This window comes from Borostomias antarcticus (assembly GCF_949987555.1).
Source record: "Borostomias antarcticus genome assembly, chromosome: 1".
NCBI lineage: Eukaryota > Metazoa > Chordata > Actinopteri > Stomiiformes > Stomiidae > Borostomias > Borostomias antarcticus.
This window is the reverse complement of record NC_140234.1, coordinates 48,163,179-48,234,863: the sequence shown is the minus strand read 5'-3', so window position 1 is coordinate 48,234,863 and position 71,685 is coordinate 48,163,179. Positions and strand designations below refer to the sequence as shown.

General features: G+C 46.7%; 4 protein-coding genes across 5 annotated transcripts in view; 1 reads left to right on the top strand and 3 right to left on the bottom strand.

The window, feature by feature from the left end:
• Window positions 1-20,021: 20,021 nt before the first annotated feature.
• On the bottom strand, window positions 20,022-42,732 carry LOC311317630 (paired box protein Pax-3-A-like; the record flags this gene model as incomplete). Of its 2 annotated transcripts, none has more annotated exons than XM_084448709.1 (9): window positions 20,022-20,056; window positions 21,329-21,608; window positions 24,951-25,180; window positions 25,560-25,725; window positions 26,747-26,946; window positions 40,761-40,904; window positions 41,384-41,513; window positions 41,734-41,969; window positions 42,648-42,732. In XM_084448709.1, the coding sequence occupies 9 exons, from the start codon at window positions 42,730-42,732 to the stop codon at window positions 20,022-20,024; spliced, it is 1,506 nt and encodes a 501-aa protein (XP_084304835.1). The 2 variants fall into 2 exon arrangements, with proteins under 2 accessions (XP_084304835.1, XP_084304836.1); XM_084448710.1 differs by having other exon boundaries at window positions 24,963-25,180.
• A 6,736-nt stretch (window positions 42,733-49,468) lies between these two features.
• rnf228 (ring finger protein 228) lies at window positions 49,469-50,233 on the bottom strand (the record flags this gene model as incomplete). Its single annotated transcript, XM_084441056.1, has 1 exon — window positions 49,469-50,233. One exon carries the CDS (start codon window positions 50,231-50,233, stop codon window positions 49,469-49,471), a length of 765 nt encoding a protein of 254 aa, XP_084297182.1.
• A 1,092-nt stretch (window positions 50,234-51,325) lies between these two features.
• On the top strand, window positions 51,326-60,228 carry sgpp2 (sphingosine-1-phosphate phosphatase 2; the record flags this gene model as incomplete). The annotated part of the gene is made up of 5 exons (XM_084439666.1): window positions 51,326-51,553; window positions 51,974-52,135; window positions 56,818-56,997; window positions 58,593-58,682; window positions 59,680-60,228. The coding sequence occupies 5 exons, from the start codon at window positions 51,326-51,328 to the stop codon at window positions 60,226-60,228; spliced, it is 1,209 nt and encodes a 402-aa protein (XP_084295792.1).
• Window positions 60,229-61,167: 939 nt separating this feature from the next.
• The window catches only part of farsb (phenylalanyl-tRNA synthetase subunit beta), an 11,415-nt gene continuing 897 nt past the window's right edge, over window positions 61,168-71,685 (bottom strand). Inside the window, exons 3-17 of the mRNA XM_084440203.1 lie at window positions 71,379-71,533; window positions 71,107-71,179; window positions 70,779-70,894; window positions 69,933-70,083; window positions 69,717-69,825; window positions 69,555-69,625; window positions 69,396-69,457; window positions 69,088-69,139; window positions 68,905-68,966; window positions 68,608-68,815; window positions 68,434-68,514; window positions 68,252-68,344; window positions 67,897-68,014; window positions 65,530-65,682; window positions 61,168-61,637 (exon numbers count right to left, since the gene is read on the bottom strand). Coding sequence (XP_084296329.1) covers window positions 61,486-61,637; window positions 65,530-65,682; window positions 67,897-68,014; window positions 68,252-68,344; window positions 68,434-68,514; window positions 68,608-68,815; window positions 68,905-68,966; window positions 69,088-69,139; window positions 69,396-69,457; window positions 69,555-69,625; window positions 69,717-69,825; window positions 69,933-70,083; window positions 70,779-70,894; window positions 71,107-71,179; window positions 71,379-71,533 — 1,656 coding nt within the window. The 3' untranslated portion in view covers window positions 61,168-61,485. The remainder of the gene's footprint in view (window positions 61,638-65,529; window positions 65,683-67,896; window positions 68,015-68,251; window positions 68,345-68,433; window positions 68,515-68,607; window positions 68,816-68,904; window positions 68,967-69,087; window positions 69,140-69,395; window positions 69,458-69,554; window positions 69,626-69,716; window positions 69,826-69,932; window positions 70,084-70,778; window positions 70,895-71,106; window positions 71,180-71,378; window positions 71,534-71,685) is intronic.

Sequence of the window (71,685 nt, the reverse complement as noted above, 5' to 3'; positions counted from 1 at the left end):
GCGTGTGTGTGTGTGTAGTTTGGTGAGTGTTGGTGTTATGCGTTTCATAACATTCCGTTGTAAAGTTCAGTTTTTACGAGCGAGACAGACTCTGGAATGCTTGCAATGAGAACACTTTCCAAATATTGGAAAATGCTGTAGCTCACATCCATCACACCACGGTTAACCACACTCACCTACTACACTTCACCCACAGTTAACCACACTCACCTACTACACTTCACCCACAGTTAACCACACTCACCTACTACACTTCACCCACAGTTAACCACACTCACCTACTACACTTCACCCACAGTTAACCACACTCACCTACTAAGCTTCACCCACAGTTAACCACACTCACATACTACACTTCACCCACAGTTAACCACACTCACATACTACACTTCACCCACAGTTAACCACACTCACCTACTACACTTCACCCACAGTTAACCACACTCACCTACTACACTTCACCCACAGTTAACCACACTCACCTACTAAGCTTCACCCACAGTTAACCACACTCACATACTACACTTCACCCACAGTTAACCACACTCACCTACTACACTTCACCCACAGTTAACCACACTCACCTACTACACTTCACCCACAGTTAACCACACTCACCTACTAAGCTTCACCCACAGTTAACCACACTCACCTACTACACTTCACCCACAGTTAACCACACTCACCTACTAAGCTTCACCCACAGTTAACCACACTCACATACTAAACTTCACCCACAGTTAACCACACTCACATACTACACTTCACCCACAGACCCAGCTAGGCCGTTCCTGTTCAATCACATTTTTAACATCGTTTTCTTTCTTTCTTTCTTTCTTTCTTTCTTTCTTTCTTTCTTTCTTTCTTTCTTTCTTTCTTTCTTTCTTTCTTTCTTACTTTCTTTCTTTCTTTCTTTCTTTCTGTCTTTGGAAAAGACAGAAGGAAATTGTAATATACTAACCAAACCACTACTACCATCGCCACAATTGAAAGGTCAGAACCCTTTTTAATCCACTGCTATTAGGCTCAAAACCCTGAGCTACCCTCTTCACCTCTCATGTCCAATGGGACTTGAGCACAGTCCCTTAACCTAACCAACTGCATGGAAGTGTCTAGAACCCTGCTCTTGAATTCTGCCCCCTTTGAGTGAATGGGTGTGTGTGGGGGGGGGGGGGGGGCACCAAACGTCAATAACGAATAACGTGGGATATTCCCATGTGATCGAGCCATTGATCAGGCACCACTCATTATCTGAGCCCCGGCCCAGCTTGTCCCGACTGCCTTAGCCCCGTAGCTTCCCTTACCAATGATGAATGGCCGATCAATAGAACACCGGTCGAAAAATCCCTGATCGAGACGGCGAAGGACGAGGATTTTATCTCGCCGACGCTCCCAAATATCGTCGTAAATCTGATTACTTAACGGAGCCTGCAGGCGTCTGGGAGTTAAATCATTTTTATGTGTATCTTGCATTGGATATTTCCACAGAACCTGGCAACAGTGTGCAGTAAAATAACTGTAAAACAGTGCTTAAGCCACAAATGTTTATAAATAAATAATTAGCGCCGGGCAGCAAGGAAGAGAGGTAAATGACTGTAATATTTATGGAGCTGGTAAAAAAAAAGAAAAAAGTGTGAAATATTGCTGTGACGACATAAGAGCAAGGTCTATTAATTTGGTTAAGTGGGGGGAAGAGTTGGGAATGAAATAGTGGGGAGTTCAACCACCAGTGACAAGCCCAAACACCTTACCCACAATTCCCCCTGAGTTGATTAAGACCGCACATCCCCTTTCATTACATTAGCTTGTGAACCAAACAGCCAATTAGAAAGATTAAAATCATAAAGCCGGCCCCTGGCCATCGCTCTTCCTAGAGGTTTAAGACAAATTATGTTGACCAAGGCGCAAATGTCCCCATTATATAATGATAACATTAAGATCCTCTTCACCCTCTCCATCCTCATGCCTCAGGTGTCGCGTTTTTACTTGTCATGCCTTTGTCTCCTCAAGGGGAACGTGGCCCTTGGTTTGTAGATATAATTAGCCAAATGCTTTTGGCGACCTCTAATGTTGGCATCTTGTCTAGAACGTCCTGTTTGTCCAATCTGGAGTCACTAATTACATATTTAGATTCTCTTTGCCCTTGAAAGCTGGCCAAGTATCAGCGTTTCAAAAGGAAACACATCAAATAGCAAAACCACCACCACCCCGGCAGTACACTAGCAGCAGGCTCACCAAAATCCCATCTCCTCAGGGTAAGCTCCAAAGAGAATAATTTCAATCTTTTATTCATGCTACTTAATGTATCCCTTTAATCTGGGAATATGCCCAGGAGAGCCATAATCTGGTAACAGTTAGCGCTGGCCCTGGGGCCATCCTGTATGTGTGTGAGTACACAAGTCCCTATTGTGGGACCAATCAATCACACACTCATTACACCAATGGCAGGAGTGCCAGGCGGTGCCCGGCCAGCTCTATGCCCAGGGGGACCACCATCATCACCTCCCCTCCCTGGTCTATGCCAGGTCTACTCTAGGCCTGCCAGCGCGGCCATCGCTGCCAACCAGCCCTGCTACAATGCTGTGTGAACATGGCTGGAGTGTGCCAGTAGTGTATTATGATGACGACGATGATGATGATGATGATGATGATGATGATGCTCATGAAGCATGGGTATTGTCTGCTGGTGTGTGTGTGTGTGTGTGTGTGTGTGTGTGTGTGTGTGTGTGTGTGTGTGTGTGTGTGTGTGTGTGTGTGCATGCGTGCATGCGTGTGTGTGTGTGTGTGTGTGTGTGGTATGAACCCACATTCCATCAGTGTTGGGGAACACCCCAGGCATTATCTTTCATAACGTATCCAATCATCACTCATCCTCTAGCAGGCTTTGGAGTGAAACAGGTTTCAGTTTGACTGAGTGATTGTTGCGAGTGGTTTTCATTATGAATGAAAGATATGAGCACAATGTCAATGCAGTTTTTTTTATGTTTTATTGTCACTGACAACTGATACTGATGATACACATCGGTTATTAGGAAGGAAACCTTTCTTATTCTCAGTGTTTAAATTGACGTCTATTCCACTAACGCTGGTGGTGTCCCACTAACATCCACTCTTTAACACAAATCGTTGCAGCAGCTGCGCTTTTGAAAGACACAGTTTGCCTCTCGCATGAACTCGCCAACGTAAAACATGAAAACAAGCCGTCGAGTTTAAAGAGGCGTTTTGTTTTTAGTGGGTGCTGTCGTCTGGTCTTCAGGGCCTGGCACACGACTCGGCGCTTTCTCTTCCTTCTCAGCTGTTTCTTAACAACCTGAGTAATTCCTACGAGCAAAGAGGTTCCACTGGTCGTAAAAGAGGGGGCAGGAGGCACTTCAGGGGGGAGGGGGAGAGAACCAGGAGGAGCTCAGGAGGGTGAGAGAAAGTGGAGGAGGAGGAGGAGGAGGAGGAGGAGGAGGAAGGTTTGGGACATTTGGAGCTACCTTCACCTCCTACGGTCCCTAGTTCGCACAAGGAGCTACCCTGCCTGGATTTAACCTCTGACCCTGCTCGCTATTGGATGGACAATAACCTACTTAAATTCCACTCCTAGTCTTTTTAACACCGGAGCTCCAGCTGTGGTTAAGGGGGTTGATGTGCTGCTGGAGGGAGGGAGAGAGAGAGAGAGAGAGAGAGAGAGAGAGAGAGAGAGAGGGAGAGAGAGAGAGAGAGAGAGAGAGAGAACTCAGTCAATATGAAGTTCCCCTCACAGCACAATAGTTACATTGCATCTTTGACTGTCAGCGTATCCATCGTCTTTTACAGTTTGTGAGGCCTAGAGTGTTTGACATCCTACCAGTCCAGACCTCCTTGTCCTACAGCGGACCAAGATGGAGGCAGCAGAGGCTGAGGCTCTGCCCAGGGTCAGGAGGACCGGCCCAGAAGAGGCTCTGCCCAGGGACAGGAGGACCGGCCCAGAAGAGGCTCTGCCCAGGGACAGGAGGACGGGCCCAGAAGAGGCTCTGCCCAGGGACAGGAGGACCGGCCCAGAAGAGGCTCTGCCCAGGGACAGGAGGACCGGCCCAGAAGAGGCTCTGCCCAGGGACAGGAGGACCGGCCCAGAAGAGGCTCTGCCCAGGGACAGGAGGACCGGCCCAGAAGAGGAACTGCCCAGGGACAGGAGGACCGGCCCAGAAGAGGCTCTGCCCAGGGACAGGAGGACCGGCCCAGAAGAGGCTCTGCCCAGGGACAGGAGGACCGGCCCAGAAGAGGCTCTGCCCAGGGACAGGAGGACCGGCCCAGAAGAGGCTCTGCCCAGGGACAGGAGGACCGGCCCAGAAGAGGCACTGCCCAGGGACAGGAGGACCGGACCGGACCAGACCGGTAGTGGCATGTCCGTCTAGCATCTGGGGACACGCCATCATTGCCTTTACGTTTGTAACAAGGGGGCATGCACGTCACTGCGGAGATTAGCCAAGGATATGCACTGAATTAAGTCATTGATTCACTAGGACCCAAAAACACAAAGAGAGCAAGACATGCATTAAGGACGATGACTGTCAACATACTGTCAAAAATGTAGTCTTTCAGATAAAAAAAGGTTTCACACCACATCTACCATGTCATGAAAATGTTGTAATTTATTTCATGAACATTGGAGATTTATTGAGTGACTATTTGCAGTAGCTGCATACAGTACTGTTTACAGTAAAACATATTGATGCGCTGTGGGCTAAATTTTTGACATTTCAAAAATCTGTGAAGATTGTGTAGAGGACAGTCTGAACATGTAGTGTAGCAATTGGGGTGTCAATTGACCAAAAATGTGAGGGGAGTACGGTTTGATAGGTTTTACAGTTTTTGAGATAAACAGAGTGAAGGACTTCATAACTCCTGCCAGCTTAAAACATATGGAAGCTTCTGCTCACTTGTTCCCATATTTTGGTGGTGGTTACAAAGTGATAGCACGTACAGCTGATTTGTTATGAATTCTTAAAGTTTTAAACTTTAGACGGTTGCTGTAGCACCACCACCAGGACTAACCCCAACCCATAATGCCAGTTGAGGACTTCTGGTATAGGACTGGAACTATGTGCAAAGTTTGGTGATTTTTCATGCATGTTTTTTAAACTTTTTTTCAGGCTTATATGTCAACCAACCGTTTACAGATACAATCCCCTCAATTGGCTCGCAGACCCGGCCACTTGTTTGATATTTTGACTATTACTTCACTACTTTACAAGAGAGGCAGTGGTTCGTTGAGTTGTTCCCTCGGGTCCAATAATATCCTGTAGCGTGTGACGAGTCATTCTTTTCAAATATTGCAGTGTGGCCATGTTTGAGATTCCAGAGATCTGTTAAGATTCTCCTTATGTGCGTGATGCAACCCGATTTCGAAATCGCTTCTGATTTTAATTCTGTAGTGTGAGCCCGGCGTTAGCAATAGATAAGATGAGATACTTTAATCATACCTGTGGGGGAAAGCGTGTCAGGTTACTCATCCCTGTACACCCCAGAATTGCAGTGCTCAGTCAGTTTGTAAAGGGCATGGATGTATTAAAGGTGTATGTATTAAAGGTGTATGTATTAAAGGTGTATGTATTAAAGGTGGATGTATTAAAGGTGTATGTATTAAAGGTGGATGTATTAAAGGTGGATGTATTAAAGGTGGATGTTTTAAAGGTGGATGTATTAAAGGTGGATGTATTAAAGGTGGATGTATTAAAGGACATGGATGTATTAAAGGTGGATGTATTAAATGTGTATGTATTAAAGGTGGATGTATTAAAGGGCATGGATGTATTAAAGGTGCGGTTTGTGATTTCCTGTGAGACTTAGGGGGAAAAAATATGATTTTGAAAAATACAACCAACCAAATCTCCACCCCTCCCTTCAGGCCTCCCTCCAAAGCCACTCCTCCAAACTGGGGGAAAACAAATGACACTCACTGGACAGGTAGGTAGGTTGACAGGCAGGTAGGCCATCCAATCAGTTCAAGTTGGCAACTCAAAATGATTGGACGCATTTATTGCAGTCCTGTGACTTCCACAGATTACACATGTATTTAATTTTTGTGTTAGAGCACTTTATTTATTGATTGCTGTCAGGATGTAATAAGAATTGCAACAAATATAACAAAAAGTGCTTGTGAGCCAAACCGCCTACAGCCTCTTTAAAGGGTATAGGGCCCTAATAAAAACATCCACCCACTCTCCTTGCTGTTGAACCTGTTGATAGAAGCAGGCGCACTCATGAATTACATTATGTTTATGTAAAATAGGCCTACTGATCACAGTCAGTAGTCATCATTCTTCTCACTTTGGTTTTTGAAGATGAAGGATTTAAAAATGTTTTCTGCTTTGCTGCCAATGGAACAGATGAGTGAAATAACCTGCACATCCCCAGTGTCTTTGTCCATTCTGGTGTTGGTTCTGGACCGGGTCAACCTCTGTTCCCAATCTACACACTCTGCTGGTTCAGGACCGGGTCAACCTCTGTTCCCAATATACACACTCTGCTGGTTCTGGACCGGGTCAACCTCTGTTCCCAATCTACACACTCTGCTGGTTCTGGACCAGGTCAACCTCTGTTCCCAATCTACACACTCTGCTGGTTTATCAAAGCAAAAGGTCTCTGGAGGGTTAAAGGAGTAGTAAAGGGGAAATGCATGTTTAGCCCTGTTTTAAGGTTACTTATGATCATATACAATGGTTCAGATCAAAACGTTGACAAAGCTAGCATTTTCGAGAAAGTTGATAATTGCTCTACCACCGTTTTGGTCATACAATGGATGTGGAAGGGCATCTTGAAAAATCATTAAAAAACATGTTGAACTCTAATCACTAATCACCACAAAGTATGCTTCCGATCGCGTTTTATTTAGTCGAGAAGCCTAAGATTGGCTTTGCAGCTGGTATTAATGTTAGGTAGAAGTGTTTGTTGATCAAAACAAATATGGGACGCGGATGAATCTAAACATCTCTGGCTTTGTTGTCAATACAAATCAATGGATATAATATGATCAATAAAACCCGATCAGAAGCATGCTTTGTGGCGATTTTTTTGCCAGAACATCAACAGACACCAGTGACCACTCTGTGAGTCTCCTGTCTTTGAAAACGAGAGTTTATGTGTTTTTAAGGGATTTTGTCTATGCACCTATGAATCTATTGAGTGTGTTAGTGACAATGGGCTATATCTCGAGAATGCACCGTTTGACGAAACTTTGATATCGGCCGTTTTATATGATCGTAAATAACCTTATAACATGGCTTATAATGCTAAATTCCAAACATGTCCTCTAACGTTGGGCATAATTCTCCTTTTAATAATATCTGTAAATTGCACTTATCTGATGACACCCTGTCAGAATTGTGTCAAGTGCCACATAGTGATATTTAGTCAGATTTACAGTATTTGCAGGACACATTATGTAACAACACATCCTGTCTCAAAGACTCATGTTCTTAAAGGGGTATCATCACGACTCAGGGGAAAAAGCGCATGGGCCTTCCTCTACGACGTCATACCACAGCACCAGAGCAACACACAGGTCTGTATGACGCACGCACGCAGCCATGCACCTGTGAGAGATCCATGCAGCTGACTGTCTGCCGGTCATCCATCAAACGTTCCTCATCCCCTGCAGGTTTCTCCCCCCCCCAGCAGCGGGAGAGGGGCAGCAGATACGTACCGCGTGTGTGGTTGCTGGTGTTTGTGTTTCCACCGCGCCGAATTGCTTCATGTTTTAGAAATGGGAGGTGATGCATTGAGAGTGATGAAACATTTATTGCGGGGCGATTTTTCATCATGGCAAGGAATGAGCCTGCATCAATATTTCAATGTGCCCATGCCGGGGCACGTGCTTGTTTCTGCTTCACACCTATCCACCCTCGCATTTCAGTGTGTGTGTGTGTGTGTGTGTGTGTGTGCGTCTGCGTGTGCATGTGAGTGTTTGTATGAGTTCATATACAGTATATATAAATGTCTGTTCTCTGAGAGAGTGGTAACAGAGAACTACTATCCTCCATTACGTCTCTCCTCATCTGCTATCTCCCTCTCTCTCTCTCTCTCTCTCTCTCTCTCTCTCTCTCTCTCTCCGAGCAGGTGTTTTGATCTGGGATAAAGCTCTGTGTAGTCTGTAGGTTGGTCTACTGTACCGCACGGTCCCCTGCTCTCCCTGTTGCTGGTCTCTACGGTAACGCACCTTCCTGAGAGCAGTTGGGGGGCGGCAGGTTCGCTCAGCGCGTTCCTGTCCTCCACCTCGCTCCCTCGTTCCCCCTCCCTCCCTCCCTCCCTCCCTCCCTCCCCTCACACCACCTCTCCTCTTGCCGGGTTGCGCGCTCTCTCAGACGCCATGTCTGCCCTCTCTCCACTCCTCTGCCAGGGCTCTCGTCGTGCTGTCGTTGTTTCTTCTCAGAAGAGGAAGAAGAAAGAAGAAGAGAGGAGAGAGAGTGATGGGGGGAGTGGACTGATGAAGGGATGAGAGACGGAGGTGAGGAGCTCAGTTCACATCCCGGATGACCTCCTCGTCCCTCTGCAGGGACGATCAAGACACTCTCATCCCGTCTAAGGGGCCAGTGGTCTCTCTGGGTCCAGCTGCATACATATTGAAGTAAAGGTTGAGTTAAAAATGTTGCATTGCCTCTTTAATCATCCCTGCCTGAATGAATTGAAATACTACACCTACAAGGATCATCGGGGGAGACAGATACACAGCGCCTAGTGATGTGATCAAAATCACACACGCGTGCACACACACACATACACACACAGCAGGGAAGGCCAATGCCTACAGTGGTTGAGTTGTCAAAGGAGGGAGAGACACAGAGTGTGAGTGAAGGAGAGGGAGAATGATGAAGGAGAGGAAGGAGACTTAACAACGTTAAGGGCTGAGAGAGAGAGAGAGCGAGAGAGAGAGAGAGAGAGAGAGAGAGGGAAAGGCCGGGAGAGTGAGTGAGAGAGAGAGGGAGGGAGAGATTAATATTTCATCCTGCAGTGGGAGGTGCCCTCCCAGAAGTCCTTGTGATCAGCGGGGCTGTAAAAATATTTACCTTCAACACGGCACTGCGGGACATGAGAGCAGCAGCTCTGGAGCAGAGAGAACGAGAGAGAGGAAAGAGAGGAAAGAGAGAGAGAGAGAGAGAGAGAGAGAGAGGAGAGTCCCCACGCGGCACAGCCCGGCACGTGCGCCGGCCCGACTTGCACGGCTACACCGCGCCGTCTGGCCCCTCGCGTCCTCACACCAGCTTAAGTGGGTCAACAACACAGCTCCAGAACTCAGCGACGAGGGAGGCGGGGGGGGCAGGAGGGGGGGGGGGGGGGGCGGGGCGGTTTTAAGCAGCGGGGAGATGAGAAAAAGAACGAGATGAGAAAAAGAACGAGTCGGGAGAAAAGGGAGAGAACACGGAGAGAAGGCAAACAAACAGAGAGACGGAGCGAGAGGGAGGGAAGAGGGAGAGAGAGGACAGATAACAAAGAAGGAGAGATGGAGTCGAGGAGGGCGTTGCGGGAGAGGGAGATAGGGGAGGGAGGGGGCGTGAGAAAGAGGCAGATCATTTATTCCTCTTTATGTTTCTGTGGGGCACTTGTACAGCCAGGCCTGCGGCTGTTAGGCCCTGGGAGGCTAAAGATGATAGAGCGTCGGCCATTATGGCGTTTAAACAGCTCCCCCCACTGCGCAAACCCCCCCCCCCCCCCTCTCTACACTGTCACTGTACGGTCTGACTCCAGCCCGCACATACATCCACAAGATAGGATCATATATTTGCTTACACTGGCGAGGGTGTATGTGTGTGTAGGGTTGGTGGCCTGGTGGGAAACGGGCATGTGTGTGTGTGTGTGTCTCGTATAGGTGTGCACGGCACGTACCACAGCCTGTGTGTGTCAGTGTTTGACAGGTAAAATACCTCTCCACCAACCTCTCACCCCTAGCAGAAAAACCCCATGCCTGGCCAGGCCAGCCAGACTGTCTTCAACCCAGATGAACACATCAGGCTTTTTCAACCCAAAAACTACAAAGAAGCCTTTTTAGTTTGCCGGTCTGCGGGCAACTATCAACCTGTGCTCCGTCTGAAGGCTCATCAACATCAAACGCTTGGCAGAGACGGCGCCACCTGTTGGTGCAGATGGCCGGAGTCAAGTGGGACATTCTAATGAGGTACAAGCGAGGTATTAGCAGTCCGGGCAGGGACACAACACACAGGTGCATGCTGGGATTCTGGGGTAGCAGGTGATGGAAGGAGGAGGCCCCGGGGGGGCAGATGGTGGAGGGGAGGAGGGGGGGGGGGAGTTATGGTGGAGGGGTGATGGTGAAGAGATAGGGGAGTGATGGTGAAGAGATGGGGGGTGGAGGGGTGTGTTGGGGTGATGGTGGAGGGGTGTGTTGGGGGTGATGGGGGAGGGGTGTGTTGGGGGTGATGGTGGAGGGGTGTGTTGGGGGTGATGGTGGAGGGGTGTATTGGGGGTGATGGTGGAGGGGTGTATTGGGGGTGATGGTGGAGGGGTGTGTTAGGGGTGATGGGGGAGGGGTGTGTTGGGGTGATGGTGGAGGGGTGTGTTGGGGGTGATGGGGGAGGGGTGTGTTGGGGTGATGGTGGAGGGGTATATTGGGGTGATGGTAGAGGGATAGGGGCGTGATGATGAAGAGATGGGGGGTGATGGTGGAGGGGTGTGTTGGGGGTGATGGTGGAGGGGTGTGTTGGGGGTGATGGTGGCGGGGGTGTTGGGGTGATGGAGGAGGGGTAAGGGGTGATGGTGATGGGGTATATTGGGGTGATGGTGGAGGGATAGGGGCGTGATGATGAAGAGATGGGGGGTGATGGTGGAGGGGTGTGTTGGGGTGATGGTGGGGGGGTGATGGTGGAGGGGTGGGAGGTGATGGTGGAGGGATAGGGGGGTGATGGTGGAGGGGTGTGTTGGGGTGATGGTGGAGGGGTGGAGGAGTGGGGGGTGATGGTGGAGGAGTGATGGGGGAGGGGTGGGGGCTCGAGGAAGCTGGGGAAGACTGGGGCTTTACTTTGCTTTCACAAATCCATCGCAGACACCACATTATTCAGAATGTATCCTATACACTGCATAGCCTACTGCACATGTGTAAACTCAACTCAGATCTGCTATCTTGCTGAATGTGGGTGGAATCTTTTTTTTCTGATATTGGGGTGAAGGATGTGGGAAAGTAGCCTGGGTCCCGAACAAGGTTATCATACTTTTGCTTTTTTCATTAGTTTTATATTTTATATCTTTTTAACTTTTTGTTTTGAATTTCAGTTTAGTTTTAAATACCTTTTAAAGCAGGTTTGCTAGTTTAGTTTAGTTTAGTTTAGTTTGAAAATGCGTAGTTTTAGTTTAGTTTTTATTAGTTACAGTTTTTGTTTTTTTCCCTTCTTGGGTGAGACTGTGCTGATCTCGTGAGCTCACAAATCATTAGGGCGCACATCAGGTTACTTCTGCACAGGGGCACAGCTAAAAAAAAAAAATGGAGGCTAGTTCATATCCATCCAAATACTAAGCTTAAGTATGAAATGAAAAAGACTAAAACTAAGGACATTTTCTCTATAATTTTAGTTTATTTTAGTTAGTTTTGTAAACACACAACACAGTTTTAGTTAGTTATCATTTTTGTAAAGCCTAGTTTTTGTTTTTATTTCACTTAACTAAAATGTTTTTTTCACACCCAGTTTTCGATTTTTAGTTAGTTTTCTTTAACTATAATAACCTTAGTCCAGACATTCAAATCTGCCCATTCCAAAGCTGACTGATTCTTGAAGTTCTCAACGGAGTGTAACCATGGAGGTATACGAGTTGACAATTCTGTCTGATATCAGGCTAGTGGGAAAGAGGAGTGGACCTCCTAAATGAATTGTAATCTAATACTGCCACCTGGTGGTTGTTGCACAGAATACAATTCAAGGGACGTGAAGAGGTGTGTCCCGTGCTCCGAGTGCCCCTGTCGCTGCCGAGTGGACACAGGTCACAATAGGTAGGCTATAGTTGCTTAACGTGAAAATAATGTGTCCTGTTTTAGACTTCGGCCCCGGGGGTAATTCTTTTCCATGTCTAAAACATGGAAAAGAAAGCCCCTGAAATGAGAGGTTCAATTCCTGGTAGGCTGGTTTTTATATTGTTCTCCAATCTGTGATCCTCTTCTTTCCTATAGTGTCAAAATAGTGACAACATACGACGGGGGGGTTTGTTAAGAATCACTGTATCATTATTTCAAAGTAAAATATAATTTCAAACAATAACATTTCCCACACCAACACACAGTTGTCATCTCCTTAGAACTTAGAATAGATCAAGGATTTAGATGAAAGTAGAATGCAGTCGGAGAAACTGACTAAAGTGGCCCAGAAGTTACAAGAGAAGGCCAGTAGATGTCAGTATTGAGCAGTGAAATTGTCTTCCTTCGCCATTTGGACCGTTCCTGTCTATGCGTCATGACGTGCACCTATATTGAACTAGCGGGTAAAATAATGCCTCGTCAAACCTTCGAGTGGAATGATATGAAAATTACAATAGGCTATTCAATTTGAATCTAATATGGAATAAGGGTTAAGGTGCACAATGGGTTTGTTCTGTTTCAAGGACAAGCAGTAGGAAAGTAATCAAACTGTAGTCTATAGGCTGGTCGGCTGTCATTACATTACCAACAATAACCATTATCCCAAATAGACTAACTGAACATATCATCGAGGACTTTCATTCAGTGATTCGGATGATGGATGTTTCAGTTTATTGCCAATGTGATCAAAAACATAATGCATTTATTTATGGGAATTTCGATTTGTTTGTTTTTTTACTTTGTAGTCTATCATTAATTAAATATTAACCATTCTGAACATAAACGAAGACAACAGATGTGGTATGAGTAATCTATTCCATTTGGAAATGCACCACATCCGTATCAGATCAAATCTTTTTCCCATCTGTGCCCTCGAAGGTTGCATATCAAAACACCAGAATCAAATACTGACACAAAACATGATAGCTCTGAGCGTTGCTATGGCCAAGGTAGGCTACTGGTAAATCCTGCTACACCATAGACCGAGTTTTGAGTTTTCACATGTTAATAAAATCAACAGTTTGAGTGTGTGTGTGTGTGTGTGTGTGTGTGTGTGTGTGTGTGTGTGTGTTTGTGTTCGTGCGTAATTTTGTAGCCAATGCCCTATAGCCAACGTCTGTAAAACCATCATGAAACATGCCTTAAAACCATATCAAGATGACAGTATATTTCTGTTCAATTTGACAAGTGGACAAACATTCCTCACTCACTTGCCAACTTTTTTCCTGACATCTTGAAACCAAAAGAATATCAAATGTCGGAATGCTTTTCGTCAACGACTTTCAGCAAGACCTTCATGTTGAATTCGATAATTTATAATTTCGTCCATAAAGGCAGAGTCGTTCTTTCCGCTTCATCTCTTTTGTGGGTCGTAAACTAGGTTCATATGGGTTCAATCTGGGTTGAAATCAGTCACAGAGTCTGGTGACGTAATTCAAGTAGACAGGGACGATATGCTCGAGGAAACCATTCATTGGGCTAAACACTCACACTTTTAGGGGCAATTAAACAGTAACATGGCTTAAGTGATCGGAGGATAAAATGCTGGTTGCATTTCACTCAAAATGTCTGCAAATAATACTTCTAGAAATTGGGCTTGTTCTGCACAATTTATATTGCTTAAACGATTTACATATTTTAAGTAATTTCTAATAGTTTTTATGAAAAGCACATTAGGCTTAACTGAGTATTTATTTAATCTTGTAATCTGTGATTATTGATATCTATTGTGATTGCGATTAAATGAACATGCGTTTTAAAATATTTTTTTGATAGCATTGACCTAACATAGCTAGTTGGTCTGAACTCTGAATTTTAAACAGAATTGGACAGTCTACAGTAAATATGTGTTGACTAGGCTACTTATTTCTGCACAGGGTGTGTGTGTGTGTGTGTGTGTGTGTGTGTGTGTGTGTGTGTGTGTGTGTGTGTGTGTGCGTTTGTGTGTGTGTTTTTGTGTGTGTGTGAGAGAGAGAGAGAGAGAGAGAGAGAGAGAGAGAGAGAAAGAAAGAGAATGCATGTGTGTGTGTGTGTGTGTGTGTGCTTGTGTGTGTGTGTGTGTGTGTGTGTGTGTGTGTGTGTGTGTGTGTGTGTGTGTGTGTGTGCGTGTGTGTGTGTGTGTGTGTGTGTGTGTGCGTGTGTGTGTGTGTGTGTGTGAGCGTGTGCGTGTGCGTGTGCGTGTGTGTGTGTGTGTGTGTGTGTGTGTGTGTGTGTGTGTGTGTTTGTGTGTGTGTAGTTCATCCCTGTGCTCTCTCACAGCAGGGGCACATCTGGTTGTGTGATGGTGGCTGTGTCACGGTGCTTCAGGCTGATTCATGGCTCTGCCTGCTCTCAGCTGGTATTCCACTTCACCCATTTTAAATCACTTGTCCTGAAATCGGGCTTTTTGTCCAGAAACAAATCATTCCTTTATTTACTCTTATTTTCACATTTGTGTATCCATCTTTTCTGAAATGTCAGGGGAGAAGAGTAAAGGCTCAATATTTCTGGACTGGGTACAACATGTGACAAAGACAATTTCTTGTCTATTTGATGATAGTGACTTAGGCCAATAATGCTAATGTTCCAACAACATCACACACATACGAACATGTGTGTTACAGTTTATCTGGGTCCCATTCAGCGTTTTCCCTGCAGCCGCTGATTTATGTCCCCATTAACACGCACCATGATTTGTCTTCCTCAACCACACCCCGTTTCAAAGGATATTTTCCATAACATCTCTACTTTCTTTACATCTGCTTTTTATTTTTGTCTGCCTCGACTGTCTTTATCATTCATTCAATCAATCTCTTTCTCATGTCTCTATTTTACTCTGCATTCCCTAGAAAAAAAACGCATCATTTCACACCACAACCCCATGGCTGCACTGATACTTTTTGCTGAGCCCTCACCTCTCAAGCTCCGATTGGCCGCGATCCGTAAACTATGCTATTGCTCAATATGCAACTGTAGATCACCTAAGCAACCTGACCTGTCAATCATCTTAGAACTCAGAGAAAAGACATAATGAGTAGATGAATGATATGCATTCTGAAAGACTATTGACAATGGGATATTGCATCAGGACTGCACTGATATCCTCCACCGGAGCAGTAATGGGATATGTACAGTATGGCAATTAAAAAGTTTGATGAGGTTGTCCTTGTGCACTAACTGCATCCTTAAAAGCACTCATTAAGATCCATTATGTTTTACATGACCTAAGCTAAGTGAGCCTTTAACCAATTAACAATGAACTTAAAAATGGCGATGGGATAAAGAGCACACTTATGAAGATGTCTGTTTGAGCTTTTTGGTACCGTGGGATTGTTTTACTTGTGTTTGTCAGGTCAGTGCCAATTTAGAGCCCCCCCCCCCACCCCCCCCATGAGTCATAGTCACATTTATTTAATTTCACCAAAACAAAGACACAAGCTCTTTGGGCTATTGTCCCCACACTACGAAAACATATTTATGCCCACCCGGAGAATATAAGCATTTGGGACATGTGACAGCCCTGCAGCGAATTCCCACTCGTGCAGAGCCAGCATGCCTTCAAGGGGGGCGATGTCTTGTTTTTATGCAGTCATGTAGTCTTGTTTTAGCATCAGCCGCTTCATTGACATACTCTACTGTGTATCACCGTCCATTCCACTGTGGTTTCCTGACACACATACACACACGCATGTTAGCAATCACACATACATACACACACGCATGCGCACACACACACACTAGACAAATACACATGCACATATAGTACGAATATAAAGTGTAACAAAGTACATAAATGTGAACTGCACATGCACACACATCTGTGAACTCACTCTTATTTGACACAATAGCTAAAGTGCACACACACACACACACACACACACACATACACACACACACGCACGCACGTGAACCATGAGAGGGAGGGAATAAGCCGGGCTAACCCCTGCTCCAGCATATTGATATTTAGTCCGGCTCCACCACTGTCAAAACATCTCAGGCTGCCTGAGGACAGCGGGCCAACCTAGGTGCTCTTCAAAGGCTAGCGTCCAGCCAGCCGTCAGGACCGGCTGTGACTGACCGGCTCTCGTCTGACCCCCACACACTGCATGACACATCCGTGTACCGGGGGACGGAACCACTTTCCAACTGTCGGTTATGTCATTCCATCGCGGAACATGGAACAGGGGAGCGGGTCTCTTATTTTTTTCTCTTTTCTTTGTTTTTGATCTCAAGAAGCTATCACTCCTAACTATTGTGTGTTCTTTTTCTCCTGCCTCCCCCCCCCTCTCTCTCTCTCTCTCTCTCTCTCTCTATCTCTCTCTAACCACCCATGTCTATCTTTCCCTCAATCCTCTTCCCCTGTCAGCTCCACCCTGTGGGTTTTTACCCCAGGCAGTCCTCACCCCCCACCCACCCACCCCCATCCCCTACCCCCCGGTCTCTTTGGATTTTCCCGTCTCTCTAACACTCCTCTGGTTCAGGGGGTTAAGTTCTCCTCAGCGTGTGTGAGTGGCCAGGGCAGGCCTGCTGGAAGCTTGTGATGAGAGACTGTCTGACTGCCGGAGGTGTCGAAGGTTAAGCGTCTGGACAGGGGTGGCGTGGGGGGGGGGCGGTGGCCAAGGTATTCAAAATACAACTGAAAAACACATCTGTAGATTTAACTCCAAACCCAAAACAGGCCAGAAAACACATGTGTGTGTTCAGGAAGAGCAAGTGTGTACGGAATACGACTCATCACATTGTTACGCGCACATATACACCCGGAAACACAGTCGGACACACAAAGTGAGATTGACAGAGGCAGCTGCTGGCGTGATCTTAGGGTCATGTTAGCTTACAACCCTGAGCAGAACACTAATTCCTTGACGCTGGGTGGTTAGGGTTCATTTGAGCGTCTGTGAGATGAGTTACAGGTTCACGGGTTGAGGAGGGTGTGGGCGGGAGGTGGCGGGCTCAGAACACGACCGCCCGGCCCGTTTGGGTTCAGAGCCCCCCGGTTATGGCCAAATGACTGAAACTTCACTTGCATGATTGCATTGACTTGCTGAATAAGACGCTTTTAGACCTTGGTTTGGCATATGAGTGTGTGAACACATACACCCCTACAGTACCTGAACACACACAGGTGTACGTACTCACTCACACACACACACACACACACACACACACACACACACACACACACACACACACACACACACACACACAGGAATGTACAGAATGGTCATGAAGATCATATTTGCTTTCCTAATCAGGCAATGTCATTACAGATGAAGACAAATCACTCAGTACCTGTAGAACTCCCAGTCTAAGCCACCACCACAGACATTAGTGTTATTAATGAATCTTCCTCATGAATAGAAAAGGTTTGTTTCGTTTCAGTTCCCCAGAGTGTAGTTAAATGAAACTATTTTAATGACATGCAAAGTGTGTGTGAGGGCTGAGGGTGTGTACGGTATACAAGCATAGGAGTATGGAAGTGTGTGTGTGTGTGTGTGTGTGTGTGTGTGTATGTGGCATAGGTTTGATGGATCCAAAGCCTTGTTGTTGACATAAGTCTTTATTTATAAAGTGCATGGTCTCACCCGACCACAGAGCCCCTTCAAGGGGCAAATAGAGACTCAATTAATCAGACAAATGTTTTAATTAGGGTTAATATCCTCAGGGTTGGCACAAACACACAGACACACACACACACACACACACATACACAGTATTCGTCCAAAACACACACACACACAGAGGCCCCTGTGTGTGTACCAAAGCTTGAGATGAGAGTGGAGGGATGATGAGGTGGGGGTCTGGAGGGTGGTTACTGTTTGTCCAAACGCTCTGAGGTCTATTCTCCTCATTTGAGAATTTGAGAAACAAATGTGAGTTTGTTACTGTAGCCCAGGCCGTGTGGGTATTAATAGGTCATGCAGATGTTTGAATGTCACCAGCTATTTATAAGAGGCTGTTGTGTTCAAATCCAAATTTGTCTGGAGCCCTTCCTTGTCTGGTACGGCTATTTTTGAAAGGCCCTCGGGTTCAGATCTGAGAAAAGTACATATTTGTCTGTCAGTTGGTTTGAATTTTGTCACTGAGATGAGTCTCTGTCACTTGTCTTTTTGGGGACTTATGGCCAGAATATCACACACATCACACACACAAAGACAACATTCATACTCAGCTACCATAGTAACTTAAAACACCCAGAAAGAAAAAGAAAACAATTTGGGGGTTGTATTTTCATGTTTTATTATAAATAGTAATAATACTGAGCTTGTACACGAGACATTTCATCATATCATTCTGTCAAATAATACCAAAAATACATAATACAAAACGAAGAAAAAACGCTGGAAAGAAAAAGTCTCTTTCCCTTTAGATACTATGTACAATTAACCATCGAGTGCTCATATCAATGCTGGAACAAGGGTTTTGACTTGAGATCTTTATCTACCATTATGTGTACGCAGAATTCTTAAAACGTTGACGTCTCTACAGCCTTGCAGAAAGGTTCGGAATAATTTTGTTTACATACAATTGAAAGAATAAATACGCTCATGACAAATATAAACCCCACTGATCTTTTCTGTTTTTTTCAACAGAACAAGACAAACAAGAAACATTAAGTAAAAAACAAACAAAGGAACAATTTGGCTTTGTATTTCTACAGAATTGTTTTGTTTACCTCTGTTTTCGCTTGAATGGATTTCCTCCACATGGGTTTGGAATGATTGCATTGATTAACTGTGTTTTCCACCTTTCCATATCTGTGTATGCTATTGTAGCTAGTTTTTCACCTGCTTTGGACCAATATGCCTTCAAATGTATGTTTTATTTTTAAGGACTCAAACGTGATTTGAACGTAAATGCAACATTGTTAGGACATACGATAGGTCTGCTTCATGGCATGTAATGGCATGTTTGACAGCAAGGTACGTGATGATATTGCACTTCTGGTCAGCTGATGTCCTCGGAGTTGCGTTGCTCTGTGGTTGTCGGTATGTCTCAAATGTCACTTGGTCGTGACCCAATAACTCTGTGGTTTAAGGGATCTTTACTGGGTTCTCACCCCTTTAACATTTTTCACCACCACCAAAAGCCACTGTGCCCCCATCCCTCCTCATCTGTCACTTTCTCCAAAGTCACCTTTGAACTCTAGGGGAGTCCCTGTAAAGCTACAAAAGGTTGGAATCCTCCCTCCCTGGCTGGGACTTCAATGGGACGCAACAAGAAAGCCAGTCAGAGTTCACTGGAATGCCGGGCAGAACATTCTGGAAGTTAGCTTGGTGTTCAGTTTCTGCTCCAGTGCTTTTTTTTTTTATGGACTTTTCCTTTGCTGTTGTTTGTTTGCTTTTATTCATTTCTTGGCTGCCCGAGGCTGGAGCTGTGTCCTCTTCTGTCCTTGGGTGGGATGGGATGATCCAGAGCGGAGGGGGTAAATCTAATAAATTAAACCTCTCTTGTTTTCCCTCATGTTGCTTTATTGAAATGTAATTTACAGTATTTGGCCCTTGAACATGTGATTTAAGCAACAACAACAACAAAAAGTGTGATTTATATGGTGTGGTTGTGCTCTTCCATAGACCCACCATGTTGAGAATTACCCCAGTGAGGGTGCTTGGTCCCTGGGTACGCTTTGGGCCAATGTGTGGGAGTCCTTACTGGTCCTGGTTATAGTTGTTGCTCAACTTTGGAATAAACCGCGACACAACCTAGGTTATGAAATGGCAGTGGTACCTCCAGCGCTTTTCAATGAGAGATGCTCAAAGATCTTTTGTTTTCATCTTGCACTCCTCCAATTGTGGTTTATTTTCGTGTCTCTCCGTTTCCTTTCCAAGCGAGAAAGAGCGTCGTTGTTGAGGTGAATTGGAACAGCCAGAGAGGGGAAGCCGTCGTTTTGGTCCTGATTACCTGAAGAGTCCCTCAGCACACACACACCTTCCCCTCCCAGCACACACACACATCTTCCCCTCCCAGCACCGGGGGAAGGCTGTGGAAGGTCCCAGTCCTCCTCTCAGGTGATTTCAGGTCTCAGATAATGAAGGGCACCTACAAGAAAGAACAGAGGGGTTGTTAGACGCAGTATTCTCGATGAAAGGGGTGGGTGGGGGGGGGTGGGTGGGTAGAGAGAAGACAGCTGAAGGAGATATGGAATGGGGAAAGGGGTAGCCACACTGCATTTGATATGGAACCCACTTAGGGCTTGACACGGTGCCTAGACTATCGGGATCTGGGAAAGCGATCAATACTGGCTCTCCAGCTGACCTCGTCTCGGCGCACCTGTTTCCAATAGCCTCCCTGCCAGAGGCTATTAGGATCCTTCCCCCCCAAAACAAGACCTCTCTCCATCCTCTCAGACCCAACCGCACACGGGTATCCAGTCTCAGTGATTAATGACATCAAGATGTAGTCCCTCCCTCTCGCGAGTGTGTGCGTGCGTGTTTGTGTGTGTGTATTTGAAAGCTTGTGTCTGTGTGTGTGTGTGTGTGTTTGTGTGTGTGTATGTTTGCAAACTTCTGTGTGTGTGTGTGTGTGTGTGTGTGTGTGTGTGTGTGTGTGTGTGTGTGTGCGTGCGCCCACTTCCAAAGGTGGTTCCTGTCTTTCTGTCCACTTAGATATTTCACTCAGATATTTCATTAGACATTTCTTCTCCCGGTTATTAGGTTAGATATTCACTCGATACCTGCCGACCTTACAAAGCCACGCCACTCAGCGGCGTGGAGCGCTGCCATGTCTTTGAAGGGCGACGAGGTTGACGGGAGGTCGGCGGATGGGCCTGATTGGCCGGCTCGTGTGGGCCGCCCCCCGCGGACAGAAATTGAAAACTGCGGGCCCGCTCTAATCACGGTCGATCGTCCGTGGATGACGTCGCCCTCAGAGCTGCCTGTGAGCGTGGGTTTGAAGTTCCGGCCGTAACGCTAATGTGAACTGAAGGCGCCCCCGCGCAGCTCAACGCACCGCCTCAGAGCCCAGCCGGTCCTGCGCTGGCGGAACGCGCCGAGCGGGAATTCACTCCACGGCCAAGGGTTGAACGAGGATATAACAAAGATATGGACGCGGTTTCCGTATGTTATCTACAGCAGGCTGGGAGACTTGGACGTTTGTGAGCGTATGGTTTATAGTCATGGTAAACATAATGTTACTGTAATAGTCAGGAGCCCGGCCCCGACCTTTGACAGAGGGGTCGGTTTGGTTTGAGCTCTATATCCACACTGTTATTACTTCAGCAATTGCATTGGCGTAGTCAATTAGTGGCCAATTAGTAGTCAATTATAAATAACTAAATTAGATGAGGTAGAAAGGAGGGGGTATTGACCTTACTTTGGCCGTACTGCCCATACTGATAGGACGCAACGTGGTCCACGCTATAGGCCGGCGAGCTGTAGGACGACGGGCAGTAGGACTGGGAGTTGGGCAGCGAGGGCAGACTGGGCATGCTGGGCATGCTGGGAAGGCCCTCCAGGCCTTTGAGGTGCTCCAGGCGTTGGGAGCAGCTGGCGCCCATGCCTCCAGGGGGCTCCAGGCCGCCGGTCAGGGGGGAGATGGCGTAGTCGCTCTGGGGCTGGTGGGGCACGCCGCCCGGGTTCAGCAGGCCCATCACCTGGGGAGGGGCAGAGACACAGGGACGTTAGAGGGTGGAGGGGTGGGTCTGTTACTTGGGACCGGTTTGTGAGGAGGTGTGTGTGGGGTGGAGGTTGCCGGGGCCTGTGTGTGTGTGTGTGTGTGTGAGGGGGGGGGAGGGGGGGGGGGTATATGGGTGATTGGAACATGAGAAAACAGGTGGTGTATCTGAGACTGTGACAAAGCTTTGGGCATGTCCCCTCACTCTGTCTCTGTCTCTTCCTATCTCTCTCTCTCTCTCTCTCTCACGCGCGCACACACACACACACACACACACACACACACACACACACACACACACAGGCGCACACAGCCCTTCTACACACACACACACACACACACACACACACTTTCCTCTTATACATACACACACATTCCTCCTTATGTTCAGCCTAACTCAGGAAGTTCCCCTCGGCTGGACATCAAAAGAGGCGGTGGAGGCGTTCCAGACAGCCAGAGAGATAGGAGCAGGAGGGGAAGAATTAAGCAATTTGTCCCAAACCCATAACTCCACTTAGTTTGAAATTCCCTTTAGTCGCCGCTCCAAAAAAGCATAGGATGAGATAACGACTTATCTCTAAAGATATATATATACCAACGTAGATAACACACACACACACACACACCCTGACCACAGTGGGAGAGTTAAAGTTGGAGATGTGCGCCAGGTTTTGACCTGTTGTTGATTAGCAGCCAGATAATCAAATTTGGGGGGGGGGGGGTTTCTTGGCGAGCTTTGGATGGAAAAGCGCCGTAGGGCCACGCCTGTCAGCGTCCCGGAGCCCCGGAGACCCCCTGACGCGCCCTGACACCCGCCGCCGCTACCCGTACGGCTCGGCGGGGGTGCCTTCGCCAAGGGCGCCGTTCGATAAACAGCCGATCCCCGCGAATCGACATCGTTTAGCCGGCGAGCGTTTCTCTGCGAGCGGCGACGTGGCCGAACCTGCTGACTCCGAACGCATCAAATCCCCTTTCAAGCGAGACCTCTGGGCTCTGCTGGCGCCCTAATGAGAAGCAGCTACGCTCCGCTGTGGGCACTTCTGGCCTTATAAGTGACATATTATTCTACATCCACACACACACATGGTCCCGCTTAAGTCATTTCCCAGGCAGGGGGACAGAGGAGCCCATGTTGATTTTGAGAGGGGAGTTGTGTTTCCCCAGCCCAAGTAACATTTTCCTAAAGAATTACCTGCGTTTGGAACGGCTGTGTTTAAACAGAAAGAGTACCGGGACCTGGCGCCATTCACCGCCAAGCTCTCTCTCTCTCTCTCTCTCTCTCTCTCTCTCTCTCTCTCTCCGTTCCTCTCTCTCATCTCTGCCTCTCACTGTCTCTCTGTCTTACAGTGCCCCCCCCCTCTCCCTCTCTCTTCCCTCAGTCTCTCCTTGTGCTGCACTTAGCATGGCGGCCGGCTGCGAGGCTGGGCTTAGGTCGGGTGTTTCATGTTGGACCGGTGCCGTTGCCAGTGGCCTAACCGGGCGTGTCCAGGGGGAGCCAGGGAGAGGGAGAAGGGCCACAGAGGAATGTCGGAATGGGGGGGGGGGGGATCTGAGACGGGACATTCCTGCTCCCTCATAGAAGATGCATAAAAACACATTAGGACCTTACTTTCATACGCAGGAATGTGGAGACAAACATTTTAAGAATGCAATCATGAGAAGCCCCTTGCAGAGGCTAGACAGTGTAGTGTGTGTGTGTGTGTGTGCGTGCGTGCGTGCGTGCGTGCGCGTGTGCGTGCGTGCGTGTGTGTGCGTGCGTGTGTGTGTGTGTGTGTGTGTGTGTGTGTGCACCACTGACGGCTGCACATAAGGTGCACACATTTCTACAGAGGAGAGGGAGATGTAAGTGGATGAACTCATGGAGACACTACATAAATTTGGAGGGTGGGTATTTTCTCATCTTTGAGCTTACATGTAACTGACACACACACACGCACACACTCAAGCGTCTGTCAACAGTCAAAAGTCCTGTTAGAGGCATCTTGCCCTCCAACAAATACGCTCTAAGAAGATGTGTTTTCCTTGCAAATGGGAAACATGTGGGGGTCAAAGCATCCCATTTATCAGAGAGAGAGAGAGTGAAAGAGAGAAAGAGAGAGAGAGAGTTTGATTTTAATCAAATCAAAATATCCTGACTAAACATCACAATGCACACAGAAATCCTGGGCCTTGATGTGTGCATTGAATCTGTAAGTCTTGTCTTTGATTTTTTTCACAGTGAATCCTTTTCATTATTGACTGTTGAAACTTACAGTATGCAGTATCCTAGAATAGGCTGAACACGGTATGCTGTTTTTAAAAGGCCATAGATAAAGGCCTTAGTCTAGATGGGATGAAATAAATCATACAAACCAATCATTAATGTAAGCAATCAACTGATTGTTTACATTCATTTATGTGAATTCACATTTTTGCATGCTGTTTAAGAGTCAGTGTCAGTCATTCGCTGTTGATGTCCGTACCGTATTCCTTAATTGACCCGGAGGCTTTCAGGAAATTATTAATCCTTTCAATTCTGTGTGTGCGCGCGCGTGTGTGTGTGTGTGCGTGCGCGCATGTCTCTGCATATGTATGTGTCTGTACATGTGCCAGTGTTTGCGTGTGTGTGTGTGTGTGTCTGTGTGTGTGTGTATGTGTGTGTAGCCGGCGCTGTATTCTCTGAGGAGTCTGACTTTGAGCAGCTGAAATCTCATTTTCTGCCTGTTAGGACAGCCCTTAGTGTTGAGTTAGAGGCTTGTGAGCTGCTCAGGGCTGTATAATTGGCTGTAATTGTCTTTTCAGTTTTCATTTGCCTCATCGTCTTCTTAGGCTCATTCCTTGTCCTTGTTCTTCCACTCAAGTACTCAAGTACTCAAGTACTGAAGTATTACCTCTACGTTCTCTCTACCACCTTCTTCTGCAAAGTAAGTGTGTGTGTGTGTGTGTGTGTGTGTGTGTGTGTGTGTGTGTGTGTGTGTGTGTGTGTGTGTGTGTGTGTGTATTCGTGTGTGCGCGCATGTACTGTATACATGCCTGCATACATGTAGATGCGCCTGTGTGTCTGTGTGCATGCGTGTGTGTGCGTGTGTGTGCGTGAGCGTGTGTGTGTGTGTGCGTGCAGGTGTCTAAATGTGTGTGTGTGTGTGTGCAGGTTTCTACGTGTGTGTGTGTATGCGTGCAGGTGTCTACACGTGTGTGTGTGTGTGTGTGTGGTTGTGTGTGTGTGTGTGTGTGTGTGTGTGTGTGTGCAGGTGTCTACGTGTGTGTGTGTGTGTGTGTGTGTGTGTGTGTGTGCAGGTGCCTACATGTGTGCGTGTGTGTGCAGTCCCGTCAACACCCCTCCCTCCGGACTCACCTGTGGTGAGAGGCCGTTGCCGATGGCGGGGTTCATGGGGTTGGGGGGCCCCCCCGAGGGGACGAAGCCGTCGGAGTAGCCTGAGAAGCCGTGGCGCCCGGAGGCCAGGCAGTAGGCCGAGCCCCCCTCCTGGCCGGGGCCCCCTGCAGAGCTCTGGTGGCCCGTGGAGGGGGGCAGAGGCTGGGGACGGTGCACGGTGCTGGGCTGCTCCGACACCACTGTGGGCAGAGGGGGGGAGGGGAGTTTAGAGTCTTTCACTCAGAAAAGGGTGCTGGATTTAGAACCCATTGAAAGAGGGTGCTCCGTTTGGATGGGCTTCTGTTTAGGCTTCGAAGCGACAAAGTGAATCAGAAGCCGAATAAAACCCGACAAGCTACCTTTAGGCTGGATGAAAAAATCTTTCATTTTGGTGATTTTATTTTCATGCAGTGAAAGCTGGGACTATCCTTGACAAACACAGATGAAATGTATTCCGAATAGCTCATAATTTATGATTTCATGCTCAAAAACATCAATTACCCAGAAAAGTTACTTTCACGCAATGGCAGCGAAGTCAGAATGGGTGTGGCAGCCCAAAAGCGATAGCGAGTGGCTCACCCTGTGCTAGTGATGTTGGTGGGTAAGGGCTGTCTGTGAGCTGATAGGGCGACATGCTGGACATGGCAGAGGGCGGGAACCCCCCGGGGATCAGGTGATTAAACGCCATGAGCTGATTGGCTCCAGCCTGCTTCCTCCATCGTGCCCTCCTGTTACTGAACCAGACCTGGGAAAGAAACGCCAACGACACGTTACAGAACAGAGTGTGCATGTGTGTGTGTGTGTGTGTGTGTGTGTGTGTGTGTGTGTGTGTGTGCGTGTGTGTGTGCGTGTGTGTGTGTGTGTGCATGTGTGTGTGTATATATGTGTGTGTGTTTGCTGCTCGCGGCTGAGGAGATAGCGATCTCCCAGCTGTGGCGACCTCACTGTGACATCATCCCTTTATGTGTGTGTGTGTGTATGTGTGTGTGTGTGTGTGTGTGTGTGTGTGTGTGTGTGTGTGTGTGTGTGTGTGTGTGCATATGTGTTGGGGTGGTCATGTGTTCCCCTCCAGACTTGCCCATGTGACTGCTGCAGTCAACAAGGCTCTCTCTATCTCTGTCTCTCACACTCACACAAGCAGGATACAGACTGAACCAGGCTGAAGAACTCAATTCTACCAACTTCCTCTGAAAGAGTGCTCTCAATTATCTTCAACCACTCAGGAAATCTACAAGCCACCTGTATATGTAGAAGAAAACCTTCATACTTGTTGGTCACTAATTCAAACACGCAAAGTAATTGAAATACAAAAAATACCTTGATAAAACAAGGACATCACATTTGGCAAGAGCTTAAGACATGAGCTGATTGGCTGTGGAGCTCCCTCCCTCGGGCTCTCCTGTTACTGACCAAGCCCTAGGACTAAATAAAAACTAAACTAAATAATACACCAATATCTATTGAGTGACATATTATGAGCAGCCAAAACCCGCCCCGCTGTGTCCAGTATGGGGGGTTCTGGTTGGCTGCCTCTACTCTGCGTTCGGATTGACTGGCGGTTCTGAAGCCGAATCCATAATGGCCTCCTGCTGGCCCTGAACAGTCTCCATATGGAAGCTGTGGAGGCGAATTTGCTGGGCCATAGATCAGAGCTGGCCTTTGATTGGTCCCCTGGGACCAGAGGATGAGAGGGGCCAGGAATGTGTGTGTGTGCGCGTGTGTGTGTGTGCGCGTGTGTGCGCGTGTATATATGTGTGTGTGTCTACCTGTACTCTGGCCTCTGTGAGCTTGGCCCTCTGAGCCAGCTCTTCACGTGTGTAGATGTCGGGGTAGTGCGTCCTCTCGAAGGCCCTCTCCAGCTCCTCCAGCTGCTCCGCCGTGAAGGTGGTCCGACTGCGCCTCTGCTTCCTCTTCAGGGGGAGGTCCGGTTCTGACTCCACGTCAGAACCCTCGTCTGAGGGACTGGCTGTGGGGAGGAGAAAAGCTGTGGGTCAGTTCTGTGTAATCTTCACAACAGCGGACTGCTCCTTTCTTCACGAAGCACATTTTACTGCACACTGTGCCGGTAAGAAAAAAGTTGACAGATAACGATTCTGACAATATTTTTCAGACTGTATCCTGTAGGTCAGGTTTAAAAGAGAAAAAGAAAAAAAACGGGGGGAAAACATTGCATAGTTTCTTGTTTTTATGGCAAGAAGAAAAGGTTGAGAGAGAAAGAGAGAGACAGAGAGAGAGAGAAGAGAGAGAGAGAGAGAGAGAGAGAGAGAGAGACAGAGAGAGAGAGAGAGAGAGAGGAGAGAGAGAAAGAGAGAGAATGTGTAGGTAAAGTTAGTGGGGGAGGGGAACCCTATCTAATTGACACGTCACGTCACGTGAACCTGTTCGCTTTTTATCTTCCTGCGTTTACATAAACCTTTTCATAATCCCCCCCACCCCCACCCCCACACATACAACGCCACCCCATCTTCCCCTCCCTGCTAGTGCCCAAACAGACTTCCATTCAGATAGAATATTCCCTGCTTTTCCACCTAATCCCACAGGACAAGGTTTCCCGAGGCGCACCAGTGCGATTGGGAGGACTAAGTCGGACACAAAGGCCTAATTTGGATCTGGGGGCCATTTTATATACCCCCCATCCCCCCCAAAGGAGAGAGAAAACGGACGAGCCTTGTCTACAGTCGCCAGTGTAGCGCGGCCAACGCCTCAGCCCCCGCCGTCACCACTCCGCCTGCCAGGTGCATGCTGGTCTTGTTTTCTCTTGTGTCTCTTTAGGAGGCCATTCAGGAGAAGAGGCTGTGAATATGGGATTCAAATGTTCTCTTACCCTCTTTCTATGTTTCTCTTCCTCTGTCTCTCTTTCTCTCTGTCTCTCTCTCTCTCTCTCTCAACCTGAGCCCTGTACCCCAGACCAGGCTAGGGCCGAACAGCCAGAACAGACAGATTCGGATTCATTGACTACATTTCTCTCCTACAACACACACACAACAAGCCATTGTGTGTCCATGGCTTTACTGGGCCTCTCCGCGTGTGACTGTCCCTCAGCTAACACACACACTTAAGAGACACAAAAACACACTGTTAATAACACACACTTATATACACACAGAGACTTGTGTGCAAGTGTTTCAGCAACCCAATTTAGGCCTATAAAGGCCATAGCTGAAAATAACTACATTTTATCGCACCATCTTGAATAGCATACATTGTGCTAAACATATCTATCTCTTTGCCTAATACACAATACAACATACTGTATCCTTTATTTTATCACCCATTCATTCACCCATTCACACACACACACACACACACACACACACACACACACACACACACACACACTCGTGTCCAATCATCTTAGTAGTCATTGAATTGGCACTTCAGCATGATTGAGTTGCCGTGATGATACTAGACTTGACAGCTTTTGTAGGGCCTACTTTTCATGTTTGAGATAGATCACTCAAGTGCTATTGTATACTCTGTTCTTATTAGCTTATAGGCTGTTCTTGACTACCTCAGAAGTTCATTGAGGATGTCGGGCCGACTTTTTGTGTCACAGTTAATGAATTCCCCGGAGTGGAGGGGAAGTTTTTGTGCAACACTGTATTAGTTCCCCCCTTAGAAGCAACAATAAAACACATCAAAATCCAAATAGCTTGAGGCTTCTCATGTGAAACTGATCCCCTGCCCCCTCGGCCATCTCAATTCTTAACACCAATAGCGGTGGGAGTAAACTTTGGATGCATTAAGGGCAAATTGGTTAAAAAAAACATTAAACAACGCCAGTCAGGGAGAGAAAATATTTAGAAAGGGAGAGAGGGAGAGGGAGAGTGAGTGGGATTTCGCCGTAGGGCCCTGGCAAATATCGTTCTGTTTTGCACTTTATCGAATGCTTGAACTTTGGAAGGCCTACAGTATCTGTGTTTTTACTTTAGCTTTTCACCAGGACTAGAATGTAAACTTGCTCGCACACACATACAAGCACACAAACAGGCTTCCAACTGCTGCAAACTTCTTTTTTTTTTACTAAGATAAAATGGCCGGCGTGGTTAGCCCCAATGGATCAAGATGGCACACTGTAGTTTATGGAGTGGAATGGATGTAGTAAAGTTTTACTACTCTATAAACTTCAGTATGACAAACACTAACATCTCCAACAAATTTCAACACTCCTCAAGCCACATCAATGTCAGTCAAACAGCAAATACAAATACTTTTATTGCTAAAAAGCTGTGTTGTTTTTTAGTTGGTGAGGAAGGAATTTGGGGTGTGGAACAGGGAGGACAGGGGGTATTCGAAACCGGGGTTGAGAAAAACAAGAGACCAGGCTTTGTGTTTCCAACTCACGGAGGCCCGTTGGGGAACGCTCTTTGCATCGACCCGCATGCACGTTCCAAAGCATTTCACAGGGATTTAGGCTCTGGGAATGCTGAGTGGGAAGATCACTTGGGAATCACCTATTGGTTATGTCCCAACTGCTTTGGGGTACCCTGGAACCTTACTCCTTTAAAGGAGAGTCGGATTGGCACTTCAAATGGACTTAGGAGTCTCATCATCATCATTCTCACAGGACAAAACCAAATAGCTCGGAATCCTGATGTGAATGTCCGTGTATAACAAGACTGTGATAGAACGATCCAATGTTGTCTCACTGTTATGCACCACGACCGAAAGCAAATTCCTAGTACGTCGAAAAACTGCACGGCAATAAACTGATTCTGATTCTGAACATTATCAATGTCGTAAACTTGCCAGACTAGCTTGATTTGTTTGAGTTGTCAGCCCGATTGACTTGAAATGACGGTACAGCTGAGATAGTAGACCCTGTTTTTACTGTACTACTGTGAATAGCACTGATTGTGCCTTTTTACTACCCTTATTATGCCTTTTGTGCCTTACTGTCTTACTGTGCTTTTACGTGTTGTCTGTATAGCTGCAACAAAGGAATTTCCCCCTCAGGGATTATTAAAGAACCTATGAGATCGTCCAGCCACCAAACAGAAAACAAACCAGAGATCTACAAAAATACCATACAGTACTTCATTCACTGACAAAGTTTGCACAGTCGATCAGCGCACTCCTTTAACTAAACGCCACCTACACCACCCTCTCTCTCTCTCTCTCTCTCTCTCTCCCTCACCCATCTCTTTCTCTCACAGTCCTCTTTGTCTCCCTCCTCCACCAATCCCCCCCCATCCCTCTCTTTCTCTCCCCCATATTTCTCTCTCCTTCTCCCTCTCTTCTTTGTTGCTCTAAGGCTGGGCTCTTTGCTGGGCGATTTGCACGCTCCATCTGTGGAATCCGTCATGGCTGCCTCGGCCCTCGGAGCGGGGGCATGGAGGGGGCCTGTCACCTGCCCCAGGGGGGAGCGGGGGGGTACACTGAGGGCCAGAGAGGGGGCGGGCGGGCAGAGGGGGAAGGGTGGGGCACGGTTGGGGGTCTCACCCCCCCCCCCCACCCCCCTCCTCCTCCCCAGCAGCCCACAGGGGAAAAAAACATGGCGGCACCTGAAGGGTGGGAGGGAAATAGGCTGGGAGAAGGGCTGGGGGGGGTGCTCTTATATTAGCTATGAATGTGAATTTGTGTTGTTGTTGTTGTTGTTGTTGTTGTTGACCAGTCTTGTGTTTATAAGAGAGAAAGAATGAGACAGCGGGAGAGAGAGCAAGAGAGAGAGACCGAGGGAGAGAGAGAGAGAGAGAGAGAGAGAGAGAGAGAGAGACAGAGAGAGAGAGAGACAGACCCACAAGTCACAAGTAAGAGTGACAAAAGTGTATCCATAGGCCAGAGATCACACCATCAACTAATCCCTACCACTCTGCCACGGGGCAGGACATACACACACACCACACACACACACACACACACACACACACACACACACAGAAAACACCACATGTAGGGTAAAGGACACGAGTCTTCACTAGGGATGAGACGGTATACCGTAAAACCGTGAACCACGGTATAAAATGTCCACGGTATTAGAACCGTGACATTCCCTGTGTTTACGGTATTACGTTTACAGTATTCCACAATAATGCGCTGCTGAAACTTCACATTTCAAGTTGCTTGCAACAGCTATTTTGTAATTTAATATAAGCTTGCTATTAATAAACTGAGCTTAATTACAATAGTGTGTATTTTCCATCATGTTTTGCACTGTAGTTCCTTCAAAGTAAAATACTTGTTTTTTATGTGTGTTGGGGAGGTGAAATTCCGTTAAACATGAAATACCGTAAACTGTACCGTGTAACTAGATACCGTACCGTACCGTAATGCAAAAATCCATACCGTCTCATCCCTAGTCTTCACCCCCCGCTAACACACACACACACACACACACACTTTAGTAAACTGTGAATATGCATACTGACATACTGACATACTGACTCAGGGAGCCGTGGGGTAGGACGATTCCAAGGGCACTGCCCAGGGGCCCCCATGAACCACTATTATTATTATTATTATCATCATCATAAGGTCTAGGTTTGGGGGGCCCAATATTACATTCTTTCATAGGACCCAGAATTTCAAGCAGCGCCCCTGACAGCACTACTCGTTACATCACAAATATCCCCTCCACCTTGACTAATCAGGCTACAGTACACACACACAGACACACACACACAGACACACATTCTCTCTCCTAAATGTTTCAGCGGATCCTGATGTCAACATACAGCAGACACACACACACACACACACCCCGTCCATTACATTGGTGGGAACAGATATATAGCGAAGAGTTCAAAATATGCTTGACACTGCTTTATTCATCTCCACTCCCAGTTAAGAACGGTTTCAGGGGACAGGGGGGCTGAACAGGATGAATGTGATGATTTTTTCACAGTAGTTATCAGAGAGTGGACGGGGAGAGAACCAAGCCCGTATACTTGACTGACTCCTCTAGAAGACTGTGGTCTCTGAGTGCTCCGCTAGCTCGCGTCGCTACGGTATCCACCGATGCCATCGCTCTTATTCTGGCACAGACGAATAGCTCTCTCCAATCAAATTACCCGCCTGTACCCCACATATCTCTCTCAGTGTGTATATATAAACTATATCTTCAAATGTTTTATTCATATCCTTGGCTAAACATTCGTCTAAACTTACTTTTCCGTGTTTTTTTTGTTTTTTTTACCTCGTCTCCGCTAGCGGAGTTGGGTTTATGTGCTGGGGTTGTTGGCAAGTACACTTGCCAGTTTGTGGAGCTGAAAAAGACAGAATGCAATCAAGGGTAAATCTATCTTGGTGTCTAAGGGCCCGTAGGGCGCAGGCCGCCGGGGAGGCCAGGAGCGTTTTGCTTCTTCAAGCCGCAGAGAGAGCGGGGGAGCAGCGGAGGGAGCAAAGAAAACTGTTTAATTTAACAAAACTCCGGCCCCCGAGAGGCGCACAGCGCTAGGTGGACAGCGCCAAAACAACCTTGAGAGAGCCAAGAAACAACCAAAATGGCCCCCGCCATGCGAGGCCTTCCTGAGGAGGAGGAGGAGGAGGAGGGGGGGGGGGGTTAAGTATAACCGACTGTGGTCTTGGAAACTGTACAGCTTATGGGGTTTTTATGGAGGGGTGTGTGTGTGTGTGTGTGTGTGTGTGTGTGTGTGTGTGTGTGTGTGTGTGTGTGTGTGTGTGTGTGTGTGTGTGACAATAAGGCTTAAATATAACCACCGAGACTGAGACAGACAGGAGGAGAAGGGGTGAAGTGGTCGGGGAGTGTGGAGATCAGGTTTGGTGTGTGTCGAGGGTGGCGTGTTGAAGGGGGCTGAATGAGACTGACCATATGTGTGCTGTTTACAATCTCCTTTGGGGGGGTCGGCAGGGGAGTAGGGGGCAATGTCACGAACTCCCCCCCCCTCCCCTCACACACACGCATACATCCCTCATACACACACAGCCCTCCCAAAAACAAAACAAAAGACACAAGAGACAAATGGAGCATTTATGTGTGGTGGGGAGGGAGCAACGCTGGTCCTTTTCAGGGACCTGGGCGACTAAGTGACTGCCCGACTGCATTAAACAGTACATAGAAGCCAGGCAGATGCCTGCTGGATAATGGTTAACTGACAGCTAATGGGCCCATCTGCGCCTCTCGCGCGTCGTGTTAAAGAAAAATCAGATGGGGAGGAGGGCTACTCACTTGACTTGCTAAAGAGACTCGACCTCTACAGCTGCGCAGTCATTTAGAGTGTGTGTGAGACAGAGAAGTAGAGAGAGAGAGAGAGAGAGGGAGAGAGAGAGAGAGAGAGTGTGTGTGTGTGTGTGTGTGTGTGTATGTGTGATGTGTGTGTGTGTGTGTGTGTGTGTGTGTGTGTGTGTGTGTGTGTGTGTGTGTGTGTGTGTGTGTGTGTGTTTGTGGGTGTGAGAGACAGCCCTGCGTGTTTGCACTGTCATTGTGGGGGTATGAATGTGTGAATGACTGAAGATGATGTGGCGGCAGAAGGAAAACGGCTCATAAATCATCAGCCCAAGAAGCTCAGAAGAAAGAGACACAATAAAAGATGAAAGGAGAGAAAGCAAAAAGGAAATGGAGTCTCCAGAGAGCAAGAGAGACAGAGAGAAAGAGAGAGAGAGGGGGAGATAGAAAGGGATAGAGAGACAGGGAGAGAGGGAGAGAGAGACAGGGAGAGAGAGAGAGGGGGAGACAGACGGAAAGAGAGAGGGAGGGAGAGAGAGAGACAGGGAGAGAGAGAGACAGGGGGAGAGAGAGACAGAGAGAGAATAGAGATTAATAGCAGGAAGTAGTTACCTGTCATTTTTAGCCAAATATGATGGTAACCCTGTTTCCTGGAGGGCTGATGGAGACTAACCCTGTGTTGCTCTTTGACCCCTGCTAAGCCTGACCACAGAGAGAGGAGACAGGACCTGACCACGGGAGAAATATCCTCCCAGCAATGCCTGTGGTAGAGTCCATGTCTGGCCAGACAGTTTTCATTACTGGTGACACACAAGCTGTAGAAATCACTTACTGTACTGTGTACATTAGAACAAACGCAGCTCGACCAACTTCAATAACTCAAATTGTGACACACTTACTTTAACTCTTTCTATGTATTTTGCCTACGATGAAGAACAAAATGTGAGAACACAAATCAGCTCTAAAATCATGTTTAAACACAACTAAATCGAATAAATACAGCAATGTTGCTTTTTGAACCATTTCCAAAGACTCAAAGAAAAATAGTGGTTTCTTGACCATTAATCTCGAACATCATTGAGTGTATATGGCTGTTTCTCAGATCTATTTATTAAGAATGGTGACCCCCCCCCCACACACACACACACACGCACACACACACAGCCTTCCCACTACCCATCCCTGCATGACACGGAGCCCTGAGCGGTAATCAGTTAACAAAGCTCAGTGTGAGTGTCAGGCTCCATCAGTCAACTGATTGACAACTCCCTGTCTGCTTTCAGCCGCTCACCCAGTGCATTCAGTAGCCTTTGCCTTGCGTCTCTCCAGCTTTGACACCCCTTATCCCCTTTCTGGTCACACACACACACACACACACACACACACACACACACGCACACACACATCCACACACTAGCACACCCATAAAAACAACCTCTCTCCCCTCTTTCCCTCTCTCTCCTCTAAGCGATGTGACCGCCTGGAGAATACTTCCATCAGATAAAGAGGGGCCTTATTCTAAGGCGGCCATTCTCCTTGACCTTCTCTGGGGCCTTTTCACTCTTTCACTCACTTCAAACTGTCTTTGGGGCGCTCTCTCTCTCTCAGGCTGAATGTGGCAAGTCCATCATGGGTGATGACGGGGGAGGGGGGGGGGGGGGGGGGCGCTGACGGGGGAAACCCCAAATTCTCTCTCCTCTGCCCCCCAGATCCCCCCACTTCAAAGTTGGGACTGCATTCATTAATTGCCCTTTGAATTGATATCAGAGGGTCACAATAGGGGTGTGAAAGGCAAAAGACGCTTTAATGAAGCATAGAGCCCCCATTCATTTGCAGATAACTATATTTTTATGCTTGGGTAGTTGTCACGCACAGCATCGTGGAAGACAAAAAAAAACTCAGGAGAGGGAGGAGTAGGGACAAGAAGGGGATGGAGAGAGAGAGAGAGAGAGAGAGAGAGAGAGAGAGAGAGGGAGAGAGGGAGAGAGGGGGAGAGGGAGAGCCCTGGGGGAAGATAGAGGGATGGATAGAGAGGGGGACAGTCAGAGCCCCAGGGTAAGGGAGAGTGATTTGGTGCTCCCACTTGCCCCCCTGTGCCCCTATGCCCTCGTGTGCCCAGGGACACAATGAGTGACACATTCCACAGCCAGAAAGCCATTCCCCTAAATTACGGACACAGATCAAGTTGTTCAGGCCAGTAGGCATTTTGCTCTGCCACTTGACCATTTCACAACATGAAGGACAGTTCGCAGCTTACAGTTAACTTATTATTCATAAACAGTATGGCATACTCCCGATTTCACTTGACCTGAGCCACTCTGTCGGTGGGTCGGGATTGCATACTATGGTACAGCTATGGTACAGCTTGAGATTGTAGACTTTTTTTTGTGTGTAATCTGTATATCTTGCATTTGTATATCCTGTATGTTTGTATAGGCTACTATTTGCACCTACTGTATTTAGTCCCTGATTGTGCCTTTTTTGCTGCCTTTAGTGTTGCAACACAACAATTTCCACTCTGGGTTTAATAAAGTACATCTCTCTCTCTCTCTCTCTTTCTGTCTGTCTGTCTGTCTGTCTGTCTGTCTGTCTGTCTGTCTGTATGTCTGTCTGTCTGTCTGTCTGTCTATCTATCTATCTATCTATATATCTATCTATCTATCTCTACTTACAGTATCATGGGCTAAACTAACAATAGCAACTACAAACTCATTGATATGTTAGATTTCCCATGAGGTGAATCTCTTTTAGAAGGACATATTTCTAGAATCTGAGGGGGACAAGAGGAAGTGAACACAACAGGTGACATGTTCTGTTCTTTAGGTAGATCGTGTGTTTCAAACTGCATGTCTTCAATAAAAAAGAGATTAGATATCCAAGTTAAACAGAAAAAGAAAAAGAGAAGCTTGCCACTGTTCATTAAAACCAAATAATTTACCTTTGATCTGTATCTATCATCATCATATAATAAACAGCATTAGACAAGACCATCTGTAAAACTTGTAAACCCAGGAGCATGATACTGTCGTTAGCCAACACAGATTTATCACAGCCTCTATCCATCAGTATTCACATGATCAGAAGATCCCCAACTATCACAAACTAAACTGAAGATACCAAAAATAGTTGTTAACTTTGTTAACATTCACTACACTAAACACACAAACCCCTTCACCCACCCCTCTTCTACTCCTCTTCTACACACACACACACACACACACACTCTCTCACACATACTCTCTCACACACACTCTCTCACACACACACACACACACACACACACACACAAACACACACACACACACACACACACACGCACGCACGCACACACTCCTCTCTTTCTCCTGGCATTAACCCAGTGTGTGCCCACATATTGAATTCTATAAAACCCCATCCTGTGCTTGAGTAGCAAGGGACCCCAAGTTCCTAACTTTATTTACACAAACAAAATCCTGCTCCGTATCTGTGACAAAGGCAGCTAAATCTTTTGGGCCTTTCATGTTTTGTCAACTCTTGATTCCCTTTTGTCCTCTGGCTATTGGCCCAGCCGTGGGCACAATGAGTCCGGGAGAATGGCAGCAGATTGGTGGAATGCGCCTCAATAAACCTAATTATGACATGATGACTGCACTCACCATGGCAGGTTTTCAAAGATCCCAGGCTTATTCAATTAGCCCTTTGCAGTATTCTCTTTCACCAAATAAAGTTATCCCTTTGACTGTTTGTGTTTCAGAGAGGAATTGTGTGTGTGTGTGTGTGTGTGTGTGTGTGTGTGTGTGTGTGTGTGTGTGTGTGTGTGTGTGTGTGTGTGTGTGTGTGTGTGTGTGCGTGTGTGTGTCTGGCCCAAAAGGCTCCTCTGTAACATTTGGTTAATTCTAATTAACAAAGCAAGGCTATAAATAGGCTGTGGAAGTATGTAGGAGCAGTAAAGGAGGGTCTATTTGTATGCATTACAAATCATGAGCTCATTTCTATATGAGTTCATTAACACAACGTTAGCCTTCTGGTTATGGAAGGCGGTGCAACAGGCTAAGGTGCCAACGATTATCCGGGAACAGTACCACACACACAAAAGCATGCTTGGGAATATTTACAGTAACCTACACTTACCATGTAGACTATAAAAATCTGCTATACCTTTAACAAAATCACCGATTAAAAAAAAGTTTTACATAGTAGGCTATATCTGGAATGTGGAAATCTACAAATTATTTCATTTCCCAAGTAGCCACACACGTTAACCTGCAACACCTGTCGGGAATTTGTTAAAAGCGGACGAGGCAGTAACGTTCCAATCTCAAGTTCCAATCTGGGTTCCTTCCTCAAACACCTCCAGTTGTTTTCTCCCCAGACAAATAAATCTCAACGAACAGCCTTTGATCGGGACACTGAGGGGAAACGACCATGAATTCTGAACATCTAGGGCTGAATCAGTGCTCCTCCTTCGCATAACAATGGTGTCAACAAACATCTACTTAATCAATGTTAGACCTGCTTGACTGAGAACAACAACAAAAAACCTAAAGTTCTTTTGGCATTTTAATTCGTGTCTGTGAAGAAACAGCTTCGGGGTGTTGAGACAGAAAGCGACTCTGGGGAAATGGTGGCGACCTAGGACCAAAAGGTAGCTACGCTGGCCTGTAGGCTGCCTAACTAAATAGCCATATGCAACACACATTTCTGTCAAAAGGCAATAAACAGGCAAACCAAGGCTGCTGACCCTCTGCGCACATGTGGACATGCAGGCTACTGGTTTATGTGAACGTTGACGGGAGTTTTCATTGTCTCTAAAGTTTGGCCTATGTTAAGCATGTGAATAAAGTCAATTCCAATGTATCAGGGGTAACTTTAAAGCGAAGCCAAGTTAGTTTCCAAGTCATCCCATTTTAGAATTAATGAAGCAATAATGGAGCATTTATGTAACATCTAAAGGTGGGCTAGATAAAGTAGTAACTTGGTCTTTGGCTTAATCTAGAATTTAATTAGAAACGTTCCTACAATGAGCCGACTTTCTTTTGTTTGCTGGTTGAACTCCTGAGGATGGACCAGATATTAAACGAATGTGCGCCGCAGGCAGAGAGAGGGAGAGAGAGAGAGAGAGAGAGAGAGAGAGAGAGAGAGAGAGAGAGAGAGAGAGAGAGAGAAGGAAACGGAGGGAGATGGGCGGGCTCGCTCTCCAGATGAAAGTGAGATGAAATAAAGGGCTCGATTTAATCCGCTTGAAGAGATTTGGAGAGCGCGAGGGGGTGAGCGTGATGGGTGAGTTTTGGAGCAATGCGCATGACGAGCGGCGAGGCCCATTGTGACCGCCGCTCCAGGCCAGGAGCGACTCTCGGGGGAGAACATTGGTCCCCATTCACCAAAGCACTCTTTAATACACTGCCTAGATCATTACATGTGACATAGCGCAATATCAGAATCATTTAGAAGACATTTAATGTTCACAAAAGGGCAAGGCGGGGTGGATCAAACAATAGGCTAATGATAGGCCAGATCCTGGGGAGGCCTTTCTGAGATTTAAAATAATGGAACGGAATTTGGAGGTTCACGGAAAATAGGCCTACCATAACCATAATCAGTCGTCGTCAAGATAATTGATAATCAAAAGTCTGAGTTCAGAGTAATATCATTCAGAGCTTCATTCAGACTCATGGAACCTATATTTTAAGCTTCAAATGGCAATGGGCTTAAAACACATCAGGCCCGAGGAATTGGGCAATTGGCTAAACGATACAAATTTGCCAGATTAACAACACAACATTTAAGCACCGTTTTTAGGACAGTTAAGCCTACTTTTAAGTTAAGCCTATAATATAAAATATCCTAATCGTTAATGTTCGATGTCTGATTTCATATATGAAATGTGGCATTTAAGCCAAATACCATTAGCTAACGCAACAGGTAGCCTAACAATTTATTTTTATGCATTTCTTTTTGCATTCCTTTTCAGCGTGTGTGTGTGTCTGTCTGTGTGTGTGCGTGTGTGTGTGCGTGTGTGTGTGTGTGTGTGTGTGTGTGTGTGTGTGTGTGTGTGTGTGTGTGTGTGTGTGTGTGTGTGTGTGTGTGTGTGTGTGTGTGTGTGTGTGAAGGAGAGTGAGGGGGTTTCAGAGGCTTCAATTGTAACTCTGAATGGTAGTCGGCTTCTTTAGACGACTAAAAAGACTCCAAAAGAAACATTTTGTAGGTGAAAACGGCTATTTTTCCATGGTGAACAGTCTCTAAGCCTAGCCTGAGCAGCGGCTATAGGCGGACGCTGAATAATTCATCCTTCATTGCTGGCTCATAATGTCTTTTCTTAGGCTTTTGTTGAGAGGCTCCCTCTCCTTTTCTGACTGAATTATAAACAGGTTGCCTTCTTTTATTGCGACCAAGCTGCTGCGTAGCTTGGCTTTGTCCGCGCGTAACCGAAGCGTGAGTCTCAATGGACTCTTGAGCCTTTGTCTCCCAAGTTCATCCTCAAGTGTCCGATTGTGTGCGCGAGGCCTAGCTTTGTGAGGGATGGAACTGCTATACAAATGTTTGATCAACTCATTTGGCACGTTTTGTCTCATCAAACTCCCCGTCTCTTCCTCCAATTCGTTTTACTGTCCCTGGGATTTACAGTAAAAAAGCGGAGAGAGTAAACTATGGTATTGAGATGGAAATTTGAATTCTTAATTGAAAATCGCAAGAAGATAATAGAAGGGAAGTTATGAGATTGCTTTGTTTGATAGCCTTATAGGCGACACCATATTGACAACCAGCTGTCGGATTAAATTGGACGACATATGCATTTTTTCCCTACAGGCTATTTAAAATAAATAGTCTTATTTACACTTCGATTACACTGGCTATGTCATATGCAGTGCATAACATGGAAATCAATAGCCTACAAAAATACAAAGGCAACACAAATGTACAAAAGCAATGCATAATGGGAAATAAAGTAATGCAGCTGTAGCCAGTTTAAACAAAAGCTATAAAGGAAATATAACCATGAATTATATTCTCTTCTCGACAGACTATACTCTGATAACCTATAAATACACTTGTTTTGTATTGGTTTGTATGGGTTGGAAGTGATTTTAGCCAATCGAGCTTTCAAATCGTATGAATCTTAGAAGTAGAAGGCTAGACTATATCAGATATATAAACCTATATGGGTATAGCTGCATAACGCACGCGCGCTCACACATTGCTCGCTCATCTCTCTCTCACACACACGCACATCCACACACACTGTCACGTACGTGCACACGCCCACAATCCTCCTTTCCCACAAAAGCTATCACCTGCTGTTTGATTTACGGTAAGGCCTCATGGGAAAACCATTAGCCAGAGAGATGGTCGATAAAGAATTCAAAACAAACGACATCACTTTATGGCTGCCAACTTCCCTCCTGCATTTTGTGCCATTTTAAGCCTACACGACTTCAAAGACACGTCTTAAAGTTAATTAAGTCTAATTCATGTCTACGATTGCTTACGATTGTTCTTTGGCAAATGCAGGTAGGCTCATGGGACAGTCTGTCTTATCATTGGCAACAACATAGCCACATGAGCGAAAATGGAAAGTTAATAGTGCAGTGTGAAAAGAGAACAGGAAGAACCCAAAAAGTGCCCGTATTCAACAGGCAATCACATTGGAATATCTGGAAAGATGAAAATGCACTCACAACGATCTCCCAAGATGCCCTCGATGCTGTGTTTGGCCCGTCGATCGTTGTCCTCCAGTTCCTTCTTCTCGATCTCGTCTTCGTCGTCATCATCATCTCCTTTTCCTCCGAATTTACTCCTCATAATGCGACTAATTGAACTCACTGTGTGAAAAGAAGTAGCAAAACAATTAATAGAATATAACTGCTGTCGACGTTTATAGGCTATACCTAATTCAAATCATGAAATTAAGATCTATAATGTAGGCTCTTTTCATTCTAAATTAATTTTGGTGTAATAAATCTTTAGGCCTATTTTTTACTTGCAAATTTGCCTGCATTTTAAACATGCTGAACAGATAACTTGTATTCAAACCAAAAAGTTAATCTATAACGAAGTTAGAGTTTTAAATGTAGATGTATCCTGGTTAGTTTAAAATAGGTGATGAGAGAATAAACTGATCAAAGATTGTATATGATAACTAGGCCAGTCTGTCGATGAAGATGAAGAGGAGGAGGATGGCAGTGATGATGATGATGATGATAATGATGATGATGATGATGCACAACTTTACTATGCCTGTCTGCGTCCATTTTAGAGCGAACAAGTAAGGCAAAGTTAATTGCCCGAAGTTTCCTTTTACCTGAAGGAACGGTGTTCCGGTCACATATGCCATCCTTCAGTAATTTATCCCGAATCTCCCAGCTAAACATACCCGGGTTATCTCGTTTGTACTCCTCTATTCTCTTCTCCACATCTGGTGTCGTCCCCTGCTTTAGAAACGACAAATGATTAGAGTCCTAAAATAGTTGTCAGTGATGCTTTAGGCCTCACATCAGCCAGCAATCTCGAACATTTTCGGCCAACCTGTGGCAGCAAGACAGCACAACCCTCTGATAGATCCGCGTAAAGGCCTCTTGCCAATGTGCAGACAGTAACATGCAGTCACAACTTTCTCCAATGGCCTTTGGACCATATAGCAAAGTCCCTTACCTTGGGTTTACTTCCTCCGATAGCCCCGGGTCGGATAGAACCGGTTTCCTGGTACCGGCAGAGTATTTTGGACACGCAACCATGAGAGACCCGTAGCTGACGAGAGATTACGCAGGGTCTGATGCCATGGTGTGCCATTTCAACGATCTTGTGTCGGATATGGTTGGGCAGCGGCCTGCCATTGATGAAAACACCCCCGAGTTGGTTCACTCTGCCTTGGCCCAGCGGAGTAGACACTGCGTAATACAAAACGATCACCTTTATATCTAAGTAACCGTTAGTAGGCTATAATAATGTCAATAGAGTTAACCTATATGGATGTTAATAGAACAGCAATTTAATTATAGCCTAATAGCCTACCCTTAATAATCCTGTGATAAGAAGCCAATTGTTTGAATAAAATACCCGTTGCATGAGCTGAGATTTGACTCTGAAAAGTTACTTTGAAAATTAAATACCAATCAAATGTCCCAAATTACAATCTAAGGTTTTGCCAGTCTTCCTTTCAGTTGTAGATTATTTCCTTTGGATAAATGACTTGACTTATTCACGTACATACAGAACATGGGCCTAACCAAAATACTACATTAGTCTACATATAGACCACTAATAGGCCTAGCATAAAGACCAACCAGATGGAAACAACGAGTTTCAATTTAGTCCATAGGCGAAATAATTAAACCCTTTTCAAATATGTCGACCCCCTTTATTAGCCTAATCATTTAACCTAAACCTGTTAACTAAAACTAGATTTTAAGGAGCAGGGTAGCCTACATCTAGTTTTCAGGCTTACGGGGGCTAGTATTTGTATCTAGGGTCTATCAAAAATGATACATAAAATATAGGCCAAAGTACAATGAGGTCCATTTCTCCCCGCAGACAGTTTTTCTAAGTTCTTCGACTTTTGATTTTACCTTCCAAAGGGAAGCCACTGCGGGGGTAGTTCTGAGCCAGCGTGGGGCGCATCATCCTGGGTACAGCCCCCGCCAACGCAGTCATAAGTCCACAACCCTACGCTCTGCAAGCCCCCGCCGGAGTGGAGGAGGATGAACAGCCGGCGATGGAGCTCGACAAGCGGCTTGTATCTGGAGTAAATGCCCTGTATTCCAGTTCCTGGAAGCTTTGCTTCGACAACCCAGACGCAGCAGACGCTGGGATCCCGGGAGAGAAAGAAAGCACTCCCGCCTCCCCAACAAAAAAACAGGGGAAAACGTTTATTCGTGTGAGTGGGAATGTCGTTGTTTCTTCAGTCGTAACGAAGTTGGAAACGTGTTGGGTTCAGCGATGTCAGCAAGGTAAGGATTTGGTCGTGATGTCCTTGTGGCTGTTGTTGTTGTTGACACGTTCAAGGAGAGAAGATGGTCAAAACTAGAGCATCATTTATTAGTTGTGCTGCACTTCTTTCGCCGTCAGTGTTCCGCGCTCTGTGATTGGTTTACAGGGGGTATACCCTGTCTTCGTGAGTGCGCAATGATTGGCTGACGCTGAAAACTTTCTTCCTCGAAGTTGCCCCGAGGCCGCTGCGGGACAGTGAAGCTTATATGAATTACTACTTTGCCAGACGTTTAGTCGTAAATTTACGCATGAGCTGTTGGTTAAATATAAAGATATAAGGCCTTCAGACGTCTCACTGATTTTCTCAGCAACGCAACTCCATTTTGACACATGTAGACTGGTCCTAAACGTTTACATCCAACCATTTGGTTCGTTCTCCTTGGTCTCAAGCATAGCGCAAATGTTACACTTTTGTGTCTCGAGGAATTTATTGTCGCTTTAGATTGCGCGGTTCTATACCGAGCCCAGTCTCAGGGGACGTGCGCCACAGCAGGGTGCGACGCCAGGAGAGCTGTAAAGAGAGTCTACTGGCACCGGGTACAGTGGTGTGTCAGGACATTTATTTATCACTGGCCGGGCTGTTAAAAGTATACTAGCCTACACTTCTCTCCATAACACTTTGTAGCTATCTGATGGAGCAAGACAGGACATAGCTTGGCTTTAAGCGTGCGCGCGTGTGTGTGTGTGTGTGCGTATGTGGGCGTGCGCGCGTGTACATGCGTGCGTTGATGTGTGTGTTTCTCACACGCTCAAGGTTTGGCTGCACTGCACACATCGAAGAAGTCAAAGCAGCCTGGCTCAATAGAGGTCTCCAATCAATCAATGTAGCAACGGAAGAACCGAACAGCCTCTTTGGGCACATTTTCTTAGTTTCACTTTGGGCCCGGGCTACAAGATAGGCTTAATAACAGGCCGCGTTCAGAGTAACCATAACTGTTTCAATTAATTTATTTTCATGCCCTTATTTAATAATCAGCAAGGTTTTCAATATAATTGAGGTACAGCCTTAGTGATAGGTGATAGGCAGATAGCCTACGGGAACCGTATTCTTGCGTTGGCCCACGTTTGTTCATTAACTTGAATCGTGATCAATTCTCATTTCAAATCGCTTTACATTTGTGACGCGGGGGACACATGGGACCAAGATAATTACTGAGCGTGTCGCTGCCCCACACAGGTGCGCTTTACCGGATTACCCCGCGCACCGCGGCATAGCAGAACCTTTGCCGGAGAAATCACAGGTTTATGGGCTAAATTGTAATTGAAGCAATAACACTGTTATTAGGGATATAGCAACCATGAATTTTGAATAGGGCCTGCGACAATGAAAGTCTCACATTTGCTGCTTGTGAACTACACACAATCCATAAACCGGGTGGCTCATCATAGTGTTTATTTGTGATATTATTTTCCTCAAGACAACCTACCTCTGCAACTTGTAACCATCTATAAACGCTCTGCTTGATGCTCCTCAGCCGCCACGGGTAGGTAGGTGGGTCACCTTAAGCAAGCACCTGATGCTTAATACGTTTTTCATCTTTTTACCTACTTCAATCCAGTCAGTCACCTGTGAAGGGGACACAGCAGGGAGAACACAACGTGAGTACTATTATACACTTCTATTTACGCGGAAAAGGGGTATCCCACTGGCTAAATTGGAATCAATTAACATTAACCTCTTTTGTGCATTTGAAAAGGCACTTCAAATGTTGTCTTTTTGTCGGAACGCGCGCAGACAATGGCTGGACGTGGGGTAGAAAATAAGCAGGGGAAACAGGGGTCCTTTGACGTGCTAAGGAGACCATTATTCTCCTCCATTGTTAGGATTATATAGTACCGCATGTGCTTATCTTAAATAAATCCCACAAAATAGGAAGAAACCTTTAAAAGGCAGTTCAATCAAAATATAGGCTAGTTGTTGTTGTTGTTGTTGTTGTTAACATATGGCTACTTTTGTCAACTCCTGTGAAATCTTTGGAGCTAGTGATCATTTTCATAAAAATGTATGTGCAATTAACCTACCATTTCAACTTTACATTTAAATTCTCGACTTGACCAAATGTAGGCCGAGGCTATTTACAATATGAGGACACGAGAGAGAAATGATTTGCCTCCTGGAACATGCCTGTCAGAAGTTGCCATGGTGTTTGCATATGGGCCTAACGATCATTTTAACTTTACGGTGATGATTATTTGGTTGATTAAAAATATTTTTTTTTAAATCATGAAAGCAATTTTAATTTAGGTCAACTAGGGGCCTATGGGCACCTGCTTCAGTGATTTATCATTGATCGGTCAGTGATCACTTTTTTTTTTTAAAGATTATCAAATGCACTCTATTTCTTTTCAACAGTATCACAGATCATTTACCCATTAGGATAAGTTTGACTTAAGATAATTTGTTTAAGATAATAGCAAACCTATCGTTTTTTTTTATATTAGGCCTACCATTACTCTCGGTCAGAAAAAAACAATATCAATCTTATATTTTTGAACACGGCGATTTAAAGGGTCAGTGAACTTATTGAAATTGGATATTTCACCTCAAGAAAACAAAGGGAACGAAGAAAAACAGAACGGACCACGGTACATACTTCGGCGGCCTTAAAAGCAACACAGAATCCCCGTATCTAATCCATTACCGGGGACGAAATTCAAAGTCAGAAATTTCTCTTGATGAGAGATAAATTAGTTGCATCAAGTACTGGGTCAAATCTATACATCATAAACATTATCTGTTCAATTATCTTATGATAGAGTAATGATTGAGTCCCTAATGTAGGCTAGTATTAATTCCAATAGCCCTAATGATTCGCAACTCATTAAGTTGCATTAAAATGTCCCTGAACATTTCGTGTTTTTAATCATAAAATAGCCTATGAAAATGTCCATGGACATTGGAAAAGATCATAAATATTAGCCTACATGTTATCACATATTTGGTTTTGTTTTGTTGCGCTGAAATGTAGGCTATTGAGTGTTGAAATCAAGTTCAGCTTTGAACAAATAACTGAAGGTTGTCTTGTCACATGGGAATTAAAAATACTGTACAAACAACCAGAACGTTACTGATCATATATGTGTGTGGATGTAAACGTGTGTGTTGGCTGTTTTGGAAAGATAGGGGATGATGGGGGAGGGCAAGAAAATGACCAGAAGGTCTGGGTCACCAGGCCTGCATCCTAAGAGCTATGCAGGGTTTCAAACTCCATTCAAGCACATTTTTCTCTTGGTATGATATCTAAAGTTTTAGCCTCTAGCATTCCCAGCAATGAAGTCTGCCCTCAGGTGAGTCCCACTGCAGTAACCCCCCCCCATGGGTGATGGTTCACCTCCAGCCAGTTGCAGATTAACCAGCCCCCCATGTGTTTTCCTTCCAGGAAGGGGGTTATGGTATTAGGCAATGGAATGGTACTGAAGTAATAGAATGTGTGTGTGTGTGTGTGTGTGTTTGTGTATGTGTGTGTGCGTGTGTGTGTGTGGGGGGGGGGGGTAACCCAATATGTGGACCTGTTTATGTGAAAATATGCAGAGGTTTTTACCTGAGTGCCAATGTACACAGCCTGACTCTGACCAGCGTTATTTGATGCAGGGGCGAGACTGGCTTGCTTTAAACATTATAGTGCTTTTGAATAAAGCGCTCGCCACACGGTCACTCTGTTAGGCCTACAAGTCGCAGACTGTCTGTATGATGGTAATATGAGCGCCCAGGCTCTGAGGAGGGGGGGCTGACCCTGTATTTGGACTTTCTTTGAACACGACAAGTCATAAGTCTATGACCTCACAGGATCTGGCTTGAAGAAAAAAACAAAATAACATCCCAATCAGTCATCCATGGAAGTGTACTCTGAGTCTGTAGACAATTAAACTTGGATGGAGATAAAGAAATTGTGTCAGAGATAGAGAGGTGTGTCTGAATAGTGGCAGATATCCCACATGAGCAATGCAATGTTACACTAATGTCCTGTCTCATGTCTACCACCAGAGGGCGAATCTGCTCTCCTCTGCCAAGCGTGTTCAATGCATGGTTCAATGACTAGCTGAAACAAACTCCATTTAGAAATTATGTAACAGTAGCCTAAGACATAAATAGCACCCCATCTTCAACTCATATAAAGTCTCTTATATTCCTGACAAAGTCTAAAAAAATGTCTCAATATTAATATCTTAAATATTTATTAGATAGATGGATAAACATGACTATTTTATGATTTTGAGAGAATCAATGCACATTTTGAACATTTAATTATTATTTTTTTATTACTGAAATGTCTTATGTATGTAAAACGACACATACAGAACATTTTGCTGTGCAAATACATAATGCTACTTAGACAACAATGGACATCATCATCATAAAAATCATTAACATCACAAGTTACTCTAGAATAAATACAATATTAAGCTATTCAGATACCCTTTCATTCAAATAAAAGGGCGAAAGTGCATCTTCTAAAGATAATTTAAGTCAGACAGAGTGATTTAGCAGGCTTGGAAGATTGTTTAGGAGAGGTCCATCATCAATGGGTTTGAATGCTGTCCCTAAAGTGAAGCGTGGTTAAAGTGAATGTGCAAGGGCGATAGGTACTTTGATATACCTCTTATCCAAGATATTTGATATAGCTCTTATTCAAGATATTTGATATAGCTGTTATCCATGATATTTGATATAGCTCTTCTCCGTGATCTTATGTCCATCTCCAAAGTGCTTGTTTTGCGTAATAGGCCAACAGGATGGGGTCTGTAGACAGAGCAGGAGTCTCTATTGGCTACTGCATGTATTTTGATTCTATAAGGAATTTACACTTAATAAAGTGTTCATAATACTGTGTCAAAACATTTTGTACAGCTTAAGGTATCATTGTTACACTATAGGTTTTTTCACACTATACCTACAGTCAGTCAGTTTGAGTCAGGCTCAGTTGTAGTTTTTGGTAGCATAATAAGCAGCAACTAATAGCAATAGCCTACTTGACACTGGTAGCCTACTTTTGCATTTGACTTGATACAATACAAACACTGTCTCATTCTGCACCTAAAATTGCTCTTGTTTTATCAAACCAATTTTAACCTTTCCATTCAATTGCATTATCTGAGGTATTTCTCAAAGAAGTCCACAGACTTAGAACCCTGTTTCATCTAGAAAGACACTGACTTGTAATATGCATGAGTATACTGCCCAACAGCAAGGTGATGCTGCAAGCTTGGGGGTTATATATGACTAAAGCCATAAGGAAACCAGCTTCATCCTTTCCACTCCAAGTTGGTGATCCATAATCTCGCATGATTTGACATGACTGAAACCAATATGGCCGCATTTCTTCCCACCTTCCTATTTCTGTCTTGTCCATGATGATCAATGACGCGTATACTGGCATATCATATGAGCAGTGACCGGGCTGGAGGAAGAGGCCGAATGATAGCTTAGATGAGACAATGCGACACAGAGAGGGGGAAGCACACAAGTGAACCAGACTTTGGGGTCAAATACATAAATACACACACTCGAAGGTACTTGGGATGCGGTTGAGTTACTGCACTTCTGAGATCGTTCCATTGGTTTGATTGTACAAGGTGAGCTAATTCAAGCACCTGATGTATTTTACAGTATTTGCAGACTTAAGTGAGGAAAATGACCTGCGCTTATAACATAGGAATGAAGCCAGTGTTCTCTTTTTCCTGTATTTTCAGTTCAACCATGCACATTTAAATAATGACACTGATTATCACACAGCCCTCTGGGTCTGTTAGCAGGTTTGTAGATAGACTATTTACACATCTTGGTTTATAATATATGAATGACTTTTGAACAGTTAATATATTTGATATAGAGGCTTGTCAACTTATCCTAGCTTTGATACAAAATCATTTGTCTCAAAACTCCATGAACTTGACATTGTGAAGTGTATCTCTACAGTGTAATAACATCAAGTGCTTTCTGGAGATACATGAGTGAGCGGACAGTTAGTCATCATACAGAGAGTGTCATTGTGACATAGTCTCTGGGTGTCGTTTAGTGGAGAAAGGTAGCCTACTTGAAACCTTGGAAAGTAAAAGACTTCATATTCAAACCACAGCCAGACAAGACAATTAAAGACCCACTAAAGAGGTTTGGAGTCTCTGTAAAGATGATCGTGTCAGGTTTTAAGCCCTGCTATCCTCTCTTTCCCAGCTACAGTGCATAATGAGATAATCAGTGGTGGCCAATATGGAAGCCTATCGTCCCATGGACACATGAAGGCCTTTAGGTGTTTGCTTTACTGTTAAAAGGCCATTCTGGACATGTTTTCATTACAAAACAAAAAAGGAAGGGAGTGGGGTAGTTGATATTGGCTATACATCAGCTCACACACCCACGCACCACAATAATCATCATCAACCAACATAATTATCATTATCATCAGGCGTTCCTCCTGGAATTATTGGTAGCGGAGGAGCGGCCTGTCTCATGATCCGGTCTGTATTTTAACCAGCAGATGAGCCACGTGACGACCACTGAAAACATGGCTAGGATGCTGGCTACCGACAGACAGATAGGTCCTGCGGGCGAGGGCGGGCTGCTGTGGCTGTGAACGAAGATCAGGCCCATGAACAGCAGAACTAACATGGACAGAAAAGAGAATATCACGCACACGCAGCCCGTGGTCAACGCCACCCGCTTACAACTCTGACAGCTGTCGTAGCGCACGGAGTCCTGCGAGAGGGTGGTGGCCGTGGACACGGTGGTGGAGGGGGTCGCCTGGCTCGTGGACGCCCCCGACGTCTCCTCGCGTCTGAGGGCGACGAGTGCGGGATGCAGCGGCGGCGGGTATGGGGGCAAGGCGTCCTGAGGCAGGGGGTCCGAGTCGATGTAGAGCGGAAAATCCTCCGTCACTTTTGTATTGTTGGGCAGGTTTTGTATCCGGTAGTCAGGCACGGGCGTCCTGTGGCGACATATCGGACAGCTGACTCGCCACGGACGCTCCTCGCGCAGATGGAGCGTGTTGAGGCACTCCTCGCAGAACGTGTGTAAGCATTCCAATATCTTTGGCGCGCGGCGGTCAAGGTCAAAATAATTATAACATATTTTGCATTCGTACTCCTCGTACGGGAAAGCCGTCGCCACGCCCGGGGGCTCCGCTCCGTTTGATGTCAAATCTACCTCTGCCATGTCATCTTTCGCCATTCACATTCTCTCTCAACACACAAAGGATATCACGGACAGATGCTGATGACGGTGCACGCCCCCGTAAAGGAAAACTGTGTCTGTCCGGCGAGTCGTCTACAATAGCCTACATTGTTGATGTGCTATATTTTTTTATAATCCCCTGTCCAGTTGTAAAATCCAGAAGTCTCTTCCTCAGCCTAAATTAGGCTATCCTCCTCCGTTTAAATACTAAACGGTTCTCATGTTATGCTTCGGGAGTGGGAATCGGTGATGTAATGCGACTTCGATGTGTGGTTATCCAGCGAAGTGTGCTGTGCAAAATCCGCAAAGAGAGGCACCGAGACAGGGAGGCGGCGGTGGGCACAGAGATGACGGTTGCTATCTAAAGGTTGACCGAAATACCCCCCTGGTTGAGAGGAAAAATAAATGTTTTCTGTCCTCTTTGGGAAATGGACACAGAGACGACGTTGAGGTCCGTCGCCATCGTTCAGGCGTCGCACACGCACGGACACAAAGGGATGTGTTAATCAAATCAAACAGGCTCAAATTAGGTCAAACGATAGGCTTTGTTCAAAGGTCAAAGTTTGTGATATTTTGTAGGCTAGGCCTACTGTTCATTTATTGGGTCATAGCCTATTTAATGCATTGTTTTTCATTTAAATCACTATTTCCGTTCTCACATATAGCCTACGGCAATGATCTTAGACTGGTGGCTTTTAATGTGTGCTTATAAACAACTGATGTGATCAAAATGAAATGCAAACAATTTTAATGTCAGACCCATTTTAAACCTTGTAAACCTTTACGTTTGAAAATAAAGTCGATATAAAAAATGAATAATTATTTCCCTTCTAACAGACGGACACACACGGCATGTGTGGTGTGGCATGCACCCACGCACTTATACACCTCCCTCACGTAATAGTGCAAAGGCGCAATAGTGCAAAGGTCGATCAACTGGGCGGGCTTTAAGACTCCTCGGAGCTCCAGGTGCATACACCTGTCCCAGGCCACACCTGTGCACACCTGCGTGGTATGGGCTGACAAGTGTCATGATATTCCTTCGCTGCTAGTCAATTCTCCTCAGATACCTTATTTGGCGGAGCTATTATGTGTGCGCTTCTCGCATACTTGCAAGATTCGGAACTTGTAGCCAGGTTTCAGAGGAGATGCGGTCTGTTCCTGACTGACATCCCGCTTCAAGACGCTGATGATACCGAGACACCCCTTCAACAGCAGCGTGGGGGGCCTAATGGTCACACTGTTGGAACCAATGAAAAAAAGGACAACAATTCAAATTACAAATACAAGGAAAATGGTTGTATGCCTACCCGTGATGTAAGTCTTAGTCTAAATGAGTCTAAATGAAGAGTGGTTGTGTGAAAATATGTTGAATTAGATTTACGCATAACTGACTTTTCTCGTTGGGTAGGCTACTGTACATTCCGGTACTGGTTGAACCACCCTCATTATAATCCTTTAACGTCGTTATCGTAGTTACCGTATATTCGTTTATAATTAGTTATATTATTTTAACGTAGTTATTGTAGTTTTTTTTTTATAGGCTACAGTCACATTTATGACAGTTCCAATTACAGCATGCACATTTACGTCAGTCTATCTTTTTCCCTTTTTTTCGAGTTCGTGCAACAATGGGACTAGCAATACTCTATACATCTGAGAGGCATAACGACTCTTCATCGTACTCAGCAGAGTTATCACCTCTAATTGAGGCCTTGACTGCGCTCTCACTCCCAGGTCTCTCGGCCCCAGAGGTATGAGGTCAGGAACTGGCCACTCCACTTCCTGTTCCTGGTGTCCGCGAGTTTGGGACATGAGGTCTTCTACATCAGCTGCCTACCCTGCATCCACTGGAGCCTGGACCCCTTCCTGTGCCGACGCCTCATCAACATGTGGGCTGTGAGTGACAGGCTCCTCAGCCAATCCCGCTGCATCTCGTTAGCCTCAAGTGTCGAGCAGTCTTAGTTTTATTTCTGTCATAAACACAGGTGAAAGCATATTATCTGAAGGCATTCACCATAGACCTCAACATATGCGCTTCAACATGTTTTGAGTGTATGTGTGTGGCTGTCTGTGCAGTGTGCATGTGTATTGTGTGTGTGTGTGTGTGTGTGTGTGTGTGTGCGCACGCATGTGTCCTGGAGGTCACAGATGGGCACTTGTCTAGAAGAACCTCCACCTCACGTCCTGTCTGTGTGACAAAGGACCTCCTCTTCTCCTCTCCTCTCACCTCCGCTCAACCCCCTATCCCCTAGCCTGACCCAGTCTTTCATCCCTGTCCCCCCCACCCTCTCTCTCTCTCTCTCTCTCTCTCTCTCTCTCTCTGTCCTCCTCGGTGACCTGTCCCTAACACCAACACGGCCCCTCAGGCCACCAGACCTGACCCCAGCTGACCGGAGCCCGCTGGCAGAATGAAAGGGAACATGGGGCTGCTCAGAATAAATCATGACAACTTAGAGATTCAAGTGGTACAGTCCTCAATCTCTGTCCGATGAACGGTTGGCTAGATACATGTCCACAAACACCCTGACCCTGATAATGTGTGTACAGCCCGCCCACACACAGACACACGTAAGTGTCAGCATGTTTGTGTGCCCTGTGTGTCCTCTCCTCCAGTACATGGTGTGTGCCCTCTGACTGAACCCCGTGTTTTAGCCCTGGGGCGGAGGGGCACCGTTTTGTGGAGTGAACTCTTGACTGCATTGCACCAGACGCCGGTCCAACTATGGCCCTCCCCTTTCCACTAACACACACACACACACATTCCCTTTTACTCACTCTGTCGCGCGTGCAACACACACACACACACACACACACACACAGTGGTGAAGAAGCAGGCTGTAATTACCCTGTTAGACATTAAAACCTCAGTTCTCCATTCTGCACCTTCGAGTCTCGCCAGTCAGTTTTATTGACCTCATCACTGCTTTGAGGTTTTCTTCTCTGTAGTTCCCATTGGGTCCGTCTGCCCTCAGGGCAAATTGCATTGCACTTCTAAAGCCCTTCTCCCTATTGTGGAGCCGGAGTTATCTAGGGCTCACGCTGTTTCTACACACACTGAGACAGACACACACACATTCACATGCACACACAGACACAGACATAGACAGACACACACACACACACACACACACACACATACATGCAAGCATGTGCACACACACACTCCCTCTGACCGTGAGTTAATGTATTTTATGATGAGAGGTACGCGTTCCTCTGTATGAGAGCAGTCGGCTGGCTTGGGAGGGGACTTGGTTGCTGTGGAAACTCATTGCTCTTCTTGATAACCTGAACATACTGTTGATGAATGGCTTTCCATTTGACCCTCAGCTAAGTCTGTCACATACAATGGAAGGTGTACTGGATGAATGAAACATGATTTATTAGATACGGCATAATAATGTAAAAATCCATGTCTGTGTTCTTTGAGGGTATGACAGATGACAGACATACACTCGCGTGCACGCCCCCCCACACACACACACGCTCCCACCCAACATGTTGACAGATCAAAGTCCAGAGCCACACTGGGCTCCATCAATAAGCTCATTCATGGGATCTCTCCCCCTCCAACACCACTCAGTCTGTCTGACCAGCACAGAGCAGACCCACACTGAAGCCAAAACTGACCATTTGCAACTCAACATACCGGTACTTAATACAGGATTAATGAAGGTGTATTTGTTCACCTTTCTCTCCCTCTCTCTCTCTCTCTCCCTCCCTCCCTCTCTCTCTCCCCCTCTCTCTCAGTTTTATAGTCTGGTTGCTATGCTAACGTTGGGAATAAGACCAAACGTAGGCCTACATTTTATCTCATGCTTGCCATGGTAACCGAAACATTCACCTACCAAGTCCCCATCTTTCTCTCTCTCTCTCTCTCTCTCTCTCTCTCTCTCTGTCCCTCTCTCTCAATTCAGCTCAAAGGGGCTTTGTTAGCATAAGAAGCGTACGTTTACATTGTCAAAGCAAGTGTGAAATAAAAAATACAAATGTACAATTTAAGATATAGAATAAGGAAATATATAGACAGATCTGTATACAGTATATATAGTACACAGATAACAAAAACATATTTATGTACAGTATGTCTATAACAGTCTTTATGGTGGGTGGATTCCATTGGTTGTATTTCCTGTCACAACAGCTCACAAATCTTGCTGCCGTGTTTGCATATGGCTGTACTTCCCCCAGTTTTTTGTTATTAGACACGTTTTCAAAAATATTTGTGGGCGTTTGTAATCTGTGGAAAGTATGTATCCCTGATGTCTTGGTACAGTTGGCAGGTAGTTAAAAAGTGCAGCTCGGTTTCCCTCTATTTCTGTGTGCAGTGAGTGCACAGTCTTTCTTCTCTAAGGAGCAGGTCTGTCTGTGGAGGCTCAGTCTGTCTTCTCTAAGGAGCAGGTCTGCCTGTGGAGGCTCAGTCTGTCTTCTCTAAGGAGCAGGTCTTCCTGTGGAGGCTCAGTCTGTCTTCTCTAAAGAGCAGGTCTGCCTGTGGAGGCTCAGTCTGTCTTCTCTAAGGAGCAGGTCTTCCTGTGGAGGCTCAGTCTGTCTTCTCTAAGGAGCAGGTCTGTCTGTGGAGGCTCAGTCTGTCTTCTCTAAAGAGCAGGTCTTCCTGTGGAGGCTCAGTCTGTCTTCTCTAAGGAGCAGGTCTTCCTGTGGAGGCTCAGTCTGTCTTCTCTAAGGAGCAGGTCTTCCTGTGGAGGCTCAGTCTGTCTTCTCTAAAGAGCAGGTCTTCCTGTGGAGGCTCAGTCTGTCTTCTCTAAGGAGCAGGTCTGTCTGTGGAGGCTCAGTCTGTCTTCTCTAAAGAGCAGGTCTTCCTGTGGAGGCTCAGTCTGTCTTCTCTAAGGAGCAGGTCTTCCTGTGGAGGCTCAGTCTGTCTTCTCTAAGGAGCGACCTTTCCTGTGGAGGCTCAGTCTGTCTTCTCTAGGGAGCAGGTCTGCCTGTGGAGGCTCAGTCTGTCTTCTCTAAGGAGCAGGTCTGCCTGTGGAGGCTCAGTCTGTCTTCTCTAAGGAGCAGGTCTTCCTGTGGAGGCTCAGTCTGTCTTCTCTAAAGAGCAGGTCTTCCTGTGCCTGTGGCGGCCTCTCATGATGGCGAGGCTGTGCTCACTCAGTCTGTACATAGCCAAGGATTTTTGGGATTTTCTTCAGCGCTAAGATATTCTGCCACGGTGTGTTCTCTGTTTACGGCCAAATACCATTCTAGTTTGCTGTTTTTTGGTTGATTCTTTCCATTGTGTCATCTCTCTCTTCCTCTCCCATCTCTTCATTACTGTATTCATGTCAAGCATAGCCTAATATTCATCCTAAAAATACACTACGCCCCACCTCCTCCCCCTGGCCTGCACACACACTCCCACTCCCGCTCTCTGTCTCTCTCTCTCTCTCTCTCCTTCCCTCTCCCCAATGACAGCCACTCATTAAATATACAAGGTTGAGCTCTAAATGAAGCCCAGGCAGAGGTAGGCTGCCCTTGTCTTTTCCACCCGGGATGGCATGATTAGGATGGGAGAGAGAGTGTTACACACACACACACACACACAACAAATTCCCTGTCTGTACACCTCTGTAGCGTGTGTGTGTGTGTGCACGCGCGCTTGCGTGTGTGTGTGTACACGTGTGTGAGAGAGTGCATATTTGCGTGTGTGTGTGTGTGTGCGCAAAGCCTCTACAGAGCGGCTTAGCATCAACTGAAGACACAGCGTCAGTATGCTGGTCTGGCTGGATGGCTCCAGTATTAAGTAAGTAATTAAGTAGGTGGGTAGGTAGGTAGGTAGGTGGGTAGGTAGGTAGGTGGGTAGGTGGGTGGGTGGGTAGGTAGGTACTGTAGAATGACAGACAGATGGATAGATACTGTAGATAGATACTGTAGATAGATAGATAGATTGATTAATTGATAGATACTGTAGATGGATGTAGGGATGAGTTTTGGATGAGACTGTGACGTGTGCGTGGTGGTCAGTCTTAATGAAGCGTGGACAATCAGGCAGGACTCTTATTTTGAAGTTTCCTCCTCGGCTCCCACGGTGGAGAACATGGAGGGAGAGAGAGAGAGAGAGAGAGAGAGAGAGAGAGAGAGACGTAGAACCACCACACATTGTTTATCATCAACTATAATCTCGCTGCACGCTACACCAGGACCCCTCTGTAAAAGAGACCTCCGTCTCAATCTCAATAGGACTTCCCTGGTAAAATAAAGGTTTAATACAATTAAAAAAAAAAAAACACTGTGAACTGGCATTGTAAGAAATGAAAAGAGCATGCAACCCCACCCTGGTACTCAGGGTTATAGTAGAGGATCGGTCAGTGGCTGAACTCTCTCTCTCTGCTGCCGGCCCTCTCTGCCCGTCTGTCTCTGCTAAGATTCCAAGGATCTCCGTAAATGTCAAAAAGACATATGGACGGATGGTGGAATTCCACTATTAAAAGATCCTCTGTCCCCCTCCTCTTTCCCTTCCTCCGACCCCCCCCTCCCCCCCCCCCCCCCCCCCCCCCACACACACACACACACTTACTGGTAGAACTACTTGGGTTTCTGCCACTGAGTTGATTTAGGGACTGAGGACATCTCCCCTCTCCCTGCAGCTGGTGATGTACATCGGCCAGGTCCTGAAGGATGTCCTCAAGCTGCCACGCCCCCTGTCGCCGCCGGTGGTGAAACTGGAGAGCCGCGTGGATGCCGAGTACGGCCTGCCCTCCACCCACGCCATGGCCGCCACCTCCATCTGCTTCACGCTGCTCCTCAGCGCCACCTCCAGGCTGCAGGTAGGCGGGCGCGCACGGCGGGGGGGGGGAATCTCTCTGGACTGGCGGAGCGTGGAGCGGACACCAGCGGGGTTCGGTTTGATACCCAGGAGGCACCATAGCCCAGTTTTGAGTTACCACATCAATTGCTCCAATGCCAGTCATTTCCGCCAATGTGGTGGAAGTAGTCGGTGAGCTATGTCCGAATGATGACCGCAGCCTCGCCTGAAGCCTGGAGATTCTTAGCTTAGTGGGGCTGACGCACAGTCTTCCTAGTTCAGTTCTAGGTTGATGTTACAGTTACACTACATGAAGGATAGTTCACTTAACTCTTGGAAACAAGGCCAGCAAGAAGCAAGATTATCGGTGCATCAAAAGGCAGGTAGGTGTGGCTATGCTGTCCGTCTCCGAGTCCTGTCTGACCTGTTGGACAATGGGCTGGGAGGGGCGGAGTCGCCAGTCATCATCAGTCACCGTTAGCCACACCCACCCAGCTGCTGTTTCTTCCCCTGATAGACTGTCTTGAGTAAATGACTGTCAATCTCTTTCTCTCTCTCTCTCTCTCTCTCTCTCTCTCAGCTCTTTCTCTCAGACCCAAACAGCAGAGAACTCAATCAGTTACCCCAAAGCCGCATTTGACTCTTCTGAATGACACAACTTAGCTTCCGCTTACAACACACTATTAAAAAACTCAAACTGGAACATTTCCACAGCAGTATTACAACTTGTTCGCAGGATTTGTTGTTTTTTTGCTGCAGTTCCAAAACTGCTCCAGCTTCTGGATTAATGAACCAAGACCCAAATGCAGAGGCTGCATACTACAGAGGCAATACTGACAGTCAGTGAATGGGCACACATATCTATGGATATGTAGTGGACTGCTGCAGCGGTCTGAATGGCCCTGGGGCGACTTTTAAGTTTGTGAGATGGGTGTGTGTGTGTGGGGTGGGGGGTGGGGTGGGCGGGGGGGGTGAGTATGGGTCAAAGGTCGGGACAGTCAATCACAGAGCGGCCCCCTCCGCCCAAGTGTCCTTTGTGTCCATTCAGAGGGCCTCCCTTCATGAACTCTCTCTGAAAAGGCTTCCAGCTGCCAAGACAGGAACAGACACAGGAAAGGAGAGCAAGAAGGAGGGATGGAGGGAGAGGGAGGGAGGGAGGGAGGGGAAGGAGGTCAATGAATAAACACACACACTGTCCTCTCACTGTCATTGAAATGGAGGGAAACAAAACCATCAATAGCTAGTATGGCAAGGGGAGATGGAGAGACAGACGAGTAAAAGGAGGGATGAAGGGATCCATGCATCAACCTGGTAGAACAGAGGGTTGGCAGACTCTTGATTAATGATCTTTATCCCAAAAAAAAGAGATAATTAGACGTCTCAAAAGCAAAAGAGAGATGGTGAGTGTTGAGGAAAGCTCGTCCAGATTTCCGCCACCACCCTGGCTCCATGTCACCTAGATTTTCAGAGAATGTCTTATCAGAGAATGTCACAGTGTGTCCTTGAGTGTGTGTGTGTGTGTGTGTGTGTGATTGCACACTTTTGTGTCTTTACCTGTGTATCTGTGTGTGCGTGTGTGCGTGTGTGTGTGTGTGTGTGTGCGCGCGCGCGTCCCAGTTCCAGTTTGAGGCTGGTCTGCTGGTGGCCGTGGTGCTGTCTGGCCTGGTGTGTCTCAGTCGTCTGTACACAGGCATGCACTCTGCTCTGGTGAGTCCCTCTCTCCGCTAACCGTCCAAAGACAACTGTATAAAACATTTCAAAGGATTTATTATTCATTTGTCTGTCTGTCTGTCTGTCTGTCTGTCTGTCTGTCTGTCTGTCTGTGCATCTATGTGCATATCAACCGAAGGCAAAGTTTCATTGAAAACGCCTCAGAATAGACAGTGCCCAGCATAACATTTGAAAGTTACTTAAGGATAACTTATTCAGCTTTGGATATAATAGAATAGGAAATGTATTTGCCATGTGTAACAAGTACGGGTACAGGTACATCGGAATTCTTGTAGTCTCAACGCCAGACCCAATAGAGTTATTTGGGTGATACACTACGTAAGCTACGCTAACTACGTTACTGCATGCTGCAGATCTCTCTATGGGTCTGGGACACTTCTGGTGCTCAAATCCTGGCAATTCATTGTTTTCTTAGGAATCCCTGCGACACCAATCAGTAACAACTTTCACGATCAGGCGCTCCCACCCATAGATATGCCCCGCCCATCTGACCTGGGCTAGTGACACTCATTTGCTACTACGACCTGTCACTCTTTCAATTTTGAACCGTCGATACGCTCTCAGAATACCAGCTTGGGCGGCGAAGTGGCACAGACTATTATGTAGTATGCGGAGCGCAGCGGTTCAATGTAATATTTGAGTCTGGAGAAAGACTAAAATTCTTGTAATTGCTTGTCTTTACAGTATCTATCAGTGCTAATCAGTTCATCATTCCAGGAAGCCAATTAAAGGTTCCCAAACTGGCAATTTACTATACTATCCGTTGTCTAGCAGTCTTATCAGTATCATCCTTATCTACTTATCCCATCCGATCATGGATGAATATGTCGGTATCCATGATGATGATGCTTTGATAAGGTATTTGGGACCAGGGTAGATGGTTCCTATCAAATTGCATACAAATTATGTAATGTGTAAGTGTTATTCTGTTGTGACTGTCTAACATGAGTATTGATCTTTCTTCTGCTTGCAGGATGTGATCTGTGGCGTACTGATATCTGCTGTGGTGCTGCGGCTCACCTATCCACACTGGGAAACCTTTGACCTCCTCCAGCTCACTAGCCCGCTGTCCCCCGTCGTAGCGTTGGTGCTGCCCTTCTTCCTGAGCTACACATACCCAGAGCTGGACCATTACAGCACCACACGGGGGGACACCACCATCATCCTGGGAGTGGCTGCAGGGGCCTCTGTGGGTTACTGGGTCAATGAGCAGTTGGGGGAGACATTTGAGCCCGAGGGCATACTGCTACCTGTTCCCCTGCCCACTCTCACTCTGGGGGCCCTGGCCGCGGGCACCGCCAGGTCTGTGTTGGGTGTGGCGGTGTTGGTCGGGACTCGCCAGGCGATGAAAACGGCGAGCCTGCGGGTGCTGTGTTCACGGCACAGAGTGTCTGTCAACAACCGAGAAGCCAGGAGAAGGAAAGATATTGAAGTGCCATATAAGTTTGTCACATACACGTCCATTGGCCTGGTGCACACCATTGTGCTCAACAGAGTTTTTATTGCGCTAGGACTGCTATGACCTCACGGTTGCTATAAGTATAGTATAGCTAGTCTCTTTATAACGATATTCATCACCATGCTTAGGTAATACATAAAACAACCTTTTTGTATTTATTTTTTACCCAATATTGTTTTATACAGATTGTTTTCAGATGGGTTTTCGGTGAGGAATGATTTCCATGTTCTTGTGATTTCCCTGTGACCTTGAAAGGGGAAGGATGAATAAATGGATCATATCATTTTCTACATGCTACAGTATAAACCTTTCAGACAGCATGGAAGCTACTGTATACGTGTCTTTTACTAATAACTAATTCATACTAATGAATCTGAGCACTACGAGACACATGGTTCAGGGCTATCAGTTACATCGAGCCAAGATGGCTTTGTCCAAACAAACACTAAATCCAGTTTGCAGAAACCAGAATGAAACATGTCCGACTGCTTTTCCACTAATGCAGTCATACAGCAAAATACATGATTGCTGTGCCTTGTGTGTTCCTGTTAAAGCTGGAACTCTTCTCCTTCCTCTAGGGGGAAAGCAGATCTACCAGAACAGACCAGGGGGGGGAAGCAGATCTACCAGTCCAGCCGCTTCATAAACCAGTCACTTCTGCCCCTCCTGGAATTTGACCTACTTTGTAACGCCCGATACGTGAATAGACCAAATTTGAACTTTGATTAACTGTGTCTCAAAAGATTTAGGCGTGTCCCACAAAGCGCTAATCATCATTGGTTTCTGATGGCTGTACACTTGAAATTTCAACATATGAAACAAAAGCACAGCGGCCTCTCCGCACCTCAGTATGACTCAGAGGACAATAATTGGCTTTTAATTCCCGAACTCAACTCCCTTCCCTGCTGATGCGTGACCACTGACAGCAAGAGCCTCAAAGATGAGTCACAAGCCCAGATTTCTCATTCACTTTAATTGCTACGGACATAAATGACAAACAGCCACATGTACATGCTGATATTCTAGCATTCTGGCCCAGCGTCTTTGTGTCTTCATATGCTGATGTACATTTCGTCTGACGGAGTGACCACACATGACGTCATCTGAACGGGTCATTTGGACGTGGAGGTCTGCTTGCTTGTCTGGGATTTTCACACGAATCTCTCACTGAGATCAACACATGATTTAGGAAACGGTTTGTGAGCGTGGGCGTCAAAATGGGCTGGGCTGTACTGACAGACGGCATGTGTTGTGACTTTTTGAATGACAACATGAACAGATAGTGTCATCAAGTTTTTTGAGGGGAGGTGGCCGATGACATCACAGGAAGGGCTCGATGTCGATATCCAGGGCGGAACATGGCATAGTCAACTCGAAGCGGTTGATGACATCAGGGTGAAGGACCCCAAGGTGTCCAATGCTCTTCCCGTATGCAAAGATCTCCGCACAGCGACCGGGGAAGAAGGTGGAATCTGAGGGGGAGAAACAAGAGAGGAAGTTAGGCTAGATGTTGTCGATGGTTCTCCAATGATGTGCAGCATCAGGTGTGGTCAGTTACAGAGGTCACAGAGACAGGGGCCACAGAGACAGGGGTCACAGAGAACAGGTCACAGAGAACAGAGGTCACAGAGAACAGAGGTCACAGAGAACAGAGGTCGCAGAGACCAGAGGTCACAGAGAAGAGGTCAGAGAACAGAGGTCGCAGAGACCAGAGGTCGCAGAGACCAGAGGTCACAGAGAAGAGGTCACAGAGAACAGAGGTCACAGAGGTCACAGAGACAGGGGCCACAGAGACAGGGGTCACAGAGAACAGAGGTCACAGAGAACAGAGGTCACAGAGAACAGAGGTCGCAGAGACCAGAGGTCACAGAGACCAGAGGTCACAGAGAACAGAGGTCACAGAGAACAGAGGTCACAGAGAACAGAGGTCACAGAGAAGAGGTCACAGAGACAGAGGTCACAGAGACAGAGGTCACAGAGAAGAGGTCACAGAGACAGAGGTCACAAAGCGGAAAGCGCTGGAGAGAAAGAATGTGATGAAGAGATAAGTGTGATTCAAGAGATAGTAAGTGGGATGAATAACTGTAGCACGAGAGGTCAAATCAAATAAAACTTTATTTGTGTAGCGGATTTCAATGAGACAGACATCTGACAATGTGACAGACATCTGAGATATGATAGACAATGCATCTGACGTGATGCAACACAACCTAGACACAGTAGAACCTAGCCTGGCTTCGCCAGACCCAATTCGCAAAAACGCAAAGGCAAAAAAACTCAGTTGCTTTCCGATTCCTGCTTTCCTAAGCTACCAACGGGCTCTGTCCGTCATCTTATTAAACCTGCCCCATATTGGATAAACGGTTGTGATTGGCACGAACACATTTCTGTTCGAGCAGATTCCGTTAGACTGATCTGCGGAGTGAAATCAAATGTGAGCTCGCGAGATCAGGCTGGAAACGCCAGGCTAAGTAGAACCAGACAGACAGATGAGTGGGACACTCCAGACTCCCTACACTATTCCCCCATGGTGCACCTCTTCTTCCAGCCCACCATTAAGGTGTTCGCTCACAACTGGATAAATGCTTCCAGCGGCAGAGCACTTTCAACATGCAAGACTATTAAGCTCCTATCACAGCATGACAACCAAATAAACACTAGCTATACTAAATGCCAGACCTAAATCACAGTCCAACTACAATCACCATCGTCTTCCTAAAGCATATATCGTCTTTCTAAACCACATAACGTCTTCCTAAATCACTTATCTTCCTAAACCACATAACGTCTTCCTAAGTATATCCCACATATCGTCTTGCCATGTACAGCAGCGACACACACTAGCATGCGCACGTGCACACACAGGCACTCGCCCTCCTCCTGCAAGGTCGGTACTAAGCAGACAAGAGTCAAGACCAGCATGCTTTGGCTCTCTAACACTGGAGGGGAAGGGCTCCCATTTGACACACTTGTTAAGTGAAACATGGGCATCTGCTTCTTAAAAGGCTTCTTCCTCTGTCTAATCCCTCAGCCTCTTTCCTTCAAGCTCTCAGCTCTGTTTACTCCCTTGAGAGTGTGTGTGTGTGTGTGTGTGTGTGTGTGTGTGTGTGTGTGTGTGTCTGCGTGTTGGGGGGCGCTCACTGACAGCTAGGGTATTCCCACTGCAGGTCTCCAATCCCCTCCCTCTCCATCAGAATCCCACCCAGCTCCGTCTCTCTGCCCAACTACGCTCACTCAGGCCTGGGCTGCAGTGACAGCCTGGGTGGGGAGGAGACAGTAGCAGGGGTAACATTGCCATTTCACCCTCCTGATGTGCATGACTGTTTGTGTGTGTGTGCACACGATGGGGACAGGTGAGCTCTTAGATAAGGTTGTGACCCTATAATGGGGTTAAGGACACACTGACATATGGAGCAGGCTAATGATGCATTGAGGACATAGGCGTAGAATTGCATGTGGCGTGAACTGGTTCCCATTATCTGTGGAGTGAAGTAATTAATTCCGATGTGCCTCGCAGTGGCTACAGCTAAATGGACCGATTTCGGCATGCGCGCATTTTATCGGTTCTTTCTCAAATATTCGCTTGATCTGAAGGCTCGTATATCACATCACAAAATCAGGTCTGGTTGACAGCTGCAGCAAAATCAACAAGCTATCCAATCAACAACCTGGACTCTTTCTTCCCTCCCTCCCTCCCTGGCCTCTGCCGTGAGCTCTCAGCCCGCACGCTCCTCCCTCGTTAGCGGTTCATTGACAACGACAGAGGGAATTTTGATTTAGCAGCAAGTAAGACTGAAATTTATAGGCTCACATTCAAATATCCTAGCCTACTGCCAGACACAGAGGAGGAGAGAGATGACCCTGTGTGCTGACAATGGTATAATCTTTGAACAGTAAGTTATCATAGCTCAGGGCTGTCAGTCCATACCTCAAGCATGGGCGAAGATTGTCAAGTCATCTGAAAGACTCAAAACAGATCACTAAAGGCAAGATAACGTTACCGTTAGCTGAGGGTGTTTGGGGATGTAGAAACTATTGGATAACGCGGCTAGCTTTGAGCCGTGACCAGGCTCACTCGCCCTCCGATTGCATAACATTAGTAAACAATGTAGCTCACGTTTTTTCTAATCCGATTTGCTATCAATTTGTATGCAGCAAGCACATGTAGGCCAATTGAATACATCCTCAGTTCCGGAGGTTAATTAAAGAAACAGTCATCAAGATCATTTGATGCAGTTGCTCAAAACAGTAGGCATTTGCGTGAAAGTTAATAGTGGAAAAAAAAAAAGTGTGCTACGCGCGCTCGCATTAGAGTCCCTACCAAACCTCTCATCACACCTACATCATTGATCGAGGACTCTGGTGTGTTGTGTGTGTATTTCTGCAAAGGATGTATTCTCTGTGTGTGTGTGTGTGTGTGTGAGCACTCTCAATGTAGCAGTGTGTAGTGTCTGCATGTTTACTGTAAGCTTGATGGCTTAAGTGTGTGTGAGAGAAACCTCAGAGTGAGTGTGTGTGTGTATCAGAAAGCTCAGAGGACGGTGTGTGTGTATCAGAAAGCTCAGAGGACGGTGTGTGTGTATCAGAAAGCTCAGAGGACGGTGTGTGTGCACACACACCGTCCTCTGAGCTATCACTGTGCTTCAGATGGGCAGACTAAGTGCCCGTGGGTGGGCCAGCCTGCATCTCCCTGTACAGCCAGGCACAGCACTGCAGTAGCAAACGTGACTCACATGCAGACCCTGCCCCCTCCCTCCCTCCCTCCCTCATACTCCCTTTGTTTTTCTATCTCCTCATCTCACTTGGTCTTCCCTCCTCTCTCCCTTGTTCTCTCGGTTTCTCTCTCCGTTTCTCCCACCCCCCCTCTCCCTCTCTCCTCTGTGAAACTTGAGCCCATTGATTTCCATCCCGTCTGACTGGGGGGCGCTAGAGCCACGGGCTTCTGCCTGACCTTGGAGCCAGGGAGGGAGAGAATGGAGGGGGGAGAGAGACATAGGGAAGGTAAGGACAGGGTAGAGAACGAGAGATGGAGGGAGACAGAGAATACAAAGAAGAGGGTGACAGGGAGAGAGAGAGAATAGGGAGGGAGGTGAAGCTGGAGATGACCTGCAGAATCCCCCGGAAACACCGATTCAAAAACAGCTCAAGAAAGCTCGTCATCAACAGAGTGGGAAATGCCCTTCAGACATGACTGTGCTAAAAATGGACTTGATAGTACCGCAATAGGGAGAGTTTGGTCTCCATCAGTGTGTGAGCACAGCCCTGTTCCAATAGTTGCAAAATAGTCCCCCCCTTCATAAACCCTGGACTGAATGCACTTGACCAATCAGTCGAGAATCAGAAGCCGTGTGTGTGTGTGCCCACCCTCTGCAGCCTGGATGTGGTAGCCCTGGCCCCGGCCGGGCCGGACCGCCAGCAGCTGCATGACGCGGTCCAGCAGGCCGTGGATCACCTCGAACCCGGGGCTCTTGTTGTAGTAGATGGCCGACAGGCGGCGGTTGTTCCTGGCCCCCACGTCTGAGGAGGGGGAGGTGGACATGGGGCTGTCAAATTCTAACTTAGAGGGCCACGCTGAGGGTGGTGAATAAAATCAGGGGCCAGACATTTATTACAGTGACACTTGACAACTCAACAAACTACATTTGCACAACAGTAGCATTACATTAGTCATTTAGCTGACGCTTTTATCCAAAGCGACAATAATTGCATTTAATGTAGGATAAGCCAATGTACTACTTGCCAGAACTCACAAGTGCATCTCCTTTCTAAAACAAGTGACTAAGAGCATAATCTAGTGCTGAAGGCAAAGTGCAAGAATAGCAATCTAAAATAAAATAGGTGCTTAAGAGGAAGAATCGTGGTAGTACTTCTAGAAGATATTAATTTTGAGCCTGCGACAAAAGTTGGGCAGCGACTCTGCTGTCCTGACGTCAGTGGGCAGTTCATTCCACCACTGAGGGGCCAGGACAGAGAAGAGTCGTCACCGTGTCGATCGACCGCTGGGGCCTTGGAGTGATGGGGCAACCAGTCATCCCGAGGTAGCAGAGCGTAGCGGTCGGGAGGAGGTATGTGGTTTGACCATGGCCTGGAGGTAGGAGGGGGCTGTTCCTTTCATTGCCCTGTAGGTTAGCGCCAGGGTTTTAAACTGGATGCGAGCCGCTACAGGGAGCCAGTGTAGGGAACAGAGAAGGGAAGTTGTGTAGGAGAACTTGGGGTGGTCGAACACCAGGCGAGCAGCAGCTTTCTGGACAAGTTGCAGAGGTTTAGTGGTTGACGCCGGGGCCCCAGCAAGGAGGGAGTTGCAGTAGTCCAGGCGGGAGATGACCAGGGCCTGAATGAGCACCTGCGCCGTTTCATCAGTGATGAAAGGGCGAATCCTCCTGATGTTGTAGAGCATGAATCTGCAGGAGTGTGTGACAGGTGTGATATGTGCGGAGAATGACAGTTGGTCATCCAGGGTCACACCCAGGTTCCTCTCAGTCCGAGTCGGCATCACCACTGTGTCTTCAATGGTGATGGCCAGGTCCCGGTGCGGGCAGCCCTTCCCCGGGAGGAACAGCAGCTCAGTCTTGTCCAGATTGAGCTTGAGGTGATGCGTCGTCATCCGCTCAGCCAAGCACCCAGCTAAGCGTGTCTCCACTTGTGTATCAGAAGGGGGAAATGACAGGACCAGTTGGGTGGCATAGCAGTGACGACAGGACCAGTTGGGTGGCATAGCAGTGACAGGAGAAGCCATGCGAGCGAATGACAGAGCCCAGAGATGTAGTGTACAGGTAAAAATACCCAGGACAGACCCTTCCGGAACATCGACCCGCTCCTGGTAGGAGTGTCCCGTCAGGTAGGATGCAGACAGGGAGTGCGTGTAGCCAGTGACGCCTTTCTCCTCGAGGGTGGAGAGGAGGATCTGGTGGTCTACTGTATCAAATGCTGCTGACAGGTCTAGAAGTATCAGGACAGAAGAGAGAGAGTTCGCTCTCACGGCATGGAGTGACTCCGTCACTGCGAGGAGGGCGGTCTCTTTCGAGTGGCCAGCCTTGAACCCGGACTGGTGGGGGTCTAGGAGGCCGTAGTAGGCTACTACTTGCCAGTACTAGCCTACTACTACTGGCCAGTAGGGAGGTGAGACAAGTTGCCTTGGTGCATCTGGTCCTCCCATAGATGGTTTCATTTGAAACGCCTTTAGAGTCCCGCATGTCAGTGATCAGCAGCTTTCCACCCTGGAGTTTCACATTCTGAGGATTGAGTTGCTCCATTACGTCACACGAACGCCAGCCACTTTTCATCCTCACGCTCGGGGTTGACCTTCTGTTTGCTTTCCATGAAACGTGCGATCTCAACGCGGGTGTCATAAAATCTTCGCGACACTCCCTCCCCCCCCGACTCAACCAGCGCACCTCGGTGTCGTACAGCACATCCATCCATTAGAGTCTTTCTCCTCTAATCGTGCCCTGAATCGCCGGTGATTTAAGCTCTGTGAATGAATAAAGTTCACCGGGGAGCTTTAAGTGGAGCATCTCATCCTGCATTTCAATGTTGTAGCCCATTGTCAGAGATAAATTTAACACCAGCGCACCTCCGGCATTGTTATTGACATATGTCAATGTCACACAGAGCCTTTACACTGTTGCAGGGGTTAGTATACAGGAGTAAGTCAATTATAGAAAGCGCGCACGTGCGAAGACTGCACGCACGCACACACGCACGCACACACGCACGCACACACACACACACCTTTGGTGTCATCCTTCAGCACTACGTCAGAGATCTCGAACAGCTTGAGCGGCAGCGGCATCATCCTGTTGGCAGCCACCGTCTTCAGCAGGCCTGAGAGGAGTGTGGTGCGTGCCACCTGGTGGACAGAGAGGGAACTGCTGTTAGGAGACCGTGCCCTGCGCCTGACTCAAAGTCAGAGAGCGCCCCCCTGTGGAGGAAACACCTGATTGATGGGGAAGGAGAGAATTCTGTTGAAATGGTTTTACAAGAGATATCTGACTAAATCAGCCTTAGAATTGAATATGAGCCATACGGATAAGAAGGCATAATGGGGAGAGAAAGTGACACTGAACAGTGTTTTCTGAGTTCTCACCTGGAACTCGGCTGTCTTGGGGTTGGCGATGTGAACCGCCCTGGTCTCCGAGATCTTCTTCCCCAGCTTGTCTGCAATGTCCTCTTGAGAACACTACACGGGGAGAGAGATGAGCGCCCTTCAGAGTGAAACGAACAGACAGCCACTAGCCGTGTGTGTGTGTGTGTGTGTGTGGTCTTTACCAGGGCGAAAGTGAGAGCTTCCGTGAATCCAGCAGCAGCCAAGTCCTGTCTCAGCAACTCTGAGAGTTTGTTAAGAGGGAGCTGAACATACAGAGAGAACACAAAAACATTAATATTTATATATGCTGTGGACGAGTGTACACACACACACACACATACACACGACCCTCTGACCTGATTGGCCACGGTGTAGGTGCGCGGCGTGGTGCGGACGATGTTGTTGAAGCCGTACGCCATGGCGGCGTCCTCCATGATGTCGCAGGCGTGGATGACGTCGGAGCGCGTGGGTGGGATCTCCACCTCGATCTCGTCGCTCTCCCCCGTGGCCTCTGAGCGCAAGCACATCCGGGTCAGCAGCTTGGCGATGCTCTCGGTCGACTCGCTGGGAAGAGAGGCGGAGATGGTGAACATGAAACCACGTCACAACGTTCATCTGACGTTAGCACTTCCGAATCGCCTCCAGTCACTCACGTGATGCCAACTCTGCGGTTGATATAATCGGCAGACAGTTTCTCCTTCCTGTAAGCCAGCTCCTAATGACAAGCAAAAGGGAGGAGCATTCGAGAGACGGGGGAGGGAATAGAGTGTTTAATTGTTTCAAATACAGGTTCTCATTGGTTTCCCACGCAAAGGTAAACTGGTGGAACATTGTACCGGGTACAAGCAGGTCCTCCCGTCAGGGTACACCACCTCAGCCTCTTCTACCCTGAGGGGGAGAAAGAGAGGGAGAGAGAGGGGGGGAGGGACAGAGAGAGAGAGAGAGAGAGAGAGAGAGAGAGAGAGAAAGAAATAAAAAGAAAGAGAGGAGAAGTGTTAGTTAAGTACAGCTGGGTTCCAAAACATATTTTCAAAATAAGATTACAGTCACATGGTGTTAATCATTTGGGTTCAATATTGTTTGGGTACAATGCATGGAACCATAATCATGATCAAAATATGAGACTTTGAAGTTGCTGACTCACGTGAAAGGTTGTTCACAATATTCACAGAACATTGTTACCACCATGTCCAACACTATTTTTGCCTGTGTAAGAAAAACACCGTAACCAACGGTTATGAAATGTCACTTCATTCAGAAATAAAACAATCGAAACAGTAATGTTTTATTTTCCCTACATTACCTTTGTAAGATCTGTGGCCGTGCACTCGATAAAAACATTCTTTGTGTTTAGAGAGATTTTGGAATGGTCCCCTGGGAGACAAAAAGCAATTTTTTAGATCAATACCTATACATCATGTGATGGGTTAATGGATGTGTGTGTGTGGGACACCTCAGGACTCACCGTTGATGATGGGAGGCATAGACAGGACAACGCCGTTGCTGTCGTAGATGACGGGGTACACAGGCTGGTCTTCAATAATGTGCAGGTACTGCTTCAGATGGCTGTCTGTCTGGGAGGGGGGGGGGACAACATTGTTTAAACACATTGTACAACACAATGAGGCTCTCTAGCCAATCACAGATCTTCCGTACAGAGGCTCAGCCAATCCCCGCTCACCTTATAGACACTCATGAGTTCGGCAGCGGTGTATTCCTTGGTCTGGTTGAGGGGCTTGAAGCGGATGTCCCCAGGGGGTCTGGCGGTGTAGGTGAAGGGCCCAGAGATGGTGTCCAGGTCGTGAGTTCCAATGGCCACCAGCGTCCTCTTCCTGGTAAGCAGGGCTCATCATCAACACCCAGACCATGGAGCAACGTCCAGGTAACATTGAACACAAAAAGGCTACAACCAGATATACATGATCCTATAATATATATGATCTGACTTTTTAATACATTAATACACACGCAGCAGAGAACTGTCAGGTGGTGCAAAAAAAAAAAATCAATACAGCCGAGTATATTTTTATCTACAATACTGTATTGATTTTCCAGCCCCTCGTATTGATACATAAAAAATGTTAAGCACAAGGGAAGACGGGGAATATATATATAGATACTGTATTCAAAATAAAGGATATAATTCAATCATCAATACATTATTCAGGTTTGAAAGTGATTGACTGCCCTCCCTCCGTCCCCCGCTCCCTGGAGGTGATCCTGAGGGTGGAGGGAGGGTAAGGATCACCTCCAGGGAGCAGGGGGGATGGAGCTTTATTTTCATCACCATTTTAACATTTCTAGCTAATTATGTATAGAGTATTGCAATGTATTGCAATATGCATCATATAATGTATCGTGATACAATCGTATCGCGACCCATGATGTGCGATACGTATCATATCGTGAGGTCCTTGCCAATACCCAGCCCTAGACAACTGTGGGTCAGCTAAAGCGCAGTAAGGGTTCACAGTGTGTTTGCGAGGACTGGATGTCGTCTGGTCTGCGTCTGGGCTGACTGACTGACCTGCAGACGTTCTGGTGCAGTTTATCCTGCAGCTCGATGAAGCTGTCGTAGCTCTCCTGGGTGAAGGCGATGTTGCGGAGCACGGCTGCCACGGCGTGGGGTCGCACCGCCGCGGTCTGTGTGGGCAGAGGACAGGCCACGCGCACGTTTGACTCGGGACCACATGCACACAGGCCCTCCGCTCGTCATCCTTTAACACCGCCACATTCTTATTCAAAGTCACTGACAAACACTTGGGCCCTGGGTCTGCGTATTCAGGACTGATGGGTGGGTCATCTCTGACCAGTACTCAAAACCTTCAAATCTTCTACCATGTTTCCCCACCCACCTCCTCAGTGATGACCAGCCTCTGTGGCTCTCCGCTGGCTGGACTCACACGCCTGTATCGAGGGGCCTGCATCCTGCAGCACATCCACAAAACAACACACAGGCCTGCATGAACCCGCACGAACTCTCCACGCTAGCCTATTGACACGGTAAAAAGGACTTCTGAACATGAAAAGTGGTCCACGCAACTGACCATGTGCCAGTGTTGTATGTACTGTATGTGTAAAGCAAGTATGTTGATCTGTCTGTCTGTCACGATGCACATGCACTTACTTCTCCATGAAGACCTGCAGGCCACGGACCAGCCCCTCCAGACACAGAAGGTCATAGCGGTTGGCTGGGACGTCGATCTTATACAGGATCACCTCTGAAGCTCCCTCTGCCTTGGTGTCCCCCTGCTCGCGGCTGATGATGTCCTTCTCTGATGTCTGGATGAGCACGCAGGCGTTGATTAGTTAGTTGGTTAGAATAAATATGGTGGATTTGACCACTGTCAATGTGCTATCCATGCTCTGTAATGTCCTTAAACTCAAGACATTAGGCAATGATTGTCATGTGGTGATACTGATTAGGGATAATT